The sequence below is a fragment of the Triticum urartu genome, chromosome 5 (assembly GCF_003073215.2).
Source record: "Triticum urartu cultivar G1812 chromosome 5, Tu2.1, whole genome shotgun sequence".
Classification (NCBI taxonomy): domain Eukaryota; kingdom Viridiplantae; phylum Streptophyta; class Magnoliopsida; order Poales; family Poaceae; genus Triticum; species Triticum urartu.
The window spans coordinates 356,707,045-356,770,166 of record NC_053026.1 but is presented as its reverse complement, the minus strand read 5'-3'; the positions used below and the strand labels follow the sequence as shown (position 1 = coordinate 356,770,166).

At 47.2% G+C, this 63,122-nt stretch overlaps 1 pseudogene; it reads right to left on the bottom strand.

Annotated features, from left to right (window-relative positions):
* Window positions 1-22,113: 22,113 nt before the first annotated feature.
* LOC125507031 lies at window positions 22,114-28,453 on the bottom strand (annotated as a pseudogene).
* Between the last annotated feature and the right edge of the window lie 34,669 nt (window positions 28,454-63,122).

Genomic DNA, 63,122 nt, shown 5'->3' with positions numbered 1-63,122 from the left:
CTCTTCGGAGCAACAAAACAACATGCTACAGGACCTGAACATGACAAGGAAAGACATGGCATGAATCTACTCAACAAGCTTAACAAAAGTCCCTTAGTGACCTTGAGCCAAAAGGGATCACAAAATATACTAACAAGCACACGAACATAGCAAACACATAATCAGTTTTCAGACTTAGTGAAAACTGGGACATGCTGAAACATAACTCACAAAGGCATGTTTACGAGCTCGATGCACTCACTAAGGTGCAAGTCATGGCAAGACAAGCATACAACCATAAAGAAGGCACAAAATACAATCTAGACATGGCAATAACAATGGCATAGCATGCACGGATCAACTACAATAATATCGGCAAAATCGCAAACAAGTTGACGATCTGCCCAGATTCACAACGAAGCAAAAGTAGAGCTCGATTGACTCAAGCTAGGGTGCTCCATAATTGCAAAAAAAAGACATGGATGGATTGAGCATAACAATATTAACAAAACTCCTTTACTGGTCATCCTCAAAAGAGGCACGGATCACTAGGAAAAAGCATGAACATATGGCATGATGAACTAAACAATCCCAGACTTTGTGAAAACTACTAAGTCCCTGAAAACAGATTTACCGGCTGCCTCACTTTGCAAGCTTGCACAAGTCACCACACACATCCTAAAAATGCATGGGTTGCACCTCTGGATCTAGGGTTACTGTAGCTGCGAACCGGATCCAGATCGGGCGCGCCTCCCGAGGAACCCGGCGGGGTATTGTAGCTCCGGCGAGGCAGGCTCGTCGCCGGCAAGACGAGGGAGAAGCGAGGCCGGGCGGCGCGGGCAGCGCGACAGGGCGGCGGCCGACGACGCGTCGGGCGGCGGGGCCGCGCTGCGGAGCGTCGGGCGGAGAGGCGGCGGCGGCCGGGCGGCGAGCAGCGGCGGGGAGCGGCCGGGCGGCGAGGAGCTTCGGCCGGGCAGCGGGGAGCTCCGGCCGGGCGCGAGGAGGCGGGTGGCGGCGGCTGGGCCCGGGGGGCCGGGGACGGGCCGAGCGGGCCCGCGCGGGGTGCGGCGGCGATGTGGGCACGCGGCGCCATGTGGCGGTCCGTGGATGGCTGGCGGTGGAGCGGACAATGTCCGGCCGTCCGGATTTTTGTCCGGCGGTCAGAGGAGGAGAGGGGCTAGGGTTTCGGGGGAGGAGACCCGGGATTTGGAATGGGGGGGGGTCTATTTATAGGCATAGAGGGAGCTAGGAGAGTCCAAATGAGGTGCGGTTTTCGGCCACGCGATCGTGATCGAACGCTTTAGATGATGGATCAGAGTTAGGTGGGTTTTGGGCCAAATTGGAGGGGTGTTGGGCTGCAACACACACGAGGCCTTTTCGGTCCCTCGGTTAACCGTTGGAGTATCAAACGAAGTCCAAATGACACGAAACTTGACAGGCGGTCTACCGGTAGTAAACCAAGGCCGCTTGGCAAGTCTCGGTCCAATCCGGAAACGTTTAACCCCCACACACGAAAGAAAGCTAGAAATGACCACCGGAGAAGGACGAAGCGCCGGAATGCAAAACGGACAACGGGGAAAATGCTCGAATGCATGAGACGAACACGTATGCAAATGCAATGCACATGATGACATGATATGAGATGCAAGACAACGACAACAACACACGGAGACAAAACCCGAACCCGAGGAAATAAATATAACTTAACGCCGGAAACGGCAAGATTTGGAGTACAAATTGGGAAAGTTATATCCGGGGCGTTACAACACTCCACCACTACGAAAGGATCTCGTCCCGAGATCTAGGACTGAAAGAACGCCGGGTACTCAGAACAGAGGTGATCCTCGCGTTCCCAGGTAGCTTCACGGTCGGAATGGTGTGACCACTTGACTTTGAGAAATTTGATTGACTTGTTGCGAGTCTTGCGTTCAGTCTCTTCAAGAATAGCAACTGGGTGCTCATGACAAAAGAGATCTTATTGGAGCTCAATGTCCTCGAAGTTGACGGTGCGGTCAGGAGTCTTGAAGCACTTTCGAAGCTGAGAGACATGGAACACGTCATGAACATTTGCAAAGTTTGAAGGAAGCTCGAGTTGATAGGCGAGGTCGCCTCTCTTGCTGACAATCTTGAAAGGTCCCACATATCTAGGGGCAAGCTTCCCTTTGATACCGAAGCGACGAGTACCTTTCATAGGAGAGACGCGGAGGTAAACATGATCTCCGATCTCAAAAGCCAAATCACGGTGCTTACTATCATAGTAGCTCTTATGACGGGATTGGGCTGCTTTGAGGTTATCACGAATGACTTTGCACATTTCTTCTGCTTCTGTGATTAAGTCATTACCCAAGAGCTGACGTTCACCGGTTTCAGACCAGTTGAGAGGGGTACGGCACTTCCTGCCATACAGAATTTCAAAAGGGGCCTTGCCCAAACTTGCTTGAAAACTGTTGTTGTAGGAGAATTCAGCATAAGGAAGACAATCCTCCCACTTCATGCCGAAGGAGATCACACAAGCCCTCAGCATATCTTCAAGAATCTGGTTGACACGCTCGACTTGACCGCTTGTTTGAGGATGGGAAGCAGTGCTGAAGCGGATGTTGGTGCCCATGGCCTTCTGAAAAGAATCCCAAAACTTCGAGGTAAAGATGCTGCCACGGTCGGAGGAGATCACTTGAGGAATACCGTGCAGAGAGACAATACGAGAGGTATAGAGTTCCGCCAATTGAGCTGCAATGATCGACTCTTTGATAGGCAGAAAGTGAGCCACTTTGGTGAGTTTGTCGATGACAACGAATATAGCATCATTGCCACGCTTGGACTTTGGAAACCCAGTCACGAAGTCCATTTCAATGTGGTCAAACTTCCATTCTGGAATGGCAAGAGGTTGGAGGAGACCAGCTGGCCTTTGGTGTTCTGCCTTCACTCTTCTGCAGACATCACATTCATTCACGAATTGAGCGATCTCGCGCTTCATTCGAGTCCACCAATAAGCTTGCTTAAGGTCCTGGTACATCTTCGTGCTCCCAGGGTGGATGGGGAGGAGAGAATTGTGAGCCTCATTCATGATCACTTTACGGAGGTCACCTTTGGGCACAACAATACGATCCTCGAAGAAGAGAGTGTCCTTGTCATCAAGGCGGTAGCACTTGTACTTGGACTGACTCTTGGCAATCCCAATCTTCACCTTTTTCACCATAGCATCAAGAAGCTGGGCTTGGCGAATCTAGTCTTCCAAGGTAGGAGAGACTTGAAGGTTGGCGAGGAAACCTTGAGGAACAACTTGCAGATTAAGTTTGCGGAAAGCTTCACAAAGCTCGGGTTGATAAGGCTTAAGAATAAGACTGTTGCAGTAAGCCTTCCTGCTCAAAGCGTCAGCAATCACATTGGCCTTGCCTGGAGTATACTCAATACTCGGATTATACTCTTGAATCATTTCGACCCAACGAGTTTGCCTGAGGTTGAGATTAGGCTGAGTGAAGATGTACTTGAGACTCTTGTGATCAGTGAAAATGTCCACTTTTCTTCCCAATAGAAGATGTCTCCAAGTCAAAAGAGCATGCACAACTGCCGCCAACTCGAGATCATGAGTGGGGTAGTTCTTCTCATTAGGCTTCAACTGGTGAGATGTATAAGCAACAACTTTCTTCTCTTACATCAATACTGCGCCAAGACCTTGGAGAGAGGCATCACAAAAGACCTCGTACGGCTTGGATTCATCAGGCAAAGTCAGAACTGGAGCAGTGATCAACTTTTCTTTCAAAGTGTTGAAAGCAATATCACACTCCGGAGACCAAACGTACTTGACGTGCTTCTGAAGAAGATTTGAGAGAGGCTTCGCGATCTTGGAAAAGTTTTCAACGAATCTTCGGCAATAGCTTGCGAGACCGAGAAAACTGCGGAGTTGCTTCACGTTCTGAGGAGGTTCCCAATTCACAATTGCAGACACCTTCTCAGGATTCACAGCAATGCCCTTGGCAGAGATGATATGACCAAGATAAAGAACCTCATCGAGCCAAAATTCACACTTGGAGAACTTGGCGTAGAACTGATGTTCCCTGAGCTTATCAAGAACCAAACGCAAGTGCTTGGCATGATCTTCCTTGTTCTTGGAGAAAACCAGAATGTCGTCGAGATAGACCAAAACGAAGTCATTGGTGTAGGCATTGAAGATGAAGTTCATCATGCGAGAGAACGTCGGAGGAGCGTTGGCGAGGCCAAAAGACATGACAGTGTATTCATATGAACCAAAGCTTGTTCTGAATGCTGTCTTGGGAATATCTTCTTCACGAATGCGAATCTGGTGATAACCCATACGGAGATCAAGCTTGGAGAATACTTTGGCACCTTTGAGTTGTTCGAACAGCTCAATGATGTTGGGAAGTGGGTATTTGTTCTTGATGGTCTTCTTGTTCACTGGACGGTAATCAACACAAAGTCGGTCCGTTCCATCCTTCTTCACAAAAAGAACACCACAACCCCATGGAGAAGAACTAGGCCGGATGAGACCCATTCTTTCTTGCTCATCGAGTTGCTTCTTCAGCTCCTTCAACTCTTCAGGTCTGAGCTTGTAAGGACGTTTGCACACAGGTTCCGTGCCAGGCTCAAGATCAATAACGAATTCAACTGGCCGGTGCGGAGGCATTCCTGGGAGCTCTTCTGGAAAGACGTCTTGATATTCGCAAACGACTGGAATTTGAGAGATAGCATCCAATTCACCCTTCTCATTGAGAGAAAACAGACGAATAGTATCATCACGAGCGGCAAAGACAATTACATCCTCAGACGAATGAGTCAATTGAATCTGCCTGGCTGCATAATGAAGCTGAGCCTTGTGCTTAGAAAGCCAGTCCATTCCGAGAATAAGATCAATATCCGAGTCACCAAGAACCGTTGGAGAAGCCAAGAACTTGTAGTCACCCAAAGTGATAGAAACATCCGGAACGATGGAGTTAGCCTGCATGCGCTTACCGGGAAAAACAACTGCTAAAGGACTAGGCAAAACTTGCGAAACCAAATCATGCCTATTTGTAAATGGTCTCGAGATGAAGCAATGCGATGCACCAGTGTCAAAAAGAACTTTTGCAGGAATATCATTAACAGGAAGGTTACCCATGATCACATCTGACGAGTCCTCTGCCTGAGCTGCATTCATCAAATTAACCTTGGCATGCTTGGGGTTATGCTTGACCACAGCTGTACTTGCCGATCTGACAGAAGGAGGAGGAGGAAGACGCCTCTGGTTGAGACACTTGTTGGCATAGTGACCCTTCTGTTGGCACTTGTTGCACGTGACCTCTGAAAGCGGACGGTGATACGGAGCACTCGATCTTGGAGCTTGAGACGAAGTCTTGTTCTGAAAGCCAGGGTTGGGTGGGTGGGAAGAACCACTGCCACCTTTGCTCTTCTGCTGATACGGCTGACGGAACGGAGGAGGAGGAAGCCAAAACTTCTGCTGCTTGGCCACTTGAGTAGAGGAAGAAGGAGTAACATCTCTGACTCGCTTCTTGGAAGCATCACACCTCAACTGAGCAGCCTCTTACTTCAGTGCCATGTTGTAGAACTCATCGTATCTCAAGGGCTCGAAAAGAACAAGAGCGAGCTGAATATCTTCTCTGAGACCACCCCTGAACTGATAAATCATGCTCTTCTCATCAGGGACGTCCTGCTTGGCAAAGCGGGCGAGCTTCTGGAACAACTTGTTGTAGTCATAGACAGACAAAGGGCCTTGCTTCAGATTGCGGAATTCCTCACGCTTGCTTTCAACCACGCTCTGGGGAATATGATGAGCTCGGAAATCTCGACGAAAATCATCCCAAGTGATAACACGTCCACCTCTGGAGTCCTTGTACTGCTGGAACCACTCTGCAGCTTGATCTTTGAGTTGGAAGGAAGCGAACTTAACAAAGTCCTCAGGCCTGACGTTACTGCACTCGAAATGCTTACCCAGATCCACAAGCCAATCATCATCATCGGTTGCCTCAACACAATTGCTGAAAGCCTTTGGCCCGTTAGCAAGGAACTGGTTGAGTGTAGCAAAGTGACTCTGATTGCTGCCTTGATTCCCTTGACTGCCTTGATTGCGCTCTTGAAGAATTTGCATGATCAGCTGTGTGTTTGCATTGGTTGTGGCCATCACAGCTTGCCATGCCTCTGGAGGAGGTGGAGGTGGTGGCGGATCATGATTCGGAGTCGTGCGCGTTGGAGGAGCCATCCTGAAGAGGTTGACCACCATTAGCACATTGACAGATAAATATTGAAGCTGAATCCAACGGAATGAAAATTGCAACATATAGTCTTCACATCCGAACAAAATGAAAGAATGCATTCCTCTTCAAATGGTCACATATCCATAATTTGAGAAGCCACGTAGAATTAAGGTAGAGAAATAAATCAACAAGGTACGGATCAAGAACGAATAATCGGTAAGAAATCCCAATCTCAAACCAATATCTGTGGAAGAAGAACTAGAGCTACTAGAATTCCCACCTATGAAACTCCCGAACCTTTCCGGTTATGCAATCAGGTGTTGGGGATACAGGGGAAGCATAATATCTCACCCAAACTAGCAAATCCTACATCCAGCTGTATCCATCCTGCAACACATGACCAAGAAAAACTTTGGAAACCATCTACCTCAACCTTCGAAAAGCATCCGTTATACAAGTTATGGCGATACTCCCGAACTCCCGCCCCAGTACTGGGTGGCGTCGAGGTTATCTCACCAACGAACTGCATAAAAGAGATTTTCGATGTCGGCGTACTAGACTCAGGTATTCCAGAATTGCAACGATAAAATTATGATGACAACACCTCAGAGCTCAACTCCCCGGGACACTTCCACTAAACCCTTGACAGGAGGCACCAAGACAATGTTCTCATCATAAAGCCATCGGAACGATTCCAAGATACCCGCGTGATCCAATTTTTTTTAGTGAAATTTGAGAAGAGAAGAGTCAAAACTCTACGTCCGGATGCCTTACCAGAGCGATGAGGAGACTGGGAAGTAAAAATAATTCCTAATCTCTCCGATATATAATTCCTAAATGACTCAAAACATTTTTCTAGACACAACTCGGCCGCTAAAAACGATCAAGCAATGTGGCTCCTAAGGTCGGGGAAGGCTCTGATTACCAACTTGTCACACCACCCTCGATGCGACTATAGCTCCCACGTGTCGAGGCACGACTTAGAGACATAATCGCATTGAAGGCATATGTCGCAAGTTAGGCAATCTTCACAACATCCCATGTAATATGAATAATAAAGGGGAGAACATAGTTGGCTTACACTCGCCACGTCAATCAAGTACATAAATAACATTACATCATCCAAACACTCATGGCCCGACTACGGCGCCAAAATAAAAGAGAACCCAACATGCGACACGGTCCCAATCACCCCCAACTGGGCACCACTACTGATCATCGGGAAAGGAAACATAGTATCGTTGAGAGTCTTCGTCGAACTCCCACTTGAGCTCATACGCGTCACCTGGAGCGGAATCATCAGGCCCTGCATCTGGTGTAATAGTAATCTGTGAGCCACAGGGACTCAGCAATCTCGCACCCTCGCGATCAAGACTATTTGAGCTTATAGGTAAGGCAAGGTAAATATGAGTGGAGCTGCAGCAAGCGACTAGCAAGTATGGTGGCTAACTTATTCGCAAAAGAGAGCGAGAAGAGGAGGCAAAGCACGAGCGAGAAACTAGAGAGACCTGCGCAAACATTACTCCAACACCGTGTCCACTTCCCGGACTCCGCCGAGAAGAGGCCATCACGGTAACACACTCAGTTGATTCATTTTAATTAATTAAGGTTCAAGTTATCTACAACCGGACATTAACAAATTCCCATCTGCCCATATAACCGCGGGCACGGCTTTCGAAAGTTCAATCCCTGCAGGGGAGTCCCAACTTAGCCCATGACAAGCTCTCACGGTCAACGAAGGAATAGACCTCCTCCCAAGACGGTCCGATCAGACTCGGTATCTCGGTAATTCAAGACACTTCGACAGGTTAAAACAAGACCAGCAACACCGCCCGAATGTGCTGACAAATCCCGATAGGAGCTGCACATATCTCTTTCTCAGGGCACACTCAGATTGTCCTAGGTACGGGTAGGCCAGCCTAGAGTTGCCCCTGGTGGCCACCGGTAGCTGACAGGTGGACCAACACTCAGAGGAGCACTGGCCCGGGGGGGTTAAAATAAGATGACCCTTGAGTCTGCAGAACCCAAGGGAAAGAAAAGGGCTAGGTGACAAATGGTAAAACCAAGGTTGGGTATTGCTGGAAAAGCTTTAATCAAGGCGAAATATCAAGGGGTTCCCATTATAACCCAACCGCGTAAGGAACGCAAAATCCGGGAACATAACACCGATATGACGGAAACTAGGGCGGCAAGAGTGGAACAAAACACTAGGCGAGAGGCCGAGCCTTCCACCCTTTACCAAGTATATAGATGCATTAAGACAACATAGCAATATAATGATATCCCAACAAGTAAATAAATGTTCCAACAAGGAACGGCCTCCAATCTTCACCTGCAACTAGCAACGCTATAAGAGGGGCTGAGCAAAGCGGTAACATAGCCAATCAACGGTTTGCTAGGACAATGGTGGGTTAGAGGTTTGACATGGTAATTTGGGAGGCTGACAAGCAAATGGTAGACATCGTAGCATTGGCATAGCAAAGAGCGAGCAAACTAGCATAGCAAAGATAGTAGTGATTTCGAGGGTATGATCATCTTGCCTGCACAGTTGTGAGAGTTGACAGGATCCTCAAGAGCAAACTCAACGGGCTCCTCGTTAGCGAACTCGTCTCCCGGCTCTACCCAAACAAGACAAACAAGCAACAAGGATACAATCAACCACGTGCAAGACCAAGCAACACGATGCAAAGATGATACGCTATGCGGGATGCAAAATGCAAGATATGACAGGAAATGCATGAACCTGGCCTCAACTTGGAATTCCAAGGGTGCCACTGGAAAGATGAGATGAAATCGCTTGAAAACTATATAAAGAACGCCGGAATCGGAGTTACGGTTTGGAAATGGCAAGCGATTCAAATATGACACCGGTCTGTGATTTACAGCAAGTAGGCATCTAAATGCAATGAAATGAACATGCTACAGCACCCAAACATGACAAAAAAATACATGTCAGGGATGCACACAAGATGCTTAACAAAAGTCTAGCACTGAGCCACAGCCAATTCATCCATTAGGAGGTTCAAACAAGCATGGCAAAAACGCAAATGGTAAAACAGATCTCAGACTTAGTGAAATTAACACTTGTCTGGAATTTCAGATCATATAGCCCTCTTCGGAGCAACAAAACAACATGCTACAGGACCTGAACATGACAAGGAAAGACATGGCATGGAGCGAATCAACAAGCTTAACAAAAGTCCCTTAGTGACCTTGAGCCAAAAGGGATCACAAAATATACTAACAAGCACACGAACATAGCAAAAACATAATCAGTTTTCAGACTTAGTGAAAACTGGGACATGCTGAAACATAACTCACGAAGGCATGTTTACGAGCTCGATGCACTCACTACGGTGCAAGTCATGGCAACACAATCATACAGCCATAAAGAAGGCACAAAATACAATCTAGACATGGCAAGAACAATGGCATAGCATGCACGGATCAACTACAATAATATCGGCAAAATCGCAAACAAGTTGACGATCTGCCCAGATTCACAACGAAGCAAAAGTAGAGCTCGATTGACTCAAGCTAGGGTGCTCCATAATTGCAAAAAAAAGACATGGATGGATTGAGCATAACAATATTACAAAACTCCTTTACTGGTCATCCTCAAAAGAGGCACGGATCACTAGGAAAAAGCATGAACATATGGCATCATGAACTAAACAATCCCAGACTTTGTGAAAACTACTAAGTCCCTGAAAACAGATTTACCGGCTGCCTCACTTTGCAAGCTTGCACAAGTCACCACACACATCCTAAAAATGCATGGGTTGCACCTCTGGAAATATAACAAGATGCTTAACAAAACATATGAACGACTCACAGGCATATCATGCACACAACAATCATGGCAAAAATGACAAAAGTCTAAGATGAACTAGCAGATCTGACAATTAACTCATGAAGCCCTCTTCTAACAGCATTTCGGGCATCAAGATGAGCTCAAATGAAAATGATGCAATGGAATGAAATGATGTACTCTCTGAGTTGAACATTTTGATATGCTATATAAATGAATCGGAGCTACGGATGCAAAGTTACAGAGTCTCGAACATGGCAACTTGGATCAAGAATTCTAGGACTTAGAAATAAAAACACCTCGCGGGATCTAGGGTTACTGTAGCTGCGAACCGGATCCAGATCGGGTGCGCCTCCCGAGGAACCCGGCGGGGTACTGTAGCTCCGGCGAGGCCGGCTCGTCGCCGGCAAGACGAGGGAGAGGCGAGGCCGGGCGGCGCGGGCAGCGCGACGGGGCGGCGGCCGGCGACGCGTCGGGCGGCGGGGCCGCGCTGCAGAGCGTCGGGCGGAGAGGCGGCGGCGGCCGTGCGGCGAGCAGCGGCGGGGAGCGGCCGGGCGGCGAGGAGCTTCGGCCGGGCGGCGGGGAGCCCCGGCCGGGCGCGAGGAGGCGGGTGGCGGCGGTTGGGCCCGGGGGGCCGGGGACGGGCCGAGCGGGCCCGCGCGGGGTGCGGCGGCGATGTGGGCACGCGGCGCCATGTGGCGGTTCGTGGATGGCTGGCGGCGGAGTGGACAATGTCCGGCCGTCCAGATTTTTGTCCGGCGGTCAGAGGAGGAGAGGGGCTAGGGTTTCGGGGGAGGAGACCCAGGATTTGGAATGGGGGGGGTCTATTTATAGGCATAGAGGGAGCTAGGAGAGTCCAAATGAGGTGCGGTTTTCGGCCACGCGATCGTGATCGAACGCTCTAGATGATGGAGCAGAGTTAGGTGGGTTTTGGGCCAAATTGGAGGGGTGTTGGGCTGCAACACACACGAGGCCTTTTCGGTCCCTCGGTTAACTGTTGGAGTATCAAACGAAGTCCAAATGACACGAAACTTGACAGGCGGTCTACCGGTAGTAAACCAAGGCCGCTTGGCAAGTCTCGGTCCAATCTGGAAACGTTTAACCCCCACACACGAAAGAAAGGTAGAAATGACCACCGGAGAAGAACGAAGCGCCGGAATGCAAAACGGACAACGGGGAAAATGCTCGAATGCATGAGACGAACACATATGCAAATGCAATGCACATGATGACATGATATGAGATGCAAGACAACGACAACAACACACGGAGACAAAACCCGAACCCGAGGAAATAAATATAACTTAACGCCAGAAACGACAAGAGTTGGAGTACAAATTGGGAAAGTTATATCCGGGGCGTTACACCAAGCCCCTGGCGCCTCCCTCTTTCCCCCGTAACACCTCTCCCTCTTGTTAGAGCTTGGCGAAGCCCTGCCGAGATCCCGCTGCTTCCACCACCACGCCGTCGTGCTGCTGGATCTCCATCAACCTCTCCTTCCCCCTTGCTGGATCAAGAAGGAGGAGGTGCCTTCCCAACCGTACGTGTGTTGAACGCGGAGGTGCCGTCCGTTCGGCGCTCGGTCATCAGTGATTTGGATCACGACGAGTACGACTCCATCAACCCCGTTCTCTTGAACGCTTCCGCTCGCGATCTACAAGGGTATGTAGATGCACTCCTTTCCTCTCGTTGCTAGAAGACTCCATAGATTGATCTTGGTGATGCGTAGAAAATTTTAAATTCTGCTACATTCTCCAACACTTTGCTGCATCATCCCTTCCTCTTCGGGGAAAACCAACGCAGTGCTAAAAGAGGTAGCAAGAAGGATTTCTGGCGCCGTTGCCGGGGAGGTCTACGCAAAAGTCAACATACCAAGTACCCATCACATACCCTTATCTCCCGCATTACATTATTTGCCATTTTCCTCTCGTTTTCCTCTCCCCCCACTTCACCCTTGCCGTTTATTCGCCCTCTCTCTCTATCTATCCTCCCTCTATTTGCCTCTTTTTGTCCGCTTGCTTTTTGCTTGCTTGTGTGTTAGTTTTCTTGCTTGTCACGATGACTGAAGATAATACTAAATTTTGTGACTTCACCAATACCAACAACAATGATTTTATTAGCACTCCGATTGCTCCTCTTACCAATGCTGAATCTTGTGAAATTAATGCTGCTTTGCTGAATCTTGTTATGAAAGATCCGTTCTCCGACCTTCCTAGTGAAGATGCCGCTACCCATCTAAATAGCTTCGTTGATTTGTGTGACATGCAAAAGAAGAAAGATGTGGATAATGATATTGTTAAATTGAAGCTATTTCCTTTTTCGCTTAGAGATCGTGCTAAAGCTTGCTTTTCGTCTTTGCCTAAAAATAGTATTGATTCATGGAATAAGTGCAAAGATGTTTTTATCTCTAAGTATTTTCCTCCCGCTAAGATCATCTCTCTTAGAAACGATATTTTGAATTTTAAGCAACTTGATCATGAACATGTTGCACAAGCTTGGGAGAGAATGAAATTAATGATACGTAATTGCCCTACTCATGGTTTAAATTTGTGGATGATTATACAAAACTTTTAGGCTGGATTGAATTTTGCTTCTAGAAATCTTTTAGATTCGGCCGCGGGAGGCAATTTTATGGAAATCACTTTAAGAGAAGCTACTAAACTCCTAGATAAAATTATGGTTAATTATTCTCAATGGCATAATGAAAGATCTACTAATAAAAAGGTGCATGCGATAGAAGAAATTAATGTTTTGAGTGGAAAGATGGATGAACTTATGAAATTATTTGCTAATAAGAGTGTTTCTTCTGATCCTAATGATATTCCCTTGTCTACTTTGATTGAAAATAATAATGAATCTATGGATGTGAATTTTGTTGGTAGGAACAATTTTGGTAATAACACGTATAGAGGAAATTTCAACCCTAGGCCTTATCCTAGTAATCCCTCTAATAATTATGGTAATTCCTACAAAAATTCTTATGGAAATCATAATAAGATGCCCTCTAATTTTTATTCTAATATTAAAGAATTTATTACTTCGCAAAAGAATTTTAATGCTATGATTGAAGAAAAATTTCTTAAGATTGATGATTTGGCTAGGAACATTGATAGAATTGCTCTTGATGTTGATTCTTTGAAACTTAGATCTATTCCACCTAAGCATAATATCAATGAGTCTCTCAAAGCCATGAGAATTTCCATTGATGAGTGCAAAGAAAGAACCGCTAGGATCCATGCTAAGAAAGATGCCTTTATAAAAGCGTGTTCTTCTAGTTCCTATGAAAATTATGATGAAGATCTAAAAGTTATTGATGTGTCCCCTATTAAATATTTGTTTTGCAATATGAATCTTGATAATGATGGGACTGAATATGATCCACCTTTACCTAGAAGGCATTCCAAGAATTCTGAATCTTTTGATCTTGATGCTAAATTTGATAAAAGTGGGATTGAAGAAATTAAAACCCTAGATGTTGCTAAACCCACTAATGGATTTCAAGGAATTTAACTATGAAAATTGCTCTTTGATTGATTGTATTTCCTTGTTGCAATCCGTGCTAAATTCTCCTCATGCTTATAGTCAAAATAAAGCGTTTACTAAACATATCGTTGATGCCTTGATGCAATCTTATGAAGAAAAACTTGAATTGGAAGTTTCTATCCCTAGAAAACTTTATGATGAGTGGGAGCCAACTATTAAAATTAAAATTAAAGATAATTAATTCTATGCTTTATGTGATTTTGGTGCTAGTGTTTCCACGATTCCAATGACTTTGTGTGATTTGTTAGGTTTCCGTGATTTTGATGATTGCTCTCTAAATTTGCACCTTGCGGATTCCACTATTAAGAAACCTATGGGAAGAATTAATGATGTTCTTATTGTTGCAAATAGGAATTATGTGCCCGTAGATTTTATTGTTCTTGACATAGATTGGAATCCTTCATGTCCTATTATTCTTGGTGGACCTTTACTTAGAACGATTGGTGCAATTATTGATATGAAGGAAATATTAGATTCCAATTTCCATTAAGGAAAGGCATGGAACACTTTCCTAGAAAGAAAATTAAATTAACTTATGAATGTATTATGAGAGTCTCTTATGGATTGCCTACCAAATATGGCAATACCTAGATCTATTCTTGCTTGTTATGCCTAGCTAGGGGCGTTAAACGATAGTGCTTGTTGGGAGGCAACCCAATTTTATTTTTATTCCTTGATTTTTTTATCCTGTTTAGTAATAAATAAATTATCTAGCCTCTGTTTTCCTTGTGTTTTTTTGTGTTTAATTAGTGTTTGTGCCAAGTAGAACCATTGGGAAGACTTGGGGAAAGTCTTGTTGAAAAAAAACAGAAACTTTACCGCTCACGAGAACTGCTGTCATTTTTATTTGGAGAGTTATATTTAATTAATTATTTTTGAAGATGACTAATAGATAAATTCCTCACGTCCAGAAATTTATTTTAGAATTTTTGGGGTTCCATATCTTGCGCTAGATACAAATTACTAAAGACTGTCCTGTTTTTGACAGATTCTGTTTTTCGTGTGTTGTTTGCTTATTTTGATGAATCTATGGCTAGTAAAATAGTTTATAAACCATAGAGAAGTTGGAATACAGTAGGTATAACACTCATATAAATAAATAATAAGTTCATTACAGTACTTTGAAGTGGTCTTTTGTTTTCCTTCGCTAACGGAGCTCACGAGATTTTCTACTTTAAGTTTTGTGTTGTGAAGTTTTCAAGTTTTGGGTAAAGATTTGATGGATTATGGAACAAGGAGTGGCAAGAGCCTAACCTTGGGTATGCCCATGGCACCCTCAAGATAATCTAAGGACACCTAAAAGCCAAAGCTTCGGGATGCCCCGGAAGGCATCCCCTCTTTCGTCTACTTCTATCGGTACCTTTACTTGGAGCTATATTTTTATTTACCACATGATATGTGTTTTGCTTGGAGCGTCTTGTATGATTAGAGTCTTTGCTTGTTAGTTTAACACAATCATCCTTGCTGTACACACCTTTTGAGAGAGCCATACATGATTTGGAATTAGTTAGAATACTCTATGTGCTTCGCTTATATCTTTTGAGTTATATAATTTTTCTCTAGTGCTTCACTTATATCTTTTAGAGCACGGTGGTGGATTTGTTTTATAGAAACTATCGATCTCTCATGCTTCACTTAGATTATTTTGAGAGTCTTAAATAGAATGGTAATTTGCTTAAAATCCTAATATGCTTGGTATGCAAGATTAATAATAAAACTTTCTTATGAGTATGTTGAATACTAAGAAAATTTGTGATATTAAAGTCATGCTAGTTGAGTAGTTGTGAATTTGAGAAATAATTGTGTTGAAGTTTGTGATTCCCGTAGCATGCATGCATGGTGAACCGTTATGTGATGAAGTCGGAGCATGATTTATTTATTGATTGTCTTCCTTATGAGTGGCGGTCGGGGACGAGCGATGGTCTTTTCCTATCAATCTATCCCCCTAGGAGCATGCGTGTAATACTTTGCTTTGATAACTTGTACATTTTTGCAATAAGTATATGAGTTCTTTATGACTAATGTTGAGTCCATGGATTATACGCACTGTCACCCTTCCACCTTTGCTAACCTCTCTAATACCGCGCACCTTTCGCCGGTATCATACACCTACCATATACCTTCCTCAAAACAGCCACCATACCTACCTATTATGGCATTTCCATAGCCATTCCGAGATATATTGCCATGCAACTTTCCACCATTCCGTTTATGACACACTCCATCATTCTCATATTGCTTAGCATGATCATGTAGTTGACATCGTATTTGTTGCAAAGCCACCATTCATAATTCTTTCATACATGTCATTCATGAGTCATTGCATATCCCGGTACACCGCCGGAGGCATTCACATAGAGTCATATTTTGTTCTAAGTATTGAGTTGTAATTGTTGAGTTGTAAGAAAAATAAAAGTGTGATGATCATCATTATTAGAGCATTGTCCCAGTGAGGAAAGGATGATGGAGACTATGATTCCCCCACAAGTCGGGATGAGACTCCGGATGAAAAATAAATAAAAGAGGCCAAAGAAGCCCAAATAAAAAAGAGAGAAAGAAAAGAGGCCATAAAAAAAGAGAAAAGGCCCAAATAAAAAAATGAGAGAAAAAGAGAGAAGGGACAATGTTACTATCCTTTTACCACACTTGTGCTTCAAAGTAGCACCATGATCTTCATAGTAGAGAGTCTCTCATGTTATCACTTTCATATACTAGTGGGAATCTTTCATTATAGAACTTGGCTTGTATATTCCAGTGATGGGCTTCCTCAAATTGCCCTAGGTCTTCATAGCCTGTTGGATGCACACCCACTCAGTTTCTTTTTGAGCTTTCATATACTTATAGCTCTAGTGCATCCGTTGCATGGCAATCCCTACTCACTCACATTGATATCTATTGATGGGCATCTCCATAGCCCATTGATACGCCTAGTTGATGTGAGACTATCTTCTCCCTTTTTGTCTTCTCCACAACCACCACTCTATTCCACCTATAGTGCTATATCCATGGCTCACGCTCATGTATTGCGTGAAAATTGAAAAAGTTTTGAGAATGTCAAAAGTATGAAACAATTTCTTGGCTTGTCATCAGGGTTGTGCATGATTTAAATATTTTGTGTGGTGAAGATAGAGCATAGCCAGACTATATGATTTTGTAGGGATAACTTTCTTTAGCCATGTTATTTTGAGAAGACATAATTGCTTTGTTATTATGCTTGAAGTATTATTATTTTCTATGTCAACATGAACTTTTGTCTTGAATCTTTTGGATCTGAATATTCATACCACAATTAAGAAGAATTACATTAAAATTATGCCCAATAGCATTCCGCATCAAAAATTCTGTTTTTATCATTTACCTACTCGAGGACGAGCAGGAATTAAGCTTGGGGATGCTTGATACGTCTCCAACGTATCTATAATTTCTGATTGCTCCATGCTATATTATCTACTATTTTGGACATTATTGGGCTTTATTATCCACTTTTATATTATATTTGGGACTAACCTATTAACCAGAGGCCCAGCCCAAAATTGTTGTTTTTTGCCTGTTTTAGGGTTTTGAAGAAAAGGAATATCAAACGGAGTCCAAACGGAATGAAACCTTCGGGAACGTGATTTTCTCATCGAATACAACTCAGGAGACTTGGACCCTACGCCAAGGCACGTAACAGGAGGCCACGAGGTAGGGGGGGCGCGCCCTACCCTACCAGGCGCGCCCTCCACCCTCGTGGCCCCCTGTTGCTCCACTGACGTACTTCTTCCTCCTATATATACCCACGTACCCCCAAACGATCAGATACGGAGCCAAAAACCTAATTCCACCGCTGCAACTTTCTGTATCCACGAGATCCCATCTTGGGGCCTGTTCCGGAGCTCCGCCGGAGGGGGCATCGATCATGGAGGGCTTCTACATCAACAACATAGCCTCTCCGATGAAGTGTGAGTAGTTTACTTCAGACCTACGGGTCCATAGTTAGTAGCTAGGTGGCTTCTTCTCTCTTTTTGGATCTCAATACAATGTTCTCCCCCTCTCTTGTGGATATCTATTCGATGTAATCTTCTTTTTGCGGTGTGTTTGTTGAGACTGATGAATTGTGGGTTTATGATCAAGCCTACCTATGAATAATATTTGAATCTTCTCTGAACTCTTTTATGTATGATTGGTTATCTTTGCAAGTCTCTTCGAATTATCAGTTTGGTTTGGCCTACTAGATTGATCTTTCTTGCAATGGGAGAAGTGCTTAGCTTTGGGTTCAATCTTGCGGTGTCCTTTCCCGGTGATAGTAAGGGCACCAAGGCACATATTGTATTGTTGCCATCGAGGATAACAAGATGGGGTTTTCTTCATATTTCATGAGTCTATCCCTCTACATCATGTCATCTTGCTTAAGGCGTTACTCTGTTTTTACTTAATACTCTAGATGCATGCTGGATAGCGGTCGGTGAGTGGAGTAATAGTAGTAGATGTAGGCAGGAGTCAGTCTACTTGTCTCGGACATGATGCCTATATACATGATCATACCTAGATATTCTCATAACTATGCTCAATTCTATCAATTGCTCAACAGTAATTTGTTCACCCACCATAGAATACTTATGCTCTTGAGAGAAGCCAGTAGTGAAAACTATGGCCCCCGGGTCTATCTTTATCATATCAATTTCCTACTACTTAGTTATCTGCTTTGCTATTTACTTTGCCTTTATTTTACTTTGCATCTTTATCATAAAAATACCAAAAATATTATCTTATCATATCTATCAGATCTCACTCTCATAAGTGGCCCTATAGGGATTGACAACCCCGATTTGCGTTGGTTATGAGGATTTATTTGTTTTGTGCTGGTACGAGGGACTCGCGCATAGCCTCCTACTGGATTGATACCTTGGTTCTCAAAAACTGAGGGAAATACTTATGCTACTTTACTGCATCATCCCTTCCTCTTCGAGGAAAACCAACGCAGTGCTAAAAGAGGTAGCACCGCCCCAGAGAGTTCTTCAAGCAACTCATCACCAATTGGCATTGGATGTTTGCTACCGTAACTGCATTAAGTTGCAAACAATCAATACAAAACCTCCACAATGCATCCTTCTTGCGCACAAGTAAGACTGTCAATGTAAGTGGACTAGAGCTCAATCGAATGGTACCATTGCACATCATCTCTTTGATTTGTCTTTGAATATTGTTGTGGGTTGTAACTATACGGTCGTACATTGATATTATGTGAACCTAGAACCAATGTAATTTAATGATTATGGGGTAGCCGGGGAAGGGTGGTAGGGATGTAGGTTCCTAGAACAAATCACTAAGCTCATCCAAGACCTGCTGCATTGCTAGTGGAACTAGTTTTGCGGTGATTTCTGTTAATTCCATGGTGCAAAGATCCTGTTCCTGGTTAAGAATTCACTCCTAGTTGAACTACTTCTTGGCGTAATGGACCTTGAAGTTGTTCTCTTAGCAAAACCCTCTTGAACCTTGTCTGTATGCTACATGTGTGTGTGTGTGTGCGATGTGAATCTTGTTAGACCTTGTGGCTCTCTTGGTTTGCTTTATATATAAAAGCGGGGCGAAAGCCTTTTTAGGTATAGACCTTGAAGCTATACCAAGTAACATGAGGCATGTGGCTTGTCATGAACACCACCCATGTGATGTGATGCCCTTGATGAGTCAATCGCATCCAACGCTTGTACTAGTCAACCCACATAGGACTATGATCCTCCAACTAATCAGCACCAATAATCAAGTCATAGCAACCCAGAGGAAGCACTTTCACATCTTGCTGGAAGGCAAAACCCTGTGTCCACCGGGATAATTGGGCCACCGTTTTAGAATGGGTCATCTTAGCTCCTCCAACAACTACATGTGTAGTTGCATCAATGTCTTGAGTTGGAAGGGCTAGCTCCTCAACAAGTGCAGCATCTACAAACAAACAATTGACCCTTGAATCAACCAAGATCGGTGATAATCCATAAGTATAGGGGATCAATTTTAGTCTTTCTCGATAAGTAAGACTTTCGAACCAACGAGGAGTTAAAGGTAGAATTAATATTCCCTTCAAGTTATCGACCATCGATACAACTCTACGCACACTTAATGTTCGCTTTACCTAGAACAAGAATAAAACTAGAAGTACTTTGTAGGTATAAAGGGATAGGTTTGCAAGATAATAAATAACATGAAAATAAAAGTTAGGTGTTGTTTTACTAAAAGAACAATTAGGTTAGTATAGCGAGTGTGGGGAAGTGGTGGTAGGATTTGTGGAATTGTCCCTAAGCAATTGACTAAGTTACTAGACCGATAGCAAGTTTTATGTGGGAGAGGCCACTGCTAGCATCCCGTCCCTTATCTAGAATTCTATGCACTTATGATTGGAACAATTAGAAAGCATCCGCAACTACTAAAGTTCATTAAGGTAAAACCCAACCATAGCATTAAGATATATTGGCCCCCCTTCAATCCTGTATGAATCAATTTCTATGTTAGGAAGAAGCTTCTGTCACTCTTGCCCTCCAATGCGTAGTCCTATCAACATACAACTAACCCTAAGGTGTGATCCACATGTGCACTCATATGATGGGCACCAAAGGACAACAACATAGCCACAAGCAATTTAAACCAACCATAGCAATTCACCAATCACCCATAGGACAAAAAAAATCTACTCAAACATTATAGGATGGCAAAGCATAAATCACCATGTTCAAGTAGAGGGTACAATGGGTTGCAGGAGAGTGGACCGCTGAATGTAGATGAAGGGAAGGTGATGGAGGTGTTGATGAAGATGACGAAGTTGTTGGAGTAGATCACTGTCACACAATGATTGCCTCGATGGCGTTCTGGCGCCACCGGGAGAGAGGGGAAGAGAGCCCTCCCCCCTTCTTCTTCTTCCTCTTCTTCTTCTTCTTCTTCTTCTTCTTCTTCTTCTTCTTCTTCTTCTTCTTCTCCTTCTCCTCTTCTTCTTCTCCTTCTTCTCCTTCTTCTCCTTCTCCTTCTTCTGATTCTCCTCCTTCTTCTTCTCCTTCTCCTTCTCCTTCTTCTCCTTCTCCTTCTGCTCCTTCTTCTTCTTCTTCTTCTTCTCCTTCTCCTTCTCCTTCTTCGTCTTCTTCTTCTTCTTCGTCTTCTTCTTCTTCTTCTTCTTCTTCTTCTTCTTCTTCTTCTTCTTCTTCTTCTTCTTCTTCTTCTTCTTCTTCTTCTTCTTCTTCTTCTTCTTCTTCACATTGGCTTTTATTTCATAATTAGCCCGCGGTTGTGATAAAATGCTAATTCAGTTGCTTTAGTACTATGCTAAATTTCTACAAGAAACATTTGAAATCGTCACGATAGAATTGCTTCTGTTTTGGAACTAATCAAACAAATAGGAAGAACACAATATTCTTGCTATGATTCGCATCAAGAAACTTATAAAAATGGCAATACATGAGATCGGTTCTTACCACAAGAAGTGGATGCCTTCAGTTTTGACTCGTTGAGGTAAGGAAGCAGCATCACCTGCCAGCAGGGATTCGAGGATGGGCGAGATCGGAGGAAGCTGCGCCATGTGTGGAGGAGGGCTCATGGCATGACCTATCCACCTCGAGAATAACAACAAGCAAGCACGCACAACTGTTACCCCTGCCGTCGACCAAACCTCATTGCCTACTGGAAGGAGCGGCTATGGTGGCTCGATGGCATGGTTGTGCTGCATGTCATCCAACAGATTGGCGATGGTGCGATGCTAGTTCTCCCCAACCCTCACTTCTCTGTAACTCTTCCACGAATTGTGTTATCTGGAAGCAACACACAACCTGTTGAAGATACTCGGGGACGGCGGCCAGCTCGCACACAACCTCCAATGACGCAGGTGCGGCACTGGGAGGAGGAGGGCGTTGGATTATGCAGGAACGGCATCGGAGAAGGACTGCAAGGTCAGGAGGATCCGGCCTACCACGCTTGTTGCCTCTCAATGTCCACCTCTTTAAGGAGAACATGAGCAAGGGAGAAAATCGGTGGCTACATCCTAGGAAAGGAAAGAGAGCGGGAGAGATGAAGGGGATTGACGTCCATGCATATGTTTCCTTTTCCTGGTTTGTTTTCCTTTTTCTTTTCTTCCCTTTTTACGTGTGTACCGAAGAATCTCTAATCAATCTCTGAAAAATCAAATCTAAATTAATCAACTATACCATAAGTTCCTCAATCGCATTAATTAATATTTTGGGCAAGGTATGGAAACGTTAATTAATGTAATTTTTGAGAAGTATGGAAATATTATTTAATGTGATTGAAGAACTTATGGTATAGTTGATTAATTTATATTTGATTTTTCAGAGATTGATTATAGATTAATCATAATTGATTTTTTCACATAAATACATTACGAATAAATGGAAGGAGTATCAGACGTGATTCGGTTTTAGCATGAAAGGGGTGGTGGGAGGTGAGACAAAAATAAACCAGACAAAAATAAACTGGACGAAAATAAACCAGGACTATTCAACCAACTCGTCCATTAGAAGTAGAGAAAACGAGATGCACTGTCAGTATTACACGACTGACTGATGTATAGCCAGCAGGTCCGCTCTGAATCCATGGATTCATTCACAGCCAGCTATCCGGGAGTCCAATGTTCTGGAACCTAATGGACGAGCCCTTGCCCCCTTGCCGGCCGTGATCTCCGGCCCGTCACCATCGATCTCCTCCTCGTCGCCTTCGGACGACAGCATGAGCAGCGGCGGCGCTGGCGGCGGGGGCAGGGCGAGGGCGCCCTCGTCCCACGTGAGGAAGTGCAGCATGATGGGGCGGAGCGCGTGGCGGTGCAGCAAAAGCTTCTGGCTCAGCGGCACGGTGTCGTAGCACCTGACGTCGCCGGCGGTGGAGACCATCCACGACAGCACCTTCTCCCCTCCCACCCTCGACACCACCAGCAGCCTGCCCGCCCGCTTCGCCGCCCGGTGCAGCTCGAGCAGCCCCGACCGAGTCGACGCCACACCCGGCGTGCTCTCGTCCGCCACCGATGACACGTAGATGAACCCCTCCTCGGTCCGGCTGATGGCGAAGCCGAGCCTAGTGTCCCCCTGCCGCAGCGCGATCTCCACCGCCATCTCGCCGCCGGGGCCTGACGGCGCGTACCACAGCCGCACCGCGCGCACCATGCCGATGTCCACGCCGTGGTAGTCCTCGAACCCGTACAGGCTGACGTTGGACATGTTGGCCAGGTCGGACAGGGACCCCATGTTCACCGTGGACACCGCTGTCTCGCCGGAGATCTTGGTGAGCAGCGCCTCCGTCTGTACGCTGGCGAGCTCGACGGGGACGCCGGAGGCACGGGACGAGGCGAGCCAGGCGTCGGCGCGGGTGAGGGTGTCGTCGAACGTGTTGTAGCGGGTGTGGGTGCCGTCCGTGGCCTTGGGCAGTAGCAGTAATGACAGGAATTGTTCCAAACCCTAATCTGTTTGACATGGTATCAGATGATGCGTTCGGTCCGCGCCGTGCTTCCATTTCCTCTGCCGCCGCCACGTCGGTCTTCGCCGCCGCGCCGCCTCCGTCAACCCTGGCGATGGAATCACTGTTCATGGCGTCTACCCCGCTCGCCTGGGCTCGTCCGTCCGCATCAGGGTCGCGTCCTCCAGCGCCCCGATCGCCCGCGCCTTAGATCGCCCGCGATGCCGCCATGGCGTCGCACGCCTTTGATCCCGCGCAGCCATCCAGAAATCCATCGCTCGCGTACGGTGCTCCCATGCAGGATCGCAGCGACCCATCCCTGGCATACGTTGCCCACATGCAGGATCGATGCTATCCATCCCTGGTAGCCGTCAACGCTGGCTACGGTGCCCCCATGCAGGATCGGGATCGCGCCCCTGCGTAGCTGCCTTACGGCGCCGCTGCGAACTCTGCTGCGCCGCTGGCCTCAGTCCCTCGTGACACTCCCGTCCAGGTGCCGTACGGTGGGCCATATCCAGCGCCGTACGTCACGCCGTCGTCACCGTATGTCGCGCCGGCACCGTATGCTTCGTCCTCCACGGTGCCCTACGAGGCGCCGTATGGCGCGCCCTACGCTGCCTCTGTGCCGCATGTCACGTCGCTGCAGCTCTACGGCGTACCTCCTACACCGCCCTACGGTCTTCATCAACACTACCGTACGTCTCCGTCGGCCAATGCGCTGATTCCGTACAGTGCTCCTCCGACATACGACTCGCAGCTCTCCGCATCGGTGGCTGAACCAGGACCTTTCCACTTCGCTCACCTGGTGACGGTGAAGCTCTCTGCTGAGAACTACCTCCTGTGGCGCGCTCAGGTGTTGCCGCTGATGCGTAGTCACTACCTTGAGGGGTATGTCGATGGTACGCTGCCGTGTCCCCGGCCATGGTTCCGGTGCCCTCGGCTGCTGGTGGCTCCGTCAAGGTGTCCAACCCTTCTCATCGTCAGTGGATCGCTCAGGATCAAGCTATTCTGGGTGCCATTCAGTCCTCGCCCACACCCTCCGTGGCCGGCATGGTGGTCTTTTCCGCGACGTCGAGGGATGCATGGGCCACGCTCGACTCCAGCTTTTCCTCGCAGTCGGTGGCCCGTTCCTCTGCCATTCGTAACCAGCTGGGTGAGGTCAAGAAAAATGACCTCTCCGTCACGGCCTTCTTCAACAAGGTCAAAAGTTTGGCTGATACACTGTCGTCTATTTGGAAGCCTCTTCGTGACGAGGAGTTCACTTCGTTCATTCTCAATGGGCTTGATCAGGACTATGATTCTCTCATTGAAAACATTAATGGATGTGACACACCGATGCCGCCTCGCGATCTCTATGCACGCCTTCTCAACACAGAACAGAGGCTCGCTGCTTGCCGCTCCGTTGGCGTCTACACGGAGGGCCCTTCTGCGAACGCTGCTCTCCGCGGGGGCTCCCGCGGTGCCAAGCAGAAGGCGCCGCCGACCTCAGGCAACCAGCCCCGTCCGCCCGCTCCACCTCCGACAGCTGGTCGCAAGCGGCTCCACTGCGAGGCATGTGGTGGTGGGGTTGAGTGTCAACTTGCGGCATCGAGGGGCACTTGGCGTCTCGCTGCCATCGTCACTTTAAACGAGATTTTCTTGGCATTGGGAACAATGGGAAGGGCAATGAGAAGCAAGCTGCTCTCACTACACCGGATCCCGGGTTCACTCCTTCATACTCGGTGGATCCTGCCTGGTACATTGATACGGGCGCTACGGACCATTTGACGAGTCAGCTTGACAAGCTGGCCACTCGCCAGCCCTACACCAGTCATGATCAGGTCCGCACGACCAATGGATCAGGTATGCCCATCTCACATGTTGGTCAGGCATCTCTTCTTTCATGTACCACTAAAACATTGTGTCTGCTTGATGTCCTTTGTGTTCTGTCAGTCACACGTAGTTTACTCTCGGTTCCTAAATTAACTCGTGACAACAATGTGTTTGTTGAGTTTCACCCTTTCCATTTTTTGTTAAGGACCGGGGCACGAGGGACGTTCTTCTTAGTGGTCGAGCTCGCGATGGCTTATACACACTTGATGTGCCATGAGTCTCTCAAGTTTTCAGTGGTGTTCGGGTGTCGTCATCGCAGTGGCACTCTCGCCTTGGCCACCCCGCTACTCCCATTGTGCACCATGTGCTTCATCGCCATCATCTTCCCGTTGAGTTGAATAATAAGGAGTTTCTAGTGTGTGATGCTTGTTAACAAGGCAAGAGTCATCAGTTGCCTTTTTCTGTATCAGTCATGTTGTCACGGCTCCTCTTGAACTTGTGTTTTCAGACGTGTGGGGCTATGCCCAAACTTCTGTTAGTGGTCACAACTATTATGTCAGTTTCATCGATGCTTTCAGTCGCTTTACTTGGATTTATCTTATTAAGCGCAAATCTGATGTGTTTCATGTCTTTATGCAATTTCAAGCACATGTTGAACGATTTCTTAAGCACAAAATTATCCATGTTCAGTCAGACTGGGGGGCGGGGGGGGGGGTGAGTATCATAACCTTAACACCTTCTTTCAGAAGCTTGGCATCTCACATCATGTGTCTTGTCCTCATACACATCAGTAGAACGGTGCAGCCGAGCGCAAACACCGTCACATAGTTGAAACTGGCCTGACACTTCTTGCACATGCCTCTATCCCGTTTCGGTTCTGGAGCGATGCTTTTGTTACTGCCTGTTTTTTTATAAACAGGATTCCCACACGACGCCTTCACATGAAGTCTCCGCTCGAAGTGTTGCTTAATGAAACTCCAGATTACTCCCTCCTTAAAGTGTTCGGCTGTGCGTGTTGGCCGCATCTTCATCCGTACAATAAGCATAAACTTGAGTATCGATCTAAACAATATGTGTTTCTTGGGTACAGTCCTCTCCACAAAGGTTACAAGTGTCTTCACATCCCGTCAAATCGTGTTTACATTTCTCGTGATGTTGTGTTCGATGAGACTGTCTTCCCGTTTTCCACGCTCACATCACCCACCGATACTCCCGTCAGCGAGTTGCACTCTTTTCCAGTTTTGCCTAATCAATTTGTGGATGCTGCATATTCTCCTCTGTTGTTGCCTAACCATGGTGCAGGGACTAGACGAGGCGCTCGACTTGAGCTTCTGGATGATGATATGGCCACAACTGGGCCAGTTGCTGTTATGCCGGATGAGGCGCTCGACGAGGCTGCCCCCGCCACTACCCCGCTTGACCCCGACGTCAATCACGCGTGCATGCCCCATGCACGAGGATCCAATGGGGTGACCGATTCGCTAGGGCCAGCGGCCTCGCTGTCGCCTGGGCCGGCCGAACCTGCGGAGCTGTCGGCCAGGCCGGCTGGACCCGCGGCGCTCTCCCCTGAGCCGGAGGTCTCGCAGGTCACCGAGTCTTCGTCGCCTGGTCCGTTGACGCCGGTCACGCCCGGTCTGTCTTCACCGACCCTAACCGTGCCACCGGATGCGCCTGTTGACTCGCCCGCCGGTGCGTCCTCCTCGCCGTTGATGGATAGTGGCTCCTCTGGTATGGCAGCTCCAGCGCCACCTCCGCCTGTCGTCCTGCGTCCCCATACTCGCAGCAAAAGTGGCAGCTTCCAACCGAAGAAGCGCACTGACGGCACTGTCGCGTGGCTTGTGGCCTATGTGGCACATGCTGAGGCTGACCCTACGACTGAACCACGACATTTTCAAGCAGCGCTTGGCACCCCACATTGGCGTGCTGCGATGGAGCAGGAGATTCATACCCTTCAAAGAAACAACACTTGGCGTCTTGTTCCACCTCCATCTGGTGTTAATATCATTGAATCTAAATGGGTATTCAAGGTGAAGAAACATGTCGATGGCTCCATTGAGAGGTACAAGGCACGCCTGGTTGCCAAGGGATTCAAACAACGGTATGTCATTGATTATGAAGACACATTCAGTCCTGTTATTAAACCAACTACTATTCATGTTCTTCTCTCTTTGGTTGTTACTCACGGATGGTCGCTTCGACAACTTGATGTTCAGAATGACTTTCTCCATGGAGTTCTGGACGAAGAGGTTTATATGCGTCAGCCGCCAGGTTTTGTTGACCCTGCTCAGCCACATCATTTGTGTCGCCTTGTCAAAGCTCTCTATGGTTTGAAGCAGGCCCCACGTGCGTGGCATGCCCATCTTGGTGCTGCTCTTTGTGCGCATGGGTTTGTTCCTTCTACAGCAGACACGTCTCTGTTTATTCTACAGCGACCCAAGGTGACTATGTACATTCTGGTCTATGTTGATGACATCATCCTTGTCAGTTCGTCTGCTTCTGCTACAGATCGGCTTGTGTCCTGTCTTGGTGCTGAGTTTGCTGTTAAGGATCTTGGGAGACTGCATTATTTTCTGGGCCTAGAGGTTCTTCATTCTGATGGTGGCTTGACTCTTACTCAGAAGAAGTACTCTCAGGATCTCCTGCGTCGTGTCGGTATGTTGCAGTGCAAGTCTGCTATGACTCCCATGTCTGCTACAGACAAACTGACAGCTCTTGCTGGTGACTTGCTTTCTCCTGAGGATGCCACAGAGTACCGCAGCATTGTGGGTGGACTGCAGTACTTGCTCATTACTCAACCAGACATATCATTTGCAGTTAACCGTGTGTGCCAGTATCTTCATACACCACGTGATTCTCACTGGTCAGCTGTTAAGCGCATCTTGCACTATGTTCGTCACACTAGTTCATATGGTCTCCATCTTCAGCCTGAGTGTTCTGGACTGATCTCAGCATTTTCTGATGCCGACTGGGCTGGTTGTCCTGATGATCGGCGATCCACGGGGGAACATGCTGTGTTCTCTGGGCCTAACTTGATCGCCTGGCAAGCTCGCAAGCAAACTATGGTGTCTCGGAGTAGTACCGAAGCTGAGTACAAAGCTGTTGCTAATGCCATAGTTGAGATCATGTGGGTGCAGTAATTGCTTCGAGAGTTGAAGGTCTCCCCAACTCAGCCACCTGTTCTTTGGTGTGATAACATTTGTGCAACATACCTTTAATCCAATCCAGTATTTCATGCCCGAACGAAGCACATCGAAGTTAACTATCATTTTGTGAGGGAACGTGTTGCTCAGAAGCTCCTTCAGATTAAGTTTGTTTCTTCGAAGGATCAGCTTGCTGATATTTTCACTAAACCCTTGCCCTTGCCTTCTTTTGAAGGATGTCGTCGCAATCTTAACCTTCTGAGTGTTTCAGGACATAGTTAAGATTGAGGGAGGGTGTTAGACTAAGTATATATTAGATATACTTGTTGTAATATAACCGGTATTTGTACGGTTCCCTCTTATAAATATATGACAGCCGTACCCACCAAGGGTATCGAGCATTGTTCCAAACCCTAATCTGTTTGACACTCTGGCACCGGCAGCAGCTCCTTCATCTTCTTCTCCCACGGGAACGTCTCGTACGCCGACGCGATCTTCCAGTCCCGCAGCGCCGCCAGCATCTTGTCGTTCTTGGAACCTTCAGTTCACATCATCAAATCTTTCCAAAGTTAATCTAATTTGCACCCCAATTTACTTTCATCTCATGTGAGAATGTTTCACTAAATGTAAATTCGATTCAAACAGTGCAAATCTGACAAAAGAATGTGAGGTGACAGATAGAACCAGCTGCCCAAATGGACCTAGAATGGAATAGTTCCGTGGTATTCATTTAACAAACAATCAGTAGTTTACTGGAGCAGATGCAATGTTGGTATTTGGTTCTTTGGCATTCACAAGTGATATGTCAAACAACCATATGCTTGCAAGTGGCACTTTAATTTAAATTCTGAGCTGCAAACGTTGCAACAAGCATGAGAGATCGTGCCGATGTGTTGGAGATCTGCGAGGGTTCGTAAACAAAATCATGTTGACAGAAATATAATTGTGTTGGGCAACAAGAACTTCAATGGTCTATCTTCAGCTGTAAATTTTTGCGACATCTCCGCATGCATCATCCAGATGCAGAGGCTGGGGTATATTCTTTTTTTAAAAGCTATAAACTAGAAAGGATTTTGGTTTATGACACGACGTCTTGTGATTGCCATGGCCATTTCTTGGCTCCTCGTTTGGAAGTGGAGAAGGAGCTATTGCTTAATCGTCGGTTACCATGTCAGCTAGTCACTGGAAATTATGATGATAAAAAATCATAGCCACGTTGGAATGATGTCAGTACGCTATATTGCGCGATGACGAAATTTGATAGTTAAACAAAGAATTAGGCCAGCGAACGTAAACGAAAATCAGAAGAGCCCTGAAATTAGCCCATACTACCGGGGCCACAAAAAACCGGTTGAAAAATTATTCATTTTTTTGCTAATTCTCAATCAACTGAGATTCTCTTAATTCTCCGTTGATGCCAGGAACTGTCGATGAATCGTTGTGATCCATGCTTTAACGTTTTCTAAATTTTAAGAACAAATACTACATTTTTCTTGTACTAGATAAACAAATTATTCCGAGAAGGTATATACCTTATACTCCCTCTGTAAATTAATATAAGACATTTTAGATAACTAGAGGGAGTAAGAGCCTGTTCGGAATTCTGCCAGCTCCGTGAAATCTAGATACAGTAGATCAACAACACCTAAAGAGTTGGTTTAAGGGCATAGGACAGTGGGGACACCAAGACACTCGGCAACGTAAAGAAGCAACTTACTTATCCTACTGGGGAAAATAGCAGGAGTACCATTTGTAACACAGTTTAATTGCATCATGTTACTGGAGGCATTAGATTAACAATAACACTGGTTAGACATGTGTCACAACCTGATTTTTGGCCCTTTCCTTTTCTTTTGATTTTCTGAGGTTTTTGCTTGAGTTTTCTTTTTCCGTGGCTATGTGGTCTGGAAACTGAAGAAGAAGCCATCTTCTTTCTTTCCATAGTGGCTTGTCATCCCCATCTCCATTCCTATACCTTGCCATTTTCATCCTAGCTAAACCCCAATATTCTTTTCCTTGGGAATATTCTTTTTCTATTAAAGGAATAACCCAATTTGCCCTAGGTTGTGAAGCAACCTATATTTCTATCACTCCCAAAATTCCCAAATAATTCTGATTCATTGTTTGGGTCATATCTTCTTCAAATATTGCAAAATATTTCATTTTCCATGTTCCTCATCATGCTTAATTAATTCCTTTCCTATTCTATCCTGAATGTCAGATTGTGAAGCAGGTGCCATTTATCTTTGCCCAATTGACCCCAAACTTTTTGGACACCTTTTCATGTCCATATAATTGCCTCATGCCTAAATTCAACTTAATTTGCCTAGTGAATATTCCTGAGCAATTTTTCAAAGTTCCTGTCTGAAGGAATTGTTTGTGAAGGAAGTACTAGCTAGGTTAATCCTATTGATTTGAAAATTTTGCATGGTCCTTCATTTTATCAAATGAAAGGCCTCCTCAAGATTTGAGATCATGCAATGCATCCATGTGACCTGAGCATCAATTCTTTGGTTCTGTCCAAATTTTCAGTTAATGAAGCAAGTATATTTTATCTTGCTCCATTACATTTGAAAATTTTCCCAGGCCTTCTCCTACCCATATAACTCATCTCCACAAGATTTGGAAATATTTCATCTAGCCATTTTCCCTCAGGATTTTTCCTAAGTTTCTATATAGAGAAGTGCTATATGAAGGAAGGACTAATTTGGCTTGGTCAAATGGCATGAAATTTTTATGGCACTCTCATATGCCCAAATAATCCTTCCATGCCCATTTTCATCAATTCATCACTCTATGTGAGTGCCTCTTCATGTTCTTGTTTCTGGACCAAGTTATGTGGTTGTTAAGAAACTATATTAAATACTGGTCCAAATCATCTCATAATTGACAGGATTATAGTCCTTCCTAACCTAAACTCCCCAGATATCCTATGTGGCTCTAATCTCACCTCAGTTGATAACTGTTTCATGATCAAGTTTGCAACAGGAAACTTCAGAGCTCACTTACCATTTCACCACGGAGTCTTTGACCGAGCTACCACCGCAGTTGAAAGCTACCTAGGAAGGACTAAACCCCAGACATCATTTGGCATGGCTTGTGGCACCGTGTGCACCAGTGCATGTGGTGACCACCGCTTTGGTGTGCAATGGCCACGTCCAGAAAGTTGCCTAGCTCCGGCCCCTCCCCCTCTCATCGTCTTTGCGCGCGTAAACATGTCCAACAGTTTCACCAGGTCGTCGCCATCCCCCTGGACTCCTCTCCCCCTCCGTAAGCCTCTCCGTCAGCGCTCGTTGCCGCACGCCCACGGGTGAGCAGTGCCGACATGCATTAATGGCGCTTGGCTACTCCCCCCTCGACCTCTTCTGCTCCGTGAGCTCTACGGCTCGTCCGCACCCCCCTTCGCCGCGTTCCCGAGCCTTCCCGTGATCGCTGCGCGTCGCAAGAGCTTTGGCCGAGCTCGAGCGGCGGCAACCGGCTTGGCACCTCGCGCCGCGGCCATTTAAGTTCCTCCCCTTGGCCTCTTCTATCTTCTGAGGTTCGTCCGCTCCCCGTCGTCATGATCCCGCGCCTCCCCGTGATCATTGGCCGTCGCCAGAGCATAGCCGGATGCGAGCGGCGGCACCCGAGCCACGGCCACGCGTCCACGGCCTCCCCTCCTCGGCCATGCCTATATAAAGGCCACCCCGAGCCACTCCGAGCTCATCAACCTCCTCACCGCGCTCGTCTAGGCCCTCCCCACCTCCTTCCCATGATCGCTGCGCGTCACCAGAGCTTCTCCTCCACCCCCATGACCACAGTGCCTCTTACCGGAGCCCGGCTAAATTCGCGGCAGCCGGCGCCCCTCCCTCCTTGTCTCCACCTCTAGTAGGTCCCTCAACTTTGGCGAACCCCTCCAGAACCCTGCCGCTCCTTGTCCTACAGCATAGCCCCGACACCATCACCACCCGAAGCTCCCCTCCGCCACAGCCGTGGCTCCGCCCTTCCCCGTGCTCCTCGGCGACCGTTCTGCCCACAGACGGGTGTGGATGCCTCCCCTGAGCACGCCGGTAGGTCGAGAGTCACGAGAGGTGGCCGGAGTCACCGGGAATCTACGTCGGGCCGCCGGCCTCGTCTCTGCATCGTGGGTGAGAGGGAGGAGGAAGAAGGAGACCTGCCAGTGGGGCCCCCCTCCCCGTAGACTCCACCTGGCAGCGAGATAATCCCCGGCCCCGCCTTTGATGACGTGGATAAGTGGAAGCGTCAACCCACAAAGTATGTGTTCACTTTCAGAAAACGCATTCTACTTTCACTTCGGCCCGAAATGCGTTTTCTCCGATCTGAAGGCGTATTCCTCTAAATGCGCTTTCTATTTTTCAGCTCAGGGGCCTGTTTGTAGAACTCTTTTTATAGAATGGTCCCTAAACTTCGTCGGGCTATAACCTTTTGCTCGAGACTCCGATTGAGGTGAATCCAATGCCCACATCTTTGTCTCATCGAGCTTGTTCTGTTGGTATCATTTTCACTATGGTTTGACATATTGGAAATGACCACTTTGCCCTTGCCCGTAAACAGCCCCCTCCGCGAGAGAACTGTTTCCGGCTATTCTTTCCGCGGCTTCACCGCACTTCTCCCCGGAGCCTTCTTCATCCCCACGCAAGCCACAACTACCATTTGCATGATAGCCATGCATTAGCATTGATTTTCAACTTGAATCTTTAATAACTGTATGTTTGTTTTGTTACTGCTGTTATTTCGGTTATTCTTATGGATCGGTGATTACCGTCATGCTATGTTTTCTTGCACTCTGTTATCATGTTCTACTTGCTAGTATTATTTCATATTTCCATGCTTGATAGTAGTACATGTTGGGTTGGTCATGTTCTTCGGTGCATGACTAACGTCGGTTACCGAGTACCACTGAGGCAGTCCTAGTTTAGGGGGTCTTCGGACAGCCGGACTATATCCATTGGCCGGACTATTAGACTATGAAGATACAGGATTGACGACTTCATCTCGTGCCCGGATGGGACTCTACTTGGCGTGGAAGGCAAGCTAGGCAATACGCATATGTATATCTCCTCCTTTGTAACCGACCTTGTGTAACCCTAGCCCCTCCGGTGTCTATATAAACCGGAGGGTTTTAGTCCGTAGGACAACATACAATCATACCATAGGCTAGCTTCTAGGGTTTAGCCTCTCCGATCTCGTGGTAGATCTACTCTTGTACTACCCATATCATTAATATTAATCAAGCAGGACGTAGGGTTTTACCTCCATCAAGAGGGCCCGAACTTGGATAAAACATTGTGTCCCCTGCCTCCTGTTACCATCCGCCTTAGACACACAGTTCGGGACCCCCTACCCGAGATCCGCCGGTTTTGACACCGACATTGGTGCTTTCATTGAGAGTTCCTCTGTGCCGTCACCAGAAGGAAGGATGTATCGTCTCGTCTTTAAAGACAGTACTACTATTGGGGGAGCTTTGGCTGTCGGCCAAACTATCGGGCTAGGCGGGTTCATCATGACCGCATGTACGGCCGCCGCGCCGACGATGAATTCTCGGGTCATCAAAAACAGCCTCCACGTCAAATCGGCACTCACCGAACAGATAAATCCAATGGAGCTCTCCTCCTTAAACGAGCTCTTGGATCGCATCGCCGGCTTGGGAGTCACTACGGACTATGATAGGATTGGGCTTAAACCCGATCAAAGGGAGATTAACTCTCCACCGGTCACCCATCATATTGCAGTGGTGGAGGACCGATGCGGCGACCTTTCCTCTATCTTGAGGACCAACTATGTCCGGATTTCCGAGCTCCCCGAGCCGGACGCCCGTTCGCGGGAGGACAACATCCAATCCCTGAACTTAGAGTCAGACAGCAGACCAGGATTAGCAGGTAACATCCCGGAACCGGAACTTCCAAAATTGGAAACTCCTCGGCCCCTGGATCCCAGATCGGGTAGGGGTTTGGATTCAATTCCACCCACCCACCCAAACACAAGCGACCTTTCCCATATTAGGCAAGAGCCCCAAGAAAGAGTACATCATTACTATGCCAGATTCCTCCTTGCGATGAACAAGGTTAAGGACTGTCGCGAGGAAGACACAATCTTATTTTTCTGTAATAATTGCACGGACAAGGGAATACTTAACGCCATAAATCGCCGTGAGATAACACACTTTGCTGACTTGGCGTCCATAGTACGAAAGTACTGTGCGATGGAAAGTTCCTAGAAAACCGAAAGAAACTTTTGGGATAATCCGGCCCTGAACACAAACCCAGTCCGAAATAAAAGGGTGCATTATCACAATACACCCAGGATAACTACCAAAAAGAAAAAACCCTCTACAGGGCAAGGAACCGTACTGGAGGGATGGCTCAACGGACCCTGCAAAATTCATAGCACGGCGGATATAATACCAACGCACAGCCTTAGAGCATGTTGGATACTCCGGCAGGTGGCCAAAAGTGGTGAGGATCTTCTTATCCCACATACCACAGAGCACCATCCAGTGGATAACAATACGGTGTTAACAATGTTCGAGACCTTTGTGTCAAATAATAGACACAAGTGAACACTCCGCAGCACGGCCGAAATCTGCCACGTAGCAGCAACAAATCCATGGAGTGACACGGCCATTACCTTCAATGCCAGTGATGAACCCAAATTCCGAACAGCCCGAGCACCAGCTGCATTGGTCCTCAGTCCAATAGTGGACGGCTTTCGACTCACCAAAGTACTCATGGACGGCGGCAGCGGACTAAACCTCATCTATGAGGAAACCCTTCAAAAGATGGAAATAGACTGGAACCGCATCGAGCAAAGTAGCACAACCTTTAGAGGAATTATCCACAGTCAGGAAGCACGCTGTGCTGGGAAAATCACACTAGATGTGGTATTCGGCACGCAGAAAATTACAGGTCCGAAGAAATTACATTCCAAGTGGCCCCGTTCAGCAGTGGCTATCACACTCTTTTAGGACAGGAGGCGTTCACAATCTTCCAAGCCGTACCCCATTATGGGTACATGAAGCTTAAAATGCCCGGGCCCAACGGAATCATCACTCTCGCTAGTGATCCGGACATAGCACTCCGCGCCAAAAACAAAACAGCAGCATTGGCCCTCGAAGCATTATCCGAAGCCCTCTCGGCCGAGGAGTTAACCACGCTACGCTCCACAGTGGACGGGGACGATGTGATACTCGACAAAAGATCCAAGTCCACCTCTTTTAAACCAGCGGATGAAATAGTCAAATTCCAAGTCCACCCAATGGACCCTACCAAAATAGCCTCCATCAGGGCATAGTTAAACCCCGCTTGGACTCCGCACTACGGGAGTTCCTGCTCGAGAATTGGGACATATTCGCCTGGCATACCTCAGACATGCCAGGAATCCCACGCAGGCTGGCCGAGCATAGCCTCAATATCCTAAAGGGATTCAAGCCGGTCAAGCAAGCTCTTCGGCGTTTCTCCGAACCTAAGAGACAGGCCATGGGAGAAGAACTAGCCAAGTTATTGGAGGCCGGATTCATCAGAGAAATAAAACATCCGGACTGGCTAGCAAACCTGGTGATGGTACCAAAGAAGGACAAATCCTGGCGCCTTTGCGTAGATTTCAAAGACCTCAATAAAGCTTGCCCAAAGGATCCCTTCCCCCTCCCACGCATCGATCAAATTATTGACGCTACCGCAGGACATGAGTCATTGTGTTTCCTCGACGCTTACTCCGGTTACCCCCAAATCAAGATGGCGGAGTCTGACCAAGCCGCAACGACATTCATCACACCATACGGCCCCTTCTATTTTAACACAATGCCTTTTGGACTCAAAAACGCCGGCGCAACATATCAGTGCATGATTCAGACATGTCTGGAGAAACAAATTGGCAAAACAGTAGAGGCATACGTAGACGATGTGGTTGTCAAAACCAAACACGTCGACTCTTTGATAGACGACTTGAGGCTCACGTTCGACAATCTCTGAACATATGACATCAAGCTCAACCCGGAAAAATGCGTTTTCGGCGTACCAGCCGGAAAGCTCCTGGGATTCATTGTCTCTAGTAGAGGTATTGAAGCTAATCCGGCCAAAATTCGAGATTTGTCACAGTTGGCTACCCCAACAGACCTCAAACAAATCCAGAAGTTAACTGGATGCGTGGCGGCTCTAAGCTGCTTTATCTCCCGCTTAGGAGAAAAGGCTTTACCCCTTTATCGCCTCCTTCGGCGCACCGAACACTTCGAGTGGACGGACGCGGCCACAGCCAGATTGGAAGAAATAAAGGCAATTCTAGCAACCAACCCGATCCTGGCCATGCCAAACATCGACGAACCAATGCTGTTGTACATTGTGGCAACTCATCAAGTTGTAAGCGCGGTGCTCGTTGTCGAACGGGAAATGGACGAACACAAATTCCCTCTTCAAAAGACGGTATACTATGTATCCACTGTCCCCACTCCATGCAAATCACGGTACCCACATTACCAAAATATAGCATATGCGGTATTCATGGCATTGCGGAAACTACAACACTACTTTCAAGAGTGTTCGATTACAGTAGCCTCGAAAGTGCCACTTAATGATATTATCAACAACCGCGACGCTACGGGCTGGATTGCCAAATGGGCCATTGAGCTCCTCCCATTCGACATAACATACAAACCTCGCCTAGCCATCAAATCGCAAGTACTGGCCGACTTCGTCACCGAATGGACGTAGGCCGAACTCCCTAAAGAGTATGGCGCATACTCCAATTGGATCATGCACTTCGACGGTTCTAAAATGCTGGCCTGTCTAGGGGCTGCCGTCGTCCTGATGTGCCCAACCGGAGATACCGTCCGGTACATACTACAAATATTATATACAGACTCCAACAATGCAGCCGAATACGAAGCTCTGTTGCATGGTCTTCGGATGGCAGTCTCCATGGGCATTCAACGCCTGGAGGTGCGTGGGGATTCAAACCTCGCAATATCCCAAATAAACGGAGATTTTGACGCCAAGGATCCGAAAATGGCGGCCTATCAAAATGCCGTCCTAAAAATGTCAGCTCGGTTCGAGGGACTCGAATTTCACCATGTGGCTTGGGAAAACAATCAGGCGGCGGATATCCTCGCCCCGGCGCAAAACGCGACGCCCCCCCAACATATTTTTGGAAAGGCTTTTCAAGCCATCCGTAGTATGGGAAGGGGACACCGGTAACAGCAGTCCGGACCCGGCCAAAATACCCGATACCGAACTCTCTGACACAATTGGAGGCTCCACCACCGAAATAACACCGTCAGCCCACGAAATAATGGCCATTATTGCCCCCGTGGACAGAACCATTCCTGGCCTACCTAACTAGACAGGAACTTCCAAAGGACCAAAATGAGGCACGCTGCATAGTGTGGCGATCCAAGGCCTACAGGGTCCATGAGGGAGAATTGTACAAGAAAAGCACTACCGGAGTCCTTCAAAGGTGCATCTCCAAAGAGGATGGGCGGAATCTTTTGGCAAAAATTCATGCCGGACTCGGCGGTCATCACGCTGCAGCCCGGGCCCTTGTAAGCGCAAGGCCTTCCGTACATGATTCTATTCGCCAACGGCCCGAGTAGACGCACAGGACTTGGTCCAACATTGCGCCGGTTGCCAGCTCTTTGCAAATCAAAGCCACATGCCACCCACTGCCCTCCAAACAATCCCCATTACATGGCCCTTTGCAGTCTGGGGGCTTGACATGGTTGGACCCCTTAAAGGGGGAACCCACAAGAAAAAATACTTGTTGGTCACGGTGGATAAATTCACCAAATGGATAGAGGCCAAACCAGTTAAAACAGCCGAATCCGGACCGGTGATAGATTTCATATCCGGGGTTATACACGGTTATGGCGTCCCCCACAGTATCATCACTGATAATGGCACGAACTTCATGGCCGACGAGGTAAAACTCTGGTGCAGCAAAATGGGCATCAAGCTCGATTATGCCTCAGTCTATCACCCACAAACCAACGGTCAAGTCGAGAGAGCAAACTGTCTTATAACGAGCGGCATTAAACCTAGACTAGTGCGTTCCTTAACAGAGTCTAACACACACTGGGTAGAGGAGCTCGACTCCGTACTCTGGGGGCTGCGGACCACGCCGAATCATAGTACCGGATATACACCCTTCTTTATGGTGTACGACGCAGAGGCAGTCTTGCCCTGTGAAATAATTCATGACTCACCTAGAGTGCGCATGTACGAAGAAAGAGAAGCGAACTCGATCGACATGACAGTCTGGACACCTTGGAGGAGGAGCGCGACGTAGACAAAGCCCGTTCAACATTTTACCAGCAACAGGCTCACAGATACCAAAGCAGAGAAGTATGGGCCAAAACTTATAACATTGGTGAACTAGTTCTACGCCTGCCGGATAAGAAAAAGAACAAGCTCGAGCCCAAATGGGAAGGTCCCTTCATTATCGACCAAGTTCTGACTGGTGGAGCATACCGACTGCGGGATGCATCGACTAGTCGACTCGAGCCGAACCCATGGAATGCGGCCAGGCTCCGAAGATTCTATGTCTAGCACCGGACTCTATGTTAGTCCCCTCTCTTTGTCCATTTTTTCACAAATATATTATCTGTCTTGTTTTCCTTTCTTTCTTTCTTTTCTTATTTCCCTAGGCCTTCAAGGGTCACCTTGTGCCTTGTTTGCACATTACAGATGCGCTAGCCGCACTCTTCATACCTGGGGGCTTCTTTCACAAAAGCTTAAATTATTTATCCGGGCTTCATCCCAACACATGTGTTATACTTCCGCATGTACCTTTTTTCACCATTATATGCATCGATATGACTTAAGTTTTGGCCAAGCTAGGTTGTCTAGCTCTTGTATTTATGCCCTACGTTCCCGTTAATTCGGCTAGGGCATAAGGGGAGCACCTCTGCGATTGTTACTGCCGGGTCAGCCGGATGTGTACCTTAGACTGGGTGAAGCCGAAAGCTAGCGTTCTTAAGGGAATATTCGGTCGGTGAACAAAAGATGATTTTTATTTTTCATATCTGCCCCCAGATGTTTTTCCTGTGTTTCCTATCGCAGTCCGGACATGCACGTTAGGGCATGCTTGCCCAGGGAAAGGAACCCTTAACGGAACTATTCTCCCTGGAAGATGTTTCTTACTACCCATGTAATATAACATAACTAGTTGGGCACTTGTCTGATAAAGCACTAATGAACCCTATGCCTAGTGTCCACGCATACCCCGGTTCTTATATAACTGAGCGGGTATTTGGATACACTCCGGACTATTGGGCCCGGAGGCTGAAGCGAAAATGTCCACAACGACAAATGATCTACAATCCAGCTAGAAGGCATTATACATGTCACTTCGATTACATAGTCATGCAGACTGACTAAATTCTTCTTCTATACCATCCAACAGGCGGTCTAGCTTACAATCCTGTTGGGAATACTCTGCGGCTAATTCTACTTGACCATAAACTAAGCTAACGGGAATTTCTTTTCCGTTGGGCCCCGCAGGTCCGACCTCGGCCATGTGATTTGGGTCTGCTTTGGTATACCGCGTCTTCACCATGGCCCAGGCTTCTCTGGCACCTTGTCGGCAGGCGGATATCTTCCATAATCGGAAGCGCCGCCGCGCTCCTTTGAGCTTGTCCGCAAGCTCCACAACACCCTCTGGAAGGGAGATGGATGACCACAAAGCCTGGGCAACACCCTGCATCACCTGCCGAACTTGTTCGTGCAGATGTGACAGCTCGGACAGAAGATCACCCGCAGACCCGGGCATTTCCTCCGCGGGACGACCTGTCAGCATGCCTACGGACATAACACTGTTAGTTGGCTTCTTCGCCGAATACCTTTAAAGGATTCATTCAAGCACTTACTAAAAATGCCGCATCGAAGCCTCTTATTCTCCTTTTCGGAGTCTGCAAGCTGGCCCCGAACGTCTTTTAGTTCCACGTTCAGCCTTATATTGGCGTCTTCGAGATTGTTTTTCTCCCGCCTAACCTCAGTCAGTACGCGTTTGCCAGCTTCTAGTTGCGGCATAACATGCTGGTCTCCCGGATTTTCTCTGGATTCATCTACAAAATCTATTGTTAGATCTGCAGCCACGCGCGCGCACTATATGGTAACCATCATTCTTTAAAATGTTATGAGCGGGGGGCTTTTTCTGTTCCTGCAATGCGGCAATAGCGGCCCGCAGTTGGGTCTTGCATTCCTCCAGCTCCCAGGACAGCCTAGTATTCTTCTCTGTAAGAACCTGCACAAGAAGGATGATCCTTAAATCAGTTCTGGTAACTGTTTCAAGTCTCAGGGGCTACTGATACATATAAATTGTCAGATTCACTCACCCATACATCCTTTACATACTGATCCGTGGCTCTGGCTAGACCATCTTGAGTGGCACAGAGGTACGCTTCTCTAGAATTAAAGGTATCAAACGCCTCTGGTGAGAAACAAGCGTCACGGAGTACGGCCCGGCGGCGCCTATGATTCATGGCGCTTTCCACTTCTGAGTTTGTAGCAGATAACCTATCCGCATCCTCTGTAGGGGGATTATCCGGTGCCTGCCCCATATCGGCTTCTGCCTCCGTGTCCGGTCCTGGTGCCCGACTGGTGGAAGCGTGATCGGCGACATCACCGGACATATTCCGGCGAGCGTTTTTTCTGTTAAAGAAACACATGCGTCATTATACTTTGAGAAATACGACAACCACGGAGCGGGGTTTGTTGTACCTTTGTGCCGACGTCTCCGTCCTAACCGCCTTCCTTTTTGGCCTACCTGGCCTTGGCGGCTCCTGTTGGCATGTTGCTGCAGGGCGTCCCGAATGCCTTCCCTGTAAAAAGGCCATGTGAATATGGTGGGTGAAGTGTCTAAAAGGGGATCCTACTTTTTTGAGTTGGGACTTTTTGGTTTTTTTACGTGCGATGCAGGGAGCAGTCCGGGATAGTCGGCCGTAATGGCCACCATGGCATCATCGCAGCTCAACTGATAGAACTGCCGGTTTATCAGCTCCACGGAGATAACCGGATCTTCCTTGAGTCCGGAGTCGAGGGCCCGGTCATGGTCCTCGGGTTGTGGAGAAGGGCTGCAGACCTCCTTTATGGCCTTTCGCAGTTCCTGTTGTAAATTGGCAAGGTGAATACTTACAACGAAAAACGCGGGAAGATGGAAGTAAGGGGGTATAGCTTACCCAGCTTGGAGGATTGTACATGGAGAATCCGTCCCGTGGCTTGATGCGGGTGAACTCCTCCTCCTCTCCCTTGAACAGTTCGAATAGCACTTTGGCTAATGCGGCAGCATCGCCCGAACCCTTACGACCATAGAGGGTGGCGTCATCCTCCCCGTTGAAACACCATAAGGGATGCCCACGATATTGAAGTGGTTGCACTCCCCGCATTATGCAAATCGACATAACTTCAGTTATTGTCAAACCTGACTAAGCCAGTGCCTTAATCCGGTTCATCGGATAGAGGACTTCTCTGTCGTCTTCCGCCTGGGGCTCCACGGGCACCAACTTCGGCGCTTATTTAGACGAGCATTGTTGAACTCAGGGAGACCCTGCCGAACAGGGTCCGGAAGGGGAACGTCCTCCATATAAAACCATTCCGAAGGCCAGTCTTCGGATGACTTCTTTGGGGTACCGGACAGATATCCGGTATCGGCGATGCGCCATACTTCGGCTCCACTCACTTGATAAAGTGGTTCCCTCTGTGTGCGAGGGACAAGGAAAAATAGCCTTTTCCACAGCTCGAAGTGAGCCTCGCAGCCCAGGAACAACTCACAGAGAGCAACATAGTCGACGATGTGTAGGATGGAGGTAGGGGTGAGATTGTGTAATTGGAGGCCGTAGAACTCCAGGAGCCCGCGGAGGAACGGATGAATTGGAAATCCGAGTCCCCTTAGTAAGTAAGGAACAAGGCAAACCCGTTCCCCCATGGAGGGACAAGGAAAGTTCTCCGCTTGCTCCCCGCCATTATAGGTGGCGAGCCCGGCTCGAACGGGCACCATGTATGCCAGAGGAAGAAATCCTTTGGTCCGTAGTTCGACCAATCGATTATGTGGAACTGAACACCTCTCCCAATCACCGAGCTTAGGGCTATGGGGGCGGGAGGAGGAGCTGCGGAGGTTGGCCATGCTGGAATGGATCTTTCCGGAACGCGCTCTGATGGATTCTCGCTGAGGGGAGGATGGTGTGGATCGGATCTAAGAATCCCAATCCCTTTAATAGAAAATTTATTTATCTGGCTAGGGGGTGAATATAAAAATGCCCTGGTGCCTAGTATTCGATCGAGAAATTTCCCTTATTGGGCGCAGAAGCCAAGAGGATCAACATTTATGGGGCCGGATACTGTTTACAAACATTTGGAAATTGGAGAAGAACCCGCCTTGCAATGCCGAAGACAATACTGCGCGCCGGACTCATCGTCATTGAAGCCTGGTTTGGACGCTACTGAGGGAGTCCTAGATTAGGGGGTCTCTGGACAGCCAGACTATATCCATTGGCCGGACTGTTAGACTATGAAGATACAGGATTGAAGACTTCATCTCGTGCCCGGATGGGACTGTACTTGGCGTGGAAGGCAAGCTAGGCAATACAGATATGTATATATCCTCCTTTGTAACCGACCTTGTGTAACCCTAGCCCCGGTGTCTATATAAACCGGAGGGTTTTAGTCCATAGGACAACATACAATCATACCATAGGCTAGCTTCCAGGGTTTAGCCTCTCCGATCTCGTGGTAGATCTACTCTTGTACTACCCATATCATCAATATTAATCAAGCAGGACGTAGGGTTTTACCTCCATCAAGAGGGCCCTAACCTGGGTAAAACGTTGTGCCCCCTGCCTCCTATTACCATCTACCTTAGACGCACAGTTCGAGACCCCCTACCCGAGATCCGCCGGTTTTGACACCAACAACTGCTGATAAGTGTTTACTTTGCTGTGTGTTGGTTAAGTGTTTACTTGGTAATGTTATTGATGTGTTCTTGAATGGTATTTATTGTTGATGTTAGTGGTCATGTTATGCTATGAGTAGTGTTGTACCTGTGATATTCATGCTCGTCATTATGCCATGCTCAGTTGGATATGATTCATTGTTGATATGGTTGATAGTTATGTTGTACCCTCATGCTCATGTTGATATCATGCTCATCCATTGTAATTGCATCATGTTATTTTATCATGGCTCGGCATATTGCATTCAAGTTTAACCGGATTAAATTGAACTTGAACAACTGTTGGCTGAGTCATGGTGCCACCATATTGAGCTGACCAGTGCAACCACACTTGCCTTTATGGGAGGGTCCTAACTGGGTCTATTGTTGTGCCTCTCACCGATGCCTCAAACGAGGGAAGGTTATGAGCGGGCGCTACCTTGGCCAGGTAGGACGACATAAGCCTTGTGGCCCGAGTTTGGTTATGTGCACATGTCCCCCTTTGGGACCGTTTTTGTTTTGCCACGATGGTGACCGTGAAGCCTTTGGTTGGCACTGGGCCACCCAGGACTGAACCCCAAGGGGGTGTTGGTCAGAGTGGCCGGGAGAGTGTCATGGCAGTAGGACGTTTTTGTCAGAACGCTGTTGGTCCACCCTAATGGGAGTGCGAGGCCATGGGTTCTGTGGTGTGGGTAAAGTGCGCTACCTCTGTAGAGTGTATATTAAATCTATCGATGGCCGCGTCCGCAGATAAGGGCCCAGTTCGTAGTTGGTCGCACTATGGGTCAACAGTAATAATAATAACTTGCTTAATAAAAACCCTGGTTCGATGATTAGAAAGAGATTTGTTGTGATCGTGAGATGATCTCCGCGGTATCGAGGATACCGAGTTGATGGATATTTGTGATTGTGATTGTGAGATGATCACCGTGGTATCGAGGATACCGAGTTGATGGATGTTTGTGATTGTGATCGTGAGATGATCACCGTGGTATCAAGGATACCAAGTTGATGGATATTTGTGGTGTTATGTGAGAGTCAAGGGTAAAGATCAAGCTCCTTGTGGTCATGTAATGATTACTACGGTATGGTTAATACCAAGCTTGATTGGATGCTGACATGATCGTATGATATCCGTGTTGGTTACAAGGTAACCCGAAGAGAGTAAGTTGGTGCATGATAACATCATCATGTTGCATGATAGTGCATCATGTTTATATGTTCATGCCATGCTCGTATTGTTATAGTTGTATCATGTTTTTCATGCCATGTTGTTCTGATAGTATCATGTGAACCCTTGTTAACCTGTAATTGCCATGCTATTGTCTGTCTTGATTGCTTTGGTTGCTGTGGGCTTGCAAGTACATTCAATGTACTGACCTGGTGTGTCATGCCAGTTTGCAGGTCATGCCGGATTTGATTACTTGTTTGCCGTGGATCCCTTGTTTGCGAGCTAGGATAAGCGTTCCAGCTAGAGTCCCTGCGGAGTGGAGTTCATCACTGTCGTCGTTGTTCCGCTGCTAGTTATTCCGCTGCATCGTGTTGTTCCGCTGCTTGCATGGAGAAACCGTGGCAGGCGTAGTGTCACGGTGCCGATGTAATCCCCTTGTATCCATATAGCTTGTAATAAAAAGCTGATTTGTTCTATGCTAAGCAGTGCCGTATTCCAGAAGACTTCTCCTCGATCTCTGGGCTAGAATATGGGGCGTTCCGGTTTCTCTGAGCCGGGGTGCCACAGGCTTGGTATCAGAGCAGGTCTGGCTGTAGGATGCCCAAGCCCGCGCGAACGTTAGAAAGTGGTAGTATGGAGCCTAGTTGGTTTGTTGCATTTGTTTGTCGCATAGCATGCATATAGATTATTATTTAGTCGCTAACAATTAATCTTGTGAGTGTAGGTGGCATCAGTTTCGATCCACTACCTGCACCCTCCTTCTTAGCATGTCTACTCTTCGGTGTTTGGCGTCATCTCTGTCCCAGCAGAGTGATGTCCTGGTGCCATGTGTTCCAGACACCATTCACAGGAATAATGCTCAGGTATCGCATCGATATCTTTCCATCACCCACCCATATTATTTCAGTGATAGACTTGTCTCTATCCCGAATCATGCCATCCATCTTGTCCTTTCGGCAACCCTTACTGCTATTTGTTATCAGAAAAGGGCAATGCCAGCAAAGCCTTGCTTTTCCTCCCCTATTTTTCCCTGTCATTCCAGTCTTTGGACATGTGGTCATGACCTTTGTGTTCCACCACATAATCACCAAGTCTGTCCTCGCCTCCGTATCCATCCGGTTGCGACCGGTGTTCAGCCAGTGCTTGCTGTAGCCTTGGCTACGCCAACTCCTTCCACACGTAGATTCACTTTTCGTGCACACCGTCACAACATATTAGACCGTAATACCAGAGTTTCCGCGAGATTTGGGTGATTAGGTATGCATGCATATTATTGTTGTGAGTAGTAGTAATATGTGACATTGCTTGATTTATATTATTTGTATGCTCTGTGTGTTTTTGCTTTCGTTGTTTCTTTTTCTTCTTTCTTTGGGCCCTCGGTGTTACATATTTTCCCCTCATTAAAGTTGCTCGTCAACCGACGTTGGACCCAAAGAGTCAGCAAGGAATGCATATATTTGGAAATTCAGCTGAACAGAATGAAATTCTCAGCCGACTGTAGTGAAATGAGAAATATCTGATTGTGATGATGATAATCAAGTTTGCATTAATGTGCACTTCTCACAACAGTACGGATAATCAAGTCACCCCCAATGTTCATCCTTCATAGCAGAAATGACCAAATCATCGAGAAGATAAATTGTGTGCAAGATTGATGGTATATTCTCAGTCAAAGGTATGATTCAGATGCAAGCTTTGATTCTTTGTTGAGGATGGTTTTGAAACCCAATATACCTGGAAGAAAGCAAGAATGTGCAATGTATTCGATATTCAGAGAGGAGGATAGTCCAGCAAAGCCCCGGTTCATACAAATAATCCACATCAGAAATATTAAGATGGTATGTATATCTGGTAATCGGTCTGCATATCACAATGAGAAAGCTTCTGGGGTAAGCAACCTAGTCTTCCCTCGCAAGCTACCAGAGAAGCTTCCAACGCCAGATTCCTCTATCTTCCTCAGTATGCTATAAGGATGACTTCCCGTGCAAGGTAACCTATCTTCTTCAGGAAGCAACCGCAAAAAATTTCGGCATAAGGCACCGAGTCTTCCCTAGCAAGTCTTTAAGGGGGGAAGCTTCTAAAGCACGATACCCAGTCTTCCTTAGCAAGATACTCTCGATGGTCTCCAACATAAGTCATCCAATCTTCCTCAGTACGACATTGGTACAAGATATGACACGACAAATTGACAACATATGGCCGTGAATCCCAAGAATCAGGTTCGCGACAGTTTGGTCAGAAGCAAGAATCAGTTAGGAAACAAGTCTGCCTCAGGAATTAAATTCTCATTTATATTGTGAGCATGCTGCCAAGCTCTTGCAAGTCAGTAGTATGATGATGACGGCAAGGTGAGAATCCGGAAATCTCATGAGTCATGTCAGAATAAGAAAGTCCATTATACACCTCAGTTGGTGATGCAAGAACCGACAAGTGTTGGAGAAAGACAACATGGGACAACAAATTTTGTCAGTACTCAGTCAGGCTAGATTTCTCATACCCGACAAGGTGATATCATTCGTCACCACTTGGTATGTTTTACAACAAAAATGAGTTAGATGCAAGCACATGTGAACCCGGTATAGTTCCCACGGTACATGAACAAGGATAAGTTATGCTTGCCAAAGTATTGCACCCGATAGTCCCTATGGCCACACGAAGAATGCGATATGATCAAGCTATTCCAGCAAAGAATCCACAATAAGAGCATAGTAATGAAGGAGCAAGACCGGCAATGCAGGTATGAAAATTGTTGCATAACCCACATGGTGCAGATACCCTGGACAGTCTGAGTCACTATGGATTGCCATGAATATTCATCAAGGGGGTCCACTTAATTTTGGTAAAGACGCCATATCAAGGAAATACCCGCTCAGTTAATAGTATATGCTCAGATTTATCGGTATCGGATATCTAGGTCTGTCAAGTCAGACCAAAGGTCAATCCATGTTGATTCCAGTGACTATGGTAAAACATCACACAATCTACTATCCTCATGGATATACTGACAAAATGAATGATCAGCATGAGGAATAACAGTCTCGAAGCATGTGCCCTCACTCATGTGAATCACCAAAGGATAGCCTAGCTGGAACAAAAAAATTCCGCCAGAGTCACCGTCAGTCAAGGATGAGGATACTATCATATAAGGCCATACCCCTTATGCAGGCCACGTCATGCGACAATAAAATATTTGGTATGAATCTAGGACTCAAGACAGTGGAGCCAGTCAGAATGATTCAGAAATTCCTGCGATAAGTCAGAATCTGTCAGGAAAACGGTTATGACTCACCTCACTACTTTGAACCTAGAAAACCTGTATTTTGTGGAAGAACCCAGTGCAAGGAGTAAGAGCTTGGGTGTTCATCACGAAAAATCTGATCAACAATTCATGGAAGTTTGCCATTACAACCACAACAATCGAAAATCACTCTCGGATTTGTGAGACGAACATATGTTCCAGTCATAATAATCAATCACACTCAGCTAAGTCAGCGGATATGAAAAGAATTGGAGCCAGTATAAGCATGAAAATGTGAGGTAGGATATGTCAGGATATGGATACAGTGAAGCAAACCACCCCAGAGCTAGTCAGGTAAGTCAGATGAAGAATTTAATGTGAACAATCAATAAAGGAAAAATGATACCTGAGTTGGAAACAGTCTCCTTAAGTTAGTATATGCATACTTGTTCCCTGAGCAACCAAATATCGAGGACGATATTTCTTTAATGGGGGAAGAGTTGTCACAACCTGATTTTTGGCCCTTTCTTTTTCTTTTGATTTTCTGAGGTTTTTGCTTGAGTTTTCTTTTTCCGTGGCTATGTGGTCTGGAAACTAAAGAAGATGCCATCTTCTTTCTTTCCAGAGTGGCTTGTCATCCCCATCTCCATTCCTATACCGTGCCATTTTCATCCTAGCCAAACCCCAATATTCCTTTCCTTGGGAATATTCCTTTTCTATTAAAGGAATAACCCAATTTGCCCTAGGTTGTGAAGAAACCTATATTTCTATCACTCCCAAAATTCCCAAATAATTCTCATAAATTGTTTGGGTCATATCTTCCTCAAATATGGCAAAATATTTTATTTGCCATGTTCCTCATCATGCTCAATTAATTCCTTTCCTATTCTGTCCTAAATGGCAGATTGTGAAGCAGGTGCCATTTATCTTTGCCCAACTGACCCCAAAATTTTTGGACGCCTTTTCATGTCCATATAATTGCCTCATGCCAAAATTCAACTTAATTTGCCTAGTGAATATTCCTGAGAAATTTTTCAAAGTTCCTGTCTAAGGGAATTGTTTGTGCAGGAAGTACTAGCTAGGTTAATCCTATTGAGTTGAAATTTTGCATGGTCCTTAATTTTATCAAATAAAAGCCCTCCTCAAAATTTGAGCTCATGCAATGCATCCATGTGAGCTGAGCATCAATTATTTGGTTCTGTCCAAATTTTCAGTTAATGAAGCAAGTATATTTTATCTTACTCCATTATGTCCAAAAAATTTCCTAGGCCTTCTACTACACATATAAATCATCTCCACAAGATTTGGGCATATTTCATCTAACCAATTTTCCTCAGCATTTTTTCTAAGTTTCTGTCCAGAGAAGTGTTGTATGAAGGAAGGACCAATTTGGCTTGGTCAAATGGCATGCAATTTTTATGGCACTCTCATATGCCCAAATAATCCTTCCATTCCCATTTTCAGCACAATTCATCACTCTATGTGAGTGCCTCTTCCTGTTCTTGTTTTTGGACCAAGTTATGTGGTTGTTAAGCAACTATATTAAATACTGGTCCAAATCATCTCATAATTGATAGGATTATAGTCCTTCCTAACCTAAACTCCCCAGACATCCTATGTGGCTCTAATCTCACCTCAGTTGATCACTGTTTCATGATCAAGTTTGCAACAACAAACTTTAGAGCTCACTTACCATTTCACCACGGAGTCTTTGACCGAGCTACCACCGCAGTTGAAACCTACCCAGGAAGGACTAACCCCAAGACATCATTTGGCATGGCTGGTGGCACGGTGTGCACCAGTGCACGCGGTGACCACCGCTTTGGGGTGCAATGGCCGCGTCCAGAACGTCACCTAGCTCCGGCCCCTCCCCCTCTCGTCGTCTTCACATGCGTAAACATGTCCAACAATTTCACCAGGTCGTCGCCATCCCCCTGGACTCCTCTCCCCCTCCGTAAGCCTCTTCGTCAGTGCTCGTCGCCGCGCGCCCACGGGTGAGCCGTGCCGACATGCATTAATGGCGCTTGGCTTCTTCTCCCCCCTCGACCTCTTTTGCTCCGTGAGCTCTGCGGATCGTTCGCACCCCCTTCGTCGCATTCCCGCACCTCCCCGTGACCGCTGCGCGTCGCCAGAGCTTTGGCCGAGCTCGAGCAGCGGCAACGGCTTGGCACCTCGCGCCGCGGCCATTTAAGTCCCTCCCCTTGGCCTCTTCTATCTCGTGAGGTTCGTCCACTCCCCGATCTCATGATCCCGCGCCTCCCTGTGATCGTTGGCCGTTGACAAAGCGTAGCCGGATGCGAGCGGCGACACCCGAGCCATGGCCACGCGTCCACGGCCTCCCCTCCTCGGCCACGCCTATATAAAGGCCACCCTGAGCCACTCCGAGCTCATCAGCCTCCTCACTGCGCTTCCCTAGGCCCTCCCCACCTCTATCCCGAGCTCCAGAGCCTCTCCTCCACCCCATGGCCGCAGTGTCTCTCGCCGGAGCCCAACTAAATTCGCGGTAGCCGGCGCCCCTCCCTCCTCCTCTCCACCTCCAGGAGGTCCCCTCAACTCCGGCGAACCCCTCTCGAACCCTGCCGCTCCGTGCCCTCCACCGTAGCCCTGACTCCATCACCACCCGAAGCTCCCCTTCGCGGCCGTGGCTTCGCCCTTCCTCGTGCTCCCCGGTGACCGTTCTGCCCACAGACGAGTGTGGCTCCCTCCCCTGAGCACACTGATAGGTCAAGCGTCGCAAGAGGTGGCCGGAGTCATCGGGAATTTGCGTCGGGCCGCCGGCCTCATCCCTGCATTGTGGGTTAGCAGGAGGAGGAAGAAGGAGACCTACCAGCGGTGCCCCCTCCCCGCAGACCCCACCTGGCAATGAGATAGGCCCCGCCCCTGCCTCTGATGACATGGATAAGTGGAAGCGTCAATCCACAAAGTACGTGTTCGCTTTCAGTAAGCGTATTCTACTTTCACTTCGGCCCGAAATGCGTTTTCTCTGATCTGAAGGCGTATTCCTCTGATGACCCACAAGTATAGGGGATCTATCATAGTCCTTTTGATAAGTAAGAGTGTCGAACCCAACGAGGAGCATAAGGAAATGATAAGCGGTTTTCAGCAAGGTATTCTCTGCAAGCACTGAAATTATAGGTAACAGATAGTTTTGTGTTAAGATAATTTGTAACAAGCAACAAAAAACAAAAGTAAATATAGTGAAGCAAGGTGGCTGTCAGTGTCAAAACCAGCGGATCTCGGGTAGGGGGTCCCGAACTGTGCGTCTAGGCCGGATGGTAACAGGAGGCAGGGGACACAATGTTTTACCCAGGTTCGGGCCCTCTTGATGGAGGTAAAACCCTATGTCGTGCTTGATTGATATTGATGATATGGGTAGTACAAGAGTAGATCTACCACGAGATCAGAGAGGCTAAACCCTAGAAGCTAGCCTATGGTATGATTGTATGTTGTGGTTATTGTCCTACGGACTAAAACCCTTCGGTTTATATAGACATCGGAGAGGGTTAGGGTTACACATGGTCGGTTACAAAGGAGGAGATATCCATATCCGTATTGCCTAGCTTGCCTTCCACGCCAAGTAGAGTCCCATCCGGACACGAGACGAAGTCTTCAATCTTGTATCTTCATAGTCCAACAGTCCGGCCAATGGAGATAGTCCGGCTGTCTGGAGACCCCCTAATCCGGGACTCCCTCAGTAGCCCCTGAACCAGGCTTCAATGACGATGAGTCCGGCGCGCAGTATTGTCTTCGGCATTGCAAGGCGGGTTCCTTCTCCGAATACATCACAGAAGAACTTGAAAACGAGGATAGTGTCCGACCCTGCAAAATAAGTTCCACATACCACCGTAGAGAGAATAATATTTTCGCAATTCTAATTTGCTGACTTGTCTTGACAGTATGACGTTATGTCATGGCCCGGTGATTATTCAAACCGTTCCCTTTAACCAGCCCCGCACATAACGCGAGGCAGTTTTTCCACACGTCTTGTCAAAGCAGAGATCGTGTCCCCTTATTACGGGATTCTCATCAATACGGTCGTGGGTAACCCAACCGTGTCTAGGACTCCTAGATTATAGGCAAGTCCCAAACGACTACGGAGAGGACGCTTGATATTCACCCTCTTTATAAAGGGACAAGGTTTTCTATTTTTCCCTCTCGTGCTCAATCGAACCCTTGCTCCGCCTCGAGTTCTAACATCCAAAGCCCAGGTCAGGTGCTCCGGATCTTCAATCATGTCCGGATCCAGCCTTCAAGGCTGGTGGATGCCCTCCTCCGTCACGGAAGAGGATATCAAGAAGTTGAGGGAGGCCAGATACCTGACCACCGAGGTTTCGCATCGGCTGCCTGCTCGAGGGCAGGTTGTCCCTACTCCCGAACCCGACGAGAACGTCGTGTTCGTCTCCCACTTCCTTCGAGGCCTAGGCCTCACTCTGGAGCCCTTCGTCAGGGGTTTGATGTTCTACTACAGGCTAGATTTCCACGATCTAGCTCTGGACTCCTTTCTCCACATCTCGACATTTATTGTCGTGTGTGAGGCCTTCCTCCGCATTACCCCTCACTTCGGCCTGTGGCTCAAGACCTTTGAAGTGAAGCCGAAGATGATCGAGGGGCAACATGCAGCGTGCAGAGGAGCGTCAATAGGAAAGATGGAAGGAGCCCCGTGGCCAAAAGGTTCCTTCCCAGAGGTGTCCGAATTATGGCAACGGGAGTGGTTTTATGTCACGGCTCCCAGGAGTGCCAAGTGGGCGGCTGCCCCCGCTTTCCGCTCGGGCCCCCCACCACAATTGATGTCATGGATTAGCAGAGGTCTGAGCTGGGGCCCAGCCAAGGACGTGCCCATACTGCAAAGCCGCATTCAAGGTCTCTTCGAGGGAGATTTTAATTTGGTTGTGGTAATGCAAGTTATGCTGGTTCGTCGAGTCCAGCCTTGCAAACGCCGACCCCTTCGCTTATGGGAGTTCAACCCAAAAGGGCCGTGTGCCATTCAATGTTTCCTCGGCCTGACGCACGAGGAGATGTACAAGTCATTCTTCGGACCTCAAATAGAGTGTCCGGATACTACCGAGGACGTGGACCTGAGTAGTAACCGTGCCGCCGAACAAGTAAGAAATCCTCTAGCCAAACACACCGTCTTTTATTCATGAAGTTATTTCCGAGAGATCGCTCTTTGACCAGGATTGGCTAACGAAGGCGAAGATGATTCGGTGTCCGACCCCCCTTCCTGAGGGTTTGGAAAATCTGGTTTTGGAGAAGATGCTCGAGTTTGCACCTTGCCCGGAGCCCTCGAGGGAAGATACAGGGGGAATAATATGGGCAGAAGTGGGCCCCCATCGCTGCCCGTTCCAACCGAGGGAAGGAGCGCCTCCATAAAGAAGGATAACCGGGGGAGGAAGAGGACTGCTTCCGAGGATCCGGAAGCCGAGGCCTCCAAACGGGAGAAGAGGTCTCCAATAGAGGGTCCTGTCTCGGGGGGTGCTCTTACCGCACAAAGTCGGGGGGATGAGCCCTCCAACGAGTCGTAAGTGATCCAAAATACTTTAATAGTGAAGGTATACTATCTTTTTTCTGAGAAAATAACCACCGCATATATCTTGCAGTTTGGGCCTTAGCCCCTCTCAGCTGAGCTCGTCTTCGGGGGATCTTCTTCCAGAGATGATGGAGAGCGAAACGCCTCCCCCGGACTCCTCCGCTCAAGAAGCGGGCGACCCCGCAGTGTCGTCACGGAGGGCCTCTCCGGATCCGGTGAGGCCAGAAGATAATCCCATAGACCCCCGAAGTCCCCAGCGTCCAGCTCCCGAAGAGAGCAAACAAAAGAGTCCGGAACCGTCTGGTATGCGGTCGGACGTTCTGAGGGAGCTGGTGGGGCGAGCGGCCATCTCAGAAGAACACCGTACGATGATGGGTACGGTGATGGAGAGAATTTCATCCGCCGAAAGTGGATTACATGAAGCCTTTATGAGTCTACTGATAGGCTTTGAGGTACGTGAGATAATATGTGATAGTACCGCACATGTTAGGTGTGCCCTGTGTAGATAGTAGCCCCTGAGACTCTGGTTGTCGCCGAGAATAGCGGCGAACAGAGGATCATAGTCCCAGGCAATAACCAGACTGCCCTTATGTGCATGTGGTGGAAGCTCCAGTGGCTAGCCGGACTAGTGAGTTTAACGAATTAAAACGGCAACTGGATGCGGCAGACGCCGACATCGAGCTTGTTAACAAGAGGCTTGACGAGGCACAGGGTAAGTGTTATTATCTGGTGAACGCCACATAGTAAGAGCATCATGATGCCAGTATCTTTAATATGTTGTGACTGCAGATGGAGCTGCCACTTGGGAAACCTTGCGGGCAGAACTTGCCCGAGCCAAGGAACAAGCGAGGATTAGTAATGCGGCTGCTTTGAAGGTGGTCGAAGAGTTGAAAGCCGAGAAGGCCGCACATTGCGAGAGCCAAGAGAAGATGGCCAAGATGGCCGTAGAATTAAAAGATACTGCCGACCATTGCTATCTCCTTGAAAAAGAAAACCGAGCGAAGGCAATGGACCTTGAGAAGGCCACGATGGCGGACAAAGACACCCGATCTGCTATGAGAGCGAAGAAGGAGGAGCTGCGGGAAGCCGGGGATATTTTGGCTGGGAAGCCCTTCATGCTACGGAGGAAGTTCGGAGATCCACGGTATGCCCCTCTGGATCGGCTGTGGAGTTTAGCAGATGCGTATATGGACTTGGCGGCGAGCGCTGCCAATTCTGCCAAATACTTCCAAGGTCAAACATATCGTGAAGTGGACAAGCTGTTCTGTCGCAATTCAACGTTCCAGAGCGTCCGCTATCATTGACTGATCAGCTAGCCGAATGGGCCGAACTAAATAGGTTATCCGGACTCGCCATGAGGTCTGTCGTGGATCAGCTATGGCCGGAAAAGCCAAAGCCGAACAACTATTTCAGTTTAGTGCAGCGGTTCCTTGGTGCGGTGCCGCGCATTAATGCGATGAAGAGGTTGGCGTGCATAGAAGGCTCGCGGATGGCCCTTGCCCGTGTTAAAGCATACTGGGCGGAGATGGACGCTACCACTGTTGCGGCGCAGGGTTCGGCCATAGGCCGAGTGGCTGCCGAGCACTATTTCGAGGAAGTTCTCGAGGATGCTCGTTTGATAGAGGCCCAGTGCTTGAAGAATATTATGTTTGAGTGATATGTATTCTCATTGTAAACACAATGCTTTTATGAAATTTTATAAGGCTATGTTTATACTTTTGCCTGAAAGTAGTATGATGCCTCCTGTGCGGCCGTTTATGTATACATGTGTATAACCTGAAAGATTGCAGTCGTCGGCTTTGACCCCCACGCATATAATGCGGAGGTGCTCGCCAAAAACATGCGTTCACACTTAACCCAACGTCTTGGCCCTATTAAGGAGGTGATAGCGTAGCGAACGAGGCAACCGGACTATAATGCTTTAACACTTTCACTTAGCCATAGGAGTTTGACAGTGGGGCTACTAGATAGCCCCTGGTGGCTCCACACTCTCCTGATCTCGGGGTGCGTACATGCCTGGCCGGAAAATGGCCCTTCGTTAAGGCAGAGGAATTCTAACATTCTGATAGGTCATCGAGTGGTTGACCAGTCTCATGCTATATCATGACAGTCAGTTTTTGTCTTTCTCTACTGAGGTGCTCGTCCGGAAGAACCAAGGCACAATCGCAGTAGTTCTCCTAGTGCTGCCTTAGCCAATAAAGCGGAACGTAAGGCACCAAAACACAGGAGCCGGGCAAACCCAACATTTGACCAAAGACAATGATTCAGAGCTGATGCATATAAGTCCAAACTCGCGACGCCGAACACTCCCTAATGTATTCGGTCTTTATGGTATAAACCGGGCCTAAATAGTGCCCTTTGTAAGAAGCCCCATGTGTCCAGGTACGTGCATTATTCTGACGTGTCCACATGCCAAGACGTCAGCATCCTTCTCAATTGTGCTGAGAATTCGGTGGCTGTGTATCAACAAGAGACAGTAAAAAAGGTTTACGCAGGGTCTTAATCTAAAAAGAATCCTTGGAGCGGGTCCCTGCTGCACGTCTGCGCTTGTGTCTCCGTTGTGCCGTATCCTGGACGGGTGTAGCACAATGGTCATCTGTAAAAGAGAGGAACTTAGGTGAAAAAGTTGTCGTGCAAAAAGGTGATTTTTTAAAGAGACCATGTATAACTAGAAATGAGTAGAAATTGCCACTTGTCTGCGCGCGTTGAGCCCCTTGTATTTGTAATAGGGGTGTGGTCATCAATCCGGTATAAATTACATATAGCAGCGCCGGACTCGTCTAAACGCGTCCGTGGTCTTGACGACCTATCAAATACTTTAGTTGGCGAGGCCGTTTTTAGTATGCGGCTGCGAAGGCAGTTGCATTCTGTTCGGCGCGCAAGGATCGCTTAATACTTCCGTTCACTGTAATGATGCCGCGTGGACCAGGCATCTTGAGCGTCAGGGAAGCGTAATGTGGTATTGCATTAAAGCGAGCAAAATCTTCGCGTCCAAGTAGTGCTTGATAACCGCATTGGAACGGAGCAATGTGGAAGGTTAAATGTTCGCTACGGGAGTTATCGGAGAAGCCGAATATAACCTTTAGTAGCAGGGAGCCCATGCAGTGAGCCCCTGGGCCTGGCATTACTCCTTTAAACGTAGTGTTGCTATGGCAAATTTTCGTTGGGTCTATCCCCATTTCGCGGATTGTATCCTGGTATATCATGTTTAAACTGCTGCCACCGTCCATCAGGACTCGTGCAAAGTGGTATCCTTCAATTATTGGGTCTAATACCAGGGAAGCCCATCCTGCCCGCCGAATACTTGCTGAGTAATCACGATGGTCGAAAGTGACCGGTTGAGACGACTAGTGGCAGGGTTTTGCGGTGATAGGCCCTTGGGCATATTTATCTGGGAGGGCCGCTTTGCTTCCCTTGATCACGTGTAATACGTTGACTGTTTTGACTTCTGATGGGAACTTCTTTTGTTCCCCAGCGTCTTGCTTGAGAGGCTCATCCTCATCTTCGCTTGGTGTATCCTCCCCCTTGTGTACAGCATTGAGCTTGCCGGACTGCTTGAAGACCCAACATTCTCTGTGGGTATGATTAGCGGGTTTACCAGGGGTGCTATGGATCTGACATACTTGGTCCAGAATTTTGTTTAGGCTAGATAGTTCATCTCTGGCGCCTTTAGAGGGCGGCTTTTGCTGACCTGGCCGAGAGCTTCGGAATCCGGCGTGTACCGCCATGCTCTTCGGGCTATCTTCTTTATTCCGACGTTTATTATTTTTGTTACGTCGTGATTTCCCATTTTCATCTCTAACTTCGGATGTGCTTGGGTCGCTGGTGCTGCATCTGGCTAGCCAGCTGTCCTCACCCGCGCAAAAGCGGGTCATGAGGCTTGTTAATGCTGCCATTGTTCTCGGCTTTTCTTGGCCGAGGTGTCTGGCAAGCCATTCGTCGCGGACGCTATGCTTAAAATCTGCCAAGGCTTCGGCGTCCGGGCAGTCGACTATTTGGTTCTTCTTAGTTAGGAACCTGTTCCAAAGCTTTCGGGCTGACTCTCCGGGCTGTTGAGTTATATGGCACAAATCGTCCGCATCCGGGGGTCGGACATAAGTCCCTTGAAAATTTGCCCGAAAAGCATTTTCGAGCTCTTCCCAGCTTCCAATGGAGTTTTCGGGGAGGCTTTTAAGCCAGTGCCGAGCTGGCCCTTTGAGCTTGAGGGGTAAGTACTTGATGGCGTGGAGATCGTATCCTCGAGCCATATGGATATGAAGGATATAGTCCTCAATCCAGACCCCAGGGTCTGTTGTTCCGTCATATGACTCTATGTTTACGGGTTTGAATCCCTTTGGGAATTCATGGTCCAACACCTCATCGGTGAAACATAGGGGGTGTGCGGCACCCCTGTAGCTGGGTGTACCGCGTTGTTCTGATGCTTGTTGTGTTACATCATATGCTGGGGCGCGCTTGCGTGGTCCATAGATGGATCTGGTTACGCCGTCCTTTTGGTGCGAGCCCTCGTGTGGATCGCTTATTGTCTTGTGAGTGGAGTTGTTTACCGCTCCATGTTGGCCGTGAGGTCATCTATCCGGCCAGGTGGCCGTTTTGATTTTTGGTTGTGGGGGATCTAGGGCCTCCTCATCGAATTCGGGTAGCAACTTCCGCTTCGGGTAGCTCTTGGTGGGGCAATTACCACCATACTTCACTGCTGTGTTGAGTACTTTACTCCATCTGATTTGGAGTGTGTCCTGCGCAGCCTTGAGCCTTTGCTTCTGCTTTTTCAGACTCCTCGCAGTGGCAACAAGCCTTTGACGAGCATTCTGCTGCTCCAGGTGCCTGTCCGGCGTTATGTCATCCGGACTTTTATCTTTGACAGAATTGGTTTGTTCGGTTTGATTTTTCGTATTGCCGTGGTCCGGCAGTAGTTCGCCCTGCTCCAACGTTGGGTCTGCATGATCGTTATTTCTGCTGAGGCGGGATTTGGGGCGGCGCTTACGCCGCCGCTTTGACTGCTTCTCGAGGGGACAAGCCTTCGTTGCGTCCTTCCGTTCCTCATCGTCGTCTTCTTTTGGTGTGTCCACCATGTATACGTCATATGATGAGGTGGACGTCCAGTGCCCTGTGGGCGGTGGTTCCTCTTCGCCTCCTGCATCGTCGTCTATACCGTCGATGTCTTCGGAGTCGAAGTCGAGCATGTCGGGTAAATCATCGAAAGTGGCTACGAAGTGGGTGGTGGGTGGGCGTCGAATTTCTCCGTCGTCCGCATCCCAATCCTGTTGGCCATAGTCCGGCCAGGGCTCTCCTGACAAAGAGATAGACCTTAGTGAATTCAGAATGTCGCCGAAGGGCGAGTGCTGAAAGATATCCGCGGCGGTGAATTCCATGATCGGCGCCCAATCGGATTCGATTGGCTGGGGCGCGGACGGTTCGGAGTCCAGAAAAGAGTCCGGCACCTTGGAGTCACGGTCTTCACAGAGGATTAGGCTGTTGTTTGGCTCGATCGCCGTTGAGACTGCAGCCCCTGAGGCGGTGTCTAGCCACCCGTCCTCGATTGGCGCAGTTGGCTCCGAGCTAAGGGTCAGAGCTGATGCGGGCGCGGCCTCTGGGTACTGTTCGGTGGTAGAGCTAGGTCATAACCGTCGTGATAGTGCGGCGCGCCCGGCTGTGGCTCGAATCCATTGAAGATAAAGTCTCCACGGATGTCGACCATGTAGTTCAAACTTCCAAATCCGACCTGACAGCCAGGGGCGTAGCTTTCAATCTGCTCCAGATGGTCAAGCGAATTAGCCCGCAGTGCAAAGCCGCCGAATACGAAGATCTGTCTGGGGAGAAAAGTCTCGCCCTGGACCGCATCGCTATCGATGATAGTAGGAGCCATCAAGCCTAACGGCGAGGACACAGAGGAACTCTCAATGAAAGCACCAATGTCGGTGTCAAAACTGGCGGATCTCGGGTAGGGGGTCCCGAACTGTGCGTATAAGACGGATGGTAACAGGAGGCAGGGGACACAATGTTTTACCCAGGTTCGGGCCCTCTTGATGGAGGTAAAACCCTACGTCCTGCTTGATTGATATTGATGATATGGGTAGTACAAGAGTAGATCTACCATGAGATCAGAGAGGCTAAACCCTAGAAGCTAGCCTATGGTATGATTGTATGTTGTGGTTGTTGTCCTACGGACTAAAACCCTTCGGTTTATATAGACACCGGAGAGGGTTAGGGTTACACAAGGTCGGTTACAAAGGAGGAGATATCCATATCCGTATTGCCTAGCTTGCCTTCCACACCAAGTAGAGTCCCATCCGGACACGAGACGAAGTCTTCAATCTTGTATCTTCATAGTCCAACAGTCCGACTAATGGAGATAGTCCAGCTGTCCGGAGACCCCCTAATACAGGACTCCCTCAGTGGCCCAATCCTTTTTGTAGCAAAGGACAAGCCTAGACGAACTCATATATAGAGAAAAGTGCTCCCGAGGACATATGAGAATTATCGTCAAGCTAGGTTTCATCACGATCATATGATTCACGTTCGGTACTTTGATAATTTGGTATGTGGGTGGACCGGTGCTTGGGTGCTGTCCTTACTTGGACAAGCATCCCACTTACGATTAACCTCTATTACAAGCATCCGCAACTACAACAAAAGTATTAAGGTAAACCTAACCATAGCATGAAACATATGGATCCAAATCAGCCCCTTATGAAGCAACGCATAAACTAGGGTTTAAGCTTCTGTCACTCTAGCAATCCATCATCTACTTATTACTTCCCAATGCCTTCCTCTAGGCCCAAATAATGGTGAAGTGTCATGTAGTCGACGTTCACATAACACCACTAGAGGAGAGACAACATACATCTCATCAAAATATCGAACGAATACCAAATTTACATGAGTACTAATAGCAAGACTTCTCCCATGTCCTCAGGAACAAACGTAACTACTCACAAAGCATATTCATGTTCATAATCAGAGGGGTATTAATATGCATATAGGATCTGAACATATGATCTTCCACCAAATAAACCAACTAGTATCAACTACAGGGAGTAATCAACACTACTAGCAACCCACAGGTACCAATCTCAGACTTAGATACAAGAATTGGATACAAGAGATGAACTAGGGTTTGAGAGGAGATGGTGCTGGTGAAGTTGTTGATGGAGATTGACCCCCTCCCGATGAGAGGATCATTGGTGATGACGATGGCGATGATTTCCCCCTCTCAGAGGGAAGTTTCCCCGGTAGAACAGCTCCGCCAGAGCCCTAGATTGGTTCCGCCTTGTGGCGATGGAGTCTTGTCCCGAAAGCTTGCTTATGATTTTTTCCTCAATGAAAGACTCCATATAGCATAAGATGGGCATCGGAGGGCCACCAGGGGGCCCATGAGGCAGGGGGCGCGCCAGGGTGGTAGGGCGCGCCCCCACCCTCGTGGCCAGGGTGTGGCCCCCTTTGGAACTTCTTGCGCTCAGTATTTTTTATATATTCTGAAAATGACTTTCGGGAAGTTTCAGGACTTTTGGAGCTGTGCAGAATAGGTCTCTAATATTTGCTCCTTTTCCAGCCCAGAATCCCAGTTGCCGGCATTCTCCCTCTTTATGTAAACCTTGTAAAATAAGAGAGAATAGGCATAAGTATTGTGACATAATGTGTAATAACAACCCATAGTGCAATAAATATCGATATAAAAGCATGATGCAAAATGGACGTATCAACTCCCCCAAGCTTAGACCTCGCTTGTCCTCAAGCGAAAGCTGAAATCGAAAAATATGTCCACATGTTTAGAGATAGAGGTGTCGATAAAAATAAAATATGAACATGAGGGCATCATGATCATTCTTAGAACAGTAACTTATATAATTCTTGTCATATGGTCTCTTATACTAGAGTAACAATTCAATCACAATTTCAAGTATGAATCATAAACTTCATTGAAAACTAACAAACTATAATCTCAGTCATTGGAGCAATTGCAATTTACCATAACATAGGAAAGAGTCAATATAAGAGCTTTTCAGCAAGTCCACATACTCAACTATCATATAGTCTTCCACAATTGCTAACACTCACACAATACTTATGGGTATGGAGTTTTAATCAGACACAGAGAAAGGTAGGGGCTTATAGTTTTGCCTCCCAACGTTTTACCTCAAGGGTAATGTCAAGAATAATAGTTCATGAAAACTCACATCCAATTAGCCATATATACCAGGATCTTTCCAACATGTTGTGCTTGCCAAAAGATAAAATGTAAAAAAGGAAGGGTGAAGATCACCAAGACTCTCATTCAAGGGATAAAAGTAAAAGATAGGCCCTTCGCAGAGGGAAGCAGAGGTTGTCATGCGCTTTTATGGTTGGATGCACAAAATCTTAATGCGAAAGAACGTCACTTTATATTGCCACTTGTGATATGGACCTTTATTATGCAGTCCGTCGCTTTTATTTCTTCCGTATCACACGATCGTATAAAGCTTATTTTCTCCCACACTAATAAGTCATACATATTTAGAGGGCAATTTTTATTGCTTGCACCGATGACAACTTACTTGAGGGATCTTACTCAATCCATAGGTAGGTATGGTGGACTCTCATGGGAAAACTGGTTTAAGGGTGTTTGGAAGCACAAGTAGTATCTCTACTTGGTGCAAAGAATTTGGCTAGCATGAGAGGCAAAAGGCAAGCTCAATCATGTTGGATGATCCATGACAATATAATTTATCTCAAATGTAAGAAAACATAACCCATTATGTTGTCTTCCTTGTCCAACGTCAACTCTTTAGCATGTCATATTTTAATGAGTGCTCAGAATCATAAAAGATGTCCAAGATAGTGTATTTATATGTGAAGACCTCTCTTTCTTTATTACTTCCTATTAATGGCAATGATGACCAAAACTATGTTTGTCAACTCTCAACAACTTTTATTCATCATACTCTTTCTATGTGAGCTCATTACTCTCCATAAGATCCATATGATCTCTTTGTTTCTTTTTATTCTTTCTCTTTTCTTTTATTCACTCAAGATCATGGCAAAATAGTCAAGCCCTTGACTCAACACTAATCATTATTATATAGCTCACGGACTCGATTACATAGAAGGATCATAAAGCAAAACTCACAACTAGATCATACTAAGAACTTTTATTCTACTAAATCAAAATATTATCAAAAGGATCGAACTAAGAAAAACGGTAAAGATAGAAGTGATGGTGATACGATACCAGGGCACTCCGCCAAGCTTGGCAGTTGCCAAGGGGAGTGCCCATACCAGATACTCAGTTCTTCTTTGTTGGTGAAGAAGGTGGAGTTGTTGATGATGGATAGTCGCACATCGAGCGTAGGAGGTCTTCTAACTTGCGGATAATGCCTTTGAGTGCGATGATATGCTCCTTCAACAAAATATTTTCACGTGTGAGATACTTATTTTGTATACGAGCTAACTCAATCATCTTGAAAGCTTCGATCTCAGTTGGGGTAAGAAGATTGTGATCAAGTTGAAGGATGTCTTCTGTTGCCGGAACTTGGTCCTCCATGGCCTTCTTGATCCCTTCATCCTTGTTGATTTCCATGGGTTCTTCTCTCTTCAGCTCTATCTTCATTAGCCAAGCATCATTGCCCTCATTGTTGGAGGAGGAGGGAGACGAGATGACGCTTGGCTTTGACAACCCTGGCAGAAAACAACTCGAAACAAGAACAGGAGATTTTTACGTGATACAGGAGTCAAAACCTTCGGGAGATTATATAATGAATTTTTACCAACCAAAATAAGTATCATGCAAGAAAATGGAGTCTAGAGAGCACACGAGGTGCCCATGAGGTAGGGGGCGCGCCCAGGGGTAGGGCGCGCCCTCCACCCTCGTGGAGCCCTCGTGTCCTTCCCGGACTGCTTCTTATTTTTCTATTTTTCTAAATATTCCAAAACAGAGAAAAATGCCATTAGAACTGTTTTGGAGTCGGTTTACTTACCGTGCCACATACCTCTTCCATTTCGGAGTCTGAAAGATTCTGGAAAGTGTCCCTTATGTATTCCTCCAGGGCTACGGTTTCAATAACATTGGTTTCAATATTTATAGGATTACCTGAGATATAATGTTTGATTCTTTGACCGTTCACCACCTTTGGATTTTTGCCTTCGAAGTTGTTAATTTTTATGGCGTCGCAACGATAGACCTCCTCGATAACGTAAGGACCTTCCCATTTAGAGAGAAGTTTTCCTGCAAAAAATCTTAAGCGAGAGTTGTATAACAATACATAATCACCTACATTAAACTCACGCTTTTGTATCCTTTTGTCTGCCATCTTTTAACTTTTTCTTTAAACAATTTGGCAGTTTCATAGGCTTGGGTTCTCCATTCATCGAGTGAGCTAATGTCAAATAACCTTT